General features: G+C 44.0%; 3 protein-coding genes and 2 pseudogenes across 3 annotated transcripts; 2 read left to right on the top strand and 3 right to left on the bottom strand.

Moving 5' to 3' along the window:
• Nucleotides 1-5799: 5799 nt before the first annotated feature.
• Nucleotides 5800-6736, bottom strand: LOC144265946 (olfactory receptor 8U9-like; annotated as a pseudogene).
• A 19904-nt stretch (nt 6737-26640) lies between these two features.
• Nucleotides 26641-27585, bottom strand: LOC144266860 (olfactory receptor 5J3-like). Its single transcript, XM_077820401.1, has one exon. The coding sequence runs from the start codon at nt 27583-27585 to the stop codon at nt 26641-26643; it is 945 nt and encodes a 314-aa protein (XP_077676527.1).
• Nucleotides 27586-41518: 13933 nt separating this feature from the next.
• Nucleotides 41519-42505, bottom strand: LOC144265948 (olfactory receptor 5J3-like). The gene has a single exon (XM_077819036.1). The coding sequence runs from the start codon at nt 42503-42505 to the stop codon at nt 41519-41521; it is 987 nt and encodes a 328-aa protein (XP_077675162.1).
• Nucleotides 42506-56610: 14105 nt separating this feature from the next.
• LOC144265949 (olfactory receptor-like protein COR5) lies at nt 56611-58177 on the top strand (annotated as a pseudogene).
• Nucleotides 58178-59328: 1151 nt separating this feature from the next.
• Nucleotides 59329-60265, top strand: LOC144266760 (olfactory receptor 5J3-like). The gene is made up of 2 exons (XM_077820259.1): nt 59329-59448; nt 59480-60265. The coding sequence occupies exons 1-2, from the start codon at nt 59329-59331 to the stop codon at nt 60263-60265; spliced, it is 906 nt and encodes a 301-aa protein (XP_077676385.1).
• The last annotated feature ends 11824 nt before the right edge of the window (nt 60266-72089 follow it).

The following is a 72089-nucleotide window of genomic DNA, read 5'->3' on the forward strand; positions in this document are numbered from 1 at the left end:
GGGGGGAGGGGGGGCGCTCAGAAAGAAAAAGCTTGAGAACCCTTGACCTCCAACATCCAAGGCACCAGATTGCCCCTAGCCACACACCCTTTAAAGAAGCAATGGGCACCAGGTTGTCTTCTCATGTATCAAAAGCCTTATGTTTAAGGGGCCTGGTTCCTCTGTCTCAAACACCAGTTGTGTCAATGGAACGTTTGTTTCTTCATTCCCCACAACTTGGCCCATATAACCTCCCTTCATTAGCTGCTTGGGTGTTGGGTGTTGGCAAGACCTGATTCAAGGGACTTGTAGGGGTTTCAGTCTTTAACCAAATGGCCTTTTTGAGCTGCCCATCCTCTTTGATACAAAAATTGGGCAACCACTGTCTTAGTCAACAGTTTAGGGAGAAATGAACACTTCAGCAGTCCATTGGGCTGTCTCCTGAGCTAAGGAGGAACTTTTGTTTGAGTTGTTGAGGGATGCGGTCGGGTGGGGGGGATTGTGAAAAGGAAAGGAGGTAGGATGAAAACCTTCACTCCCTTCGTTGTGTATTTCAGGTTTTATACTTGTTGATAGGTTAAGTATCAAAAACAAAAGACCTGTGTTCTTCTGACCATAGGCCCATGTACTTATGTTGGGGTGGGGTAGTTGTATGAGCACTGAGAAATCTGGCCCAACACAAAGTATCCCTGAACCACTCAGTTCTCCCCTTTTCATCAAGTCTCCTCTTAAATCAGACCCTTTACCACTATAATTATACCTTTTTACTTTCCCTCAGTCGCTCTGCATTGGGACTTCAGTCTCACCACCATTGCTTTCAGTCATTTCTCATGTCTCTCATTTGCTGGCTTGTATTATAATCATAGAATCATAGACTTTAAGGTCAGAAGGGATCATTATGATGGTCTAATCTGACCTCCTGCACAACGCAGGCCACGGAATCCCACCCACCAACTCCTGTAACAAAAACTAACTTATGTCTGAGCTATAGAAGTCCTCAAATCATGGTTTAAAGACTTCAAGGTGCAGAGAATCCTCCAGGAAGTGACCCCATGCTGCAGAGGAAGGCAAAAACCCTCCAGGGCCTCTGCCAATCTGCCCTGGGGGAAAATCCCTTCCCGACCCCAAATATGGCAATCAGCTAAACCCTGAGCATGTGGGCAAAATTCACTAGCCAGACACCCAGGAAAGAATTCTCTGTAGTAACTCAGATCCCACCCCATCTAACATCCCATCACAGGCCATTGGGCATATCTACCGCTAATAGTCGAAGATCAGTTAGCCCTGGCACTGGCATGGGCAACAGAGGTGTAAAGAGAAAAGGTTTTTTGTAAGTCCCGAATCAAGCACGGGCAACACAGAATCTTAGAGTGATTAGAGATACCAATCAAAGATCTTAAATCCAAAATGTTCAGAGGAAAGGAGTCGCCTAAGGACAATGCTCAGTCGGAGCCGAGAAAGCTGCCGTGTGTACAAGAGATTACCCCTTTTTTACAAATTTTGCAGAAATTTGGCCAAAATTAGGCTATTTAATGATGCAAAGTATCTAGAGTTACAGTATGTGGAAGATCAAAACATAAAGTGTTAAATAAGACCAGTCATTTGATAATTGAGGGGCCTTTCAGTGTGATGCTGAAGCGAAAAATTGCATTGTTCTCTGCAGATGCTGCGACAAAATATCCCCAAACGTGCCAGCCGTCTCCTGATTCTTTTGCTAATTTTATTTATTTCCTGCATTTTATCGTTCGTGAAACAGAGTTTAGGAATAGGAGAAGCAGCAATGGGCTTCAATTGCAGCAAGGAAGTTTTAGGTGGGACATTAGGAAAAACTTCCTACCTGTCAGGGTGGTTAGGCACTGGAATAAATTGCCCAGGCAGGTTGTGGAATTTCCGTCATTGGAGATTTTTAAGAGCAAGTTAGACAAACACCTGTCAGGGATGGTTTGGATCAGAGGTGGGCAAACTACGGTCTGCGGGCCATATCCACCCCGCGGGACCCTCCTGCCAGGCCCCGGAGCTCCTGGCCTGGGAGGCTAGTCCCTGGCCCCTCCCCTCCTGTTCCCCCTCCCCCGCAGCCTCAGTGGCGGGGGTGGGAGGGGATTGGATAGAGGGCAGCGGAGTTCAGGGTGGTGGTCAGGGGGCAGGGGTGTGGAGAGGTGTCGGGATGGTCACAGGGCGGGGAACAGGGGGGCTGGATGGGGCAGGGGCCACGGGAGGGCAGTCAGGAATGAGAGGGGGGTTGGAGGGAGCGGCAGGGGGCAGTTAGGGGTGGGGGGTCCGGGGGTGGTTGGGGACAGGGAGCAGGGGGTGGTGGACAAGGCAGGAGTCCCAGGAGGGGTGTCAGGGGATGCAGAAAAGGGGTGTTGGATGGGGCAAGAGTACCGGGGGAGCATCAGAGGGCAAGAAGCAGGGAGGTCTGATTGGAGTCGGGGGCCAGGACACACCTGGAAGTTTGGGGAAACACAGCCTCCCCTAAGAGGCCTTCCATACAATTTTGGAAACCTGATGTGGCCCTCAGGCCAAAAAGTTTTCCTACCCCTGGTCTAGATAATACTTAGCCCTGCCATGAGTGTAGGGGACTGGACTAATTGGCCCCTCAAAGTCCCCTCCAGTCCAACGATTCTATGATCTCACAAAGGACCCTGCACCAGGGGGACGCCAGCCTGACACTGGGCAGGGCAAGGGACACACACACCTCCCTACGCTTGATTTTCACCTCAACTGTACCCCCCATCTCACACACACACATAGTGCCCACTGCACACCAACACACACACACACACACACAAACACAGTGCCCACTGCACACACACATATACAGAGACAGAGTGCCCACTACACACGCCCACAGTGCCCACTGCACACCAAACACACACACAGGCAGAGTGCCCACTACACACACACAGCCTGACACTGAGCTCGATCAGAATGCAGAAGAATCTCTACGGGGAAGCTGGGACAGCTGCAATATTTCCAGCTTTCCTGAACAAAGAGAACGGAAGGGGATTCTGCTGCCCTGGCAAGGAGATAGGACTGGAATTCCCTACTGGTCTTTTCCATTGGTAGCTTCTCTGAGGCCTGGTTAATGCTTAAAAATTAGATCAACCGAGCTCCATCGCACAGGGCTCAGAAATGTTTCATGCCATGTTCAACGCAGTTAGTTTGTACTGACCGTCAGTGTCATTCTTCCATTGACCTAGCTATTGTCTTTCAGGGCTGTGGATTAACTACATCGATGGAAAACCCTTCCATCATTGTGGAAAGCATCTACACTATGGCACTGCTGCACACCATAGCAGAGTCAATGTCATGGCCTTAGTATAGACCTTCCCTGAACTGATGCGAGAGTTTCCCACTTCCTATTAAAGCAATTTTTCTCTCTTTTTCCTGTCACTCTTCTCCCTCCCTTGGTAAAGCTCTTTCCTTCTTTTGATAGGTAAAAATGTTCAGAAAAGTTGAAATTTTTCCTCTCAGGATAATTCCTTCCTTCCCCTCCCATGAATGTCATTTCAATTAAAGGTTGAATGCTCTGAAACTGACTTGTTTGCCCATGGCTTGGTGGAAACACTTTATTTTTCCTCCCTTCACTTACAATGAGTTGAGGACGAAAGCAGTAGCTGCTCAGAACCCTAAAATCAGACTTAAAGTCAAATCTTTCCCTGAATACCTCTGGAGCCGCTTCGTTTGGTGGCAGAGGTTAAATTTGGCTTTGATGACTTTGAGATTTACTCGCTGGAGCATCTTTTCTCCCAGGGCAACAGATGTGCACAACACATGCAATTAATGTTGTTGCCGTGTCTTTCCTTGTGGAAATGGAACACAGACGGCCAGATCATCAGCTGGCCTGGATCGCTGTCTCTCCCGTGCGGTCTTTTTAATATGATACAAAACTGAGGTGACTGTATTCCACTTTATTTGTTGGTCACCTCTCCAAACGTCTCTTTAAGTAATTTACCAGCATTGGGATGCAAAGGTGTCTATAAATCAGTGAATTACTTCAGGACTAATCATTTATTGTTAAAAACAATACCATTTGGATTGACCTGAAACTATTCACAAATGTGTTACAAATACACCAAATAGCTTTGTCCCAAAGCAATGTTTGTGTGTGGGGGGAGGATTTAAGTACTGGTCGCAAGACAGCCACTGTAGGACGCCGTGGTGGTCCTTCCCAATGTAATTTTTAGCTCAATAGTTGGGGTGTTCACCTGTGAGGTGGGAGATGCAGGTTCAATTCCCCCTTCTGTCCAGTGCTGGGAAAAGCTCTGTGTGACATTGCACTCCATATGCTTTGTGAAAATATGCTTATGAATATGACATAACTGGAATATGCTTTATGCAAAGTGCCCCATGTAACATATCATTATAAAGGTTATAATCTACTAAATGTGTTCATCCTATTTCTTAACAAGGATTATTTCTCTGTCTGGAGTTAGGAGAATAAGATATAAACTTCTATTACTGATATAGACAAATTAAGTGGAGGCTATTAAAGGTGCTTCAGAATCAATGAACTGTGAATGGCTTTGTTTACCTGCAAGCCTTCCCTGTATGTGTGGGACAAACCAGGAAGAATGGAGGCTGGGGTCCAACAGTGATGTGTGACCATGTCACCTGATACTGAAATCCATCTTGAAGCTGGTACTTTTACCAAGGGGGGCTGAATTCCAAACAACGGTTTTCCACCTTAGGGATGTTCTATATAAAGTGGGGAAGGCAAATAATGAGTGTCTACAGCTGGCTTAAGAGATGGCCTCCCCACCCCACAGACATACCTGCAGGCACATGGAAACATAAGGACTGTTATCACAGAGGTGGGTGAGAACAGGCTGGACCCAGGTCAGAAAAGGCATCTGACCTGAGAAGGATTTTATCTGAAGTAACAACTGGGGTGAGAAGTTAACATTTGTAACTGATTTCTGAGTGCATTAAGCTTAGCCTTCCTGTTTTTTTTTTTTAATTTTGTTTTGTGACATTTTTTCCATCTGTTACTACTTAAAACTACTTAAATCCTACTTTTTATGCTTCATAAAATCACTTTTGTTTACTTACAAACTGAGTGCGAGTAACTGTCAGCTGGGGGACAAACTGCTGTGCATCTCTCTCTGTCTGTGATATTGAGGGGGAACATGCATATTTTTACCCTGTATAAGCTTCAGACAGAGTAAAATGAATTTATTTTGGGATTAGATCCCATTAGAAGAAGAGTGTCTGTGTGCTGGAGACAGGTATCCTGCTTAGCTGGTTAGACCTGCAGATTTGGGGACGTGACCCAGACCCTGGGTCTGTGTTGCAGCAGGCTAGCATCTCTGGCTCAACAATACATGGTTCTGGAAGCTTAGGCTGGCAGGGAAAATGGGCTCACAGGTAATTTCAGCACATCAGGTGACAGTCCCAATGAGGGTCTCTGTGACCGAACCCGTCACACTATGCACTTGGGTTTCCTGCATTTCCAAAAAAACATCCCTGCCCCTGTAGGCAGTCTGGGTTGCTCTCAATCTCTCCTTTCAAAGTAGTTTTACTTTGGGTAATTAATTAAATAACCATTGGAAGATGAAGTTGAGCATCTCACCCACTAGGTGGTCCCCTTAGCCACCAGCTTATAAAATCATTCTCTCTCTCTCTGGCCCTGTGATGCTTCCCATGTTTTGTCCACTGGGGGCTGCAAACCTTGTTGGAATGCAAACAAATTAATAATAATAACAATATAATAACGAACAATACTCCCACGGGCTCTGCAAAATTATTTTGTAATGGGCTGGGAATTGAATTCACCTGTTTCCACTCCCCACAACTAAACCAGTACAGAGTTAAACAGATTCAAGAATTGGTTAGCAGTTTATTCATTTCTTTCCTCAGGGCATCTTTCACCTCTGTGTTCCTCAGGCTGTAGATGAGGGGGTTCAACATGGGGATTACCAGCGTGTAAAACACGGAGACCATTTTGTCTGTCTCCATGGAATAGCTGGATGTAGGACGTAAATACATGAAGAAGAGAGTGCCAAAAAGCAGGACCACAGCGGTTAAGTGGAAAGTGCAGGTGGAGAAGGCTTTGTGCTGGCCCTCAGCTGAGCGGATCTGCAGGATGGTGGAGATGATATAGACATAGGAGACAAGGACAGTCACAAAGTTGTTCAATGTAATGCAGCTCGTGAAAGCAAACAACACAATCTCATTGATGCGGATGTCAGAGCAGGAGAGCACCAACAGTGAGAGGATGTCACAGAAGAAATGGTTGATGGTTTTGGAGCTGCAGAATGACAGCCGAAATGAAAAACATGTGTGTATCATTGAATCCACAAACCCCACAGCGTACACCCCAGCCACCAGCTGTTTACAAAGCTTCTGGACATGGTGACCATAGAGGGCAGCGGGTTACAGATGGCCACATAATGGTCATACGCCATCACAGCCAGCAGGAGGCACTCAACATCTGCAAAAATGATAGAGAGATGCATTTGCACAGCGCAGGCAGTGCAATAAATGCTTTTCCTCTTACCTAAGAAATTCCACAGCATCTTAGGGGAAATTATCGAGGAAAAGCAGAGGTCACAGAAAGACAAATTCCTGAGGAAAAAGTACATGGGGTGGGGAGTCGGGGATCAATTGTGATTAACAAGATCATCCCCCCATTCCCTACCAGGGTGATACCATAAATCAGTAGGAATAACCCAAATAGGGGGACCTGCAGCTCTGGACGATCTGTCAGTCCTGAGAGAATGAACTCAGTCACCTCCAAGTGATTTCCTTCTTCCATCTCCTCCGAAAAGAGATCAGGCAGCTACAGAGATGTAGGCAGGTGGATGGTGCGGAAAACCTGTCCCGTCTCTATATTGAAATAAGTGAAGATAAATGGAGATCAGTTTCTCAAAGGACATCAGTAAATGCTCCATGAATGGCTTAGTCCACAGGGCTTAGTTCACAGCTGGTCATTCCAGTTTTTCGATAAAATGTACATGCAGTGCAAATACAATCACACCCAGCTGAATCATGCCCCCCACAAAAACACTCCTGTTCACTATTCCCAATAAAAAAGAGTGATTTGTGACTCTGCTGTGAGAGAATCTGTCTGAAGAGATAATTCCTTAGCTAAAGAAAGGATGAAAGTAAAGGAGGATTGATCTTTTTTACCCTCTTTGGGCAAGGTGAGCTCTGTGGCTTGGCATGTCGGTTTCGGGTAATTACTTAATTACTGTGCTAATTAAGCTCTTTTTTTGGCAAATACTTGAGCCTGTATGAAAACCCAGAGATATAATGGAAAGCCCTGGCTTTGGTGACTATGTAATTGCCAATTTTTTCCAACCAAAGAGGTGGCTCTTTTAGCTGAAGGAGTAGGAGTTGGGACTAAGACTTTTAGTGCTGGAGGTCTTGAATTTAATACCTGCTGATCACCATGGTGTCTGTGTGTGTGTGTGTGGATGTAATTCAGTACAATAGCACATACCTGCTGAGGATATATATATATATTTCCCCAACAACAGAAACTGCCAGTTTGAAGCATTTGGGAAGTTTTATACTGGGATGTGTGATCTAAGGGACATGATTCCTGAAGCAACTGTGAATACCTGAGCTCAGAGAGCCATAACACCTAATTAACACATTCAATGAACCAAAGACACATTCTGTATAATTCATGCCCTGGGGATTACTTTGTCCCACTCTTTCTTACTGTGTTATTAAATGATGCAATTTCTACCAGAGTTACAGAGTATGAGGTTAGGGGTACATTTCATTCTAGTGCTTTCAGTGCAAGTCAGGTACTGCATAGAGCTGATACACAAAGGGGGCTGGTTTGAGGAGACTGAAATCTTTTTTTCTAAAAACTTTATATTTTGGCTTGGAAATACCATGGGGGTGCATCCGATACCACACACCACCAATATCTTACATGGGCCAGGCTCCCAGGCTGCACTACATCCCTCATGACACATGATGGTCTCTTCTCTTGCTGAACTTCCCTGGAACATCACCAGAGTCCCACAGCAATCGTTTAGGGAGGAGGGGAGTTTGGAATGTTGATGGAAATCTTATAATTTCCAGGGAAAAGATAATTTCATGGAAAAAAAGGTGACTGGAAAATCCAATTTCCCATCAAAAACACTTGTGAAGAAAAATTTTCAACCAGCCTTAGCAACAAATTTGGAACCAGAGAAACAAAAGTTAGATACAGGTGACACATACTTATTGTTGGCAGCTGTAGCTGATGTCTTACCAGTCATTCGTGGTTTCAGAATCACCTCATTGTCCTCACCCCAATAAGTGGAATGTAAAACCTGAAAGACATGTAAGAGTACTCCAGATTATCTAGATATTTAGAGCAAGCCAATCACCATGGTCTCCTAGTTCCTTCTCTTGTTAGGTTCTTCCCAAAGGTACGAAAGATAGGTTCACTCATTTTGCTTGATGGAGACCACATGAAGACCAGCGTAGCTCAGGAGTTACGGACATGTTACGGACTTCTGCAGTTCACAAAACTATCCCTCTTGCACTCATATTATCTGCACACAGAGCTCAGCTTTAAGATGCTAAATAAACCTATGAGTCAACTAGAAATAGTCATGCTCTCATTGCAAATATTAATTTTTTTTTGATAATTTATGAGAAGTTATAAGATTACACTGTATCATGTTATTAATTCATGTTCCAAACAGAGGCTGGCAAACTGGTCTGTCTTAAACAAAGAAATGTGTGCGCTGCATAATTTTGTAACTAAACGGTAACCAGAGTCATCAAGCAGGAAGGGAAACAAAGGAAAGAGGAAGAGGTGAGGAAAAAACAGCAAGGGACATTCTTCTACATAGACATTTTTTTCTTTTGGTAACCAGGTGGAAAAGTTTCTCAAAGAGCAGATAGGACTATAAAAAGTAGGGGCAGACAGCCCAAGCCATCGCTCTCACTCTCTCTCTGCCTGCCCATTGATGCATCTGAAGGATAAAGGAAGCAGCCCTGGAACTGGGGGTGGGGTCCTGACCTCAGATGTTTGGTCAGTAAGCCTGCTGAAAGCATGTGGTGAGGAAACTTTTGCTTTGAATTTCTCCTCATTTGTTAACTTAGGCACAAATTGCATTCTAGCTTTATTTTTCTTGTAACCATCTCTGATTTCTATTTAAATACACTGGATTAGATAAAACAATACAAGAATGTTTATTGACTACAAAGATAGATTTTAAGTGAATACGAATTAGGAGGCATAGAAATGTCTGAGAAACTAAGTTGCAGCATATTAGTGCTATTAAAGAAATAATGGACAATGTAGCTGGTATTGTCCAGGAGAGGACTGGGCAGCACAGGACATACATTTCTGGAGGTAAATCAAAGACTGGGGAGTGTGTTGGGGTCACCCTGCAGTATAACCGAGGGTGGTGAGAGCCTGAGTTTAACCCAACTATTCCTGGCCAGGCTGCAGTTACACACACATGTTCAGGGTGTGATTTGCATGCTGGATGGTTATTTGTGAGTGGCCCAGGTGGAAGCACTTCATTAAGGCATTGCAAGGCTGCAGGCAGGTGTGACACAGCTGCTGATTAGTCTGGTTTGGACTCTGGTATGTCACAGCCACCAACCTAGAAAATATCCCAGTAACACCAAAGGTGTGGTGCTGACTGATAGTAGCGTTGGATGACATGAAAGGGTGAGGTCACCACAGGGATGGGCCTATGCACTGATCCATGGCTGCAGATGCACAAGGACATTGTGCTCATCAAGTCCCCACAAGGAGATCCAAGGCAGGCCCAGTGATAATTCTTCTCTTCTTCACTATGGTAGCAGAAATTATTCCCCATGGGTGTGCAGGCTTGGCTGGTATTATCAGTGCTCCAGGACATATTGGTACCCCCTTCTCCTAAGAGGTGTCAACCTGGCAGGTATTGCAGGGTTCATTGTATTAGGAGGAAAGTTTGATGATACAAGTCAGCTAAATTCTTTGGTATAATCCATGGGGGAGGGGTTATAAAGAATGGACGCAAAGTCCTGCTTCCCTGAACACCAGTAGAAACAGCCAACAGCCAGCAATCTCTGTATTCAGAAACTCCCAAGTCTGTCACTCCAGATCTGTGCCCAGGAAACACTATGCCCCTACTTCCTCTAGGAGTCATGCTCACAACTCCTCCTCCTGGCTTCTCTGCCTCCTGTGACCCGGAATTGCCTGGGACAGTCCTAATTGAAAATGCAAAAGTCAGGGCAGGGTGAAAAAAAAAGGATATTTCCCCAAACTGGTTGTTAACACTGAAGATCTCTGCAGCATCTTTGCAGATGCTGCTATAAAATATCTCCAAGCATGCCAGCTCCCTCCTGATTCTTTTGTTAATTTTATTTATTTCCTATAATTTATAGTCCGTGAAACAGAGTGTGACATTGCACCCCACAATGCTTTATAGAAATATGTTTATGAATGTAAATATGACATAACTGGAATATGTTTTATGCTAGATATGCCAAGTAACATATCTCTTCAAAGGTTATGTTCTACTCTATATATTCATCCTATCTGCATGCATGTATCATTTTTGTATTAAAAGTTATGAATATTGGCTACGTGCTTGTTTGATTTTAAGTAGCCTCAGTGAAGCAGTTGGTCAGTTTCTTGAGGAAAGCCTATTCTCAGTAAATGCCCAATCAAGAAATGCTTAAACTAACAATTAACTTTGAGAGACACCAATCCATATCTGAGCTTTCCTGGGAATGTGGTGTTGTCCTATGTGACTCCAAAACTCCATCTTGGAGCTAGATTCTGCGAAAGAGAGGGGAAGGGGTTTCCACCCACAAGAGAGAGACTATATTAGACCATGGGGAACCCCCTCCATTTTGTCTTCAGCTGGCACAAAAGATAGCCCCTCCACTCCAAGGAGATGCCTGAAAGAAACTTGAACAAAGGACAGTAACTACAGGGGTGTGAGTGATTGCTGGACCCAGACTAGAAGGAGGCTAGTCTGTAAAAGAGTCTTATTGGAACATCTCTGAGGGCAAGATTTACCTGCATTTAGTTTTTTCTATATTACGCTTTGACTTGCATGTTTTATTTTATTTTGTTTGGTAATTCATTTTGTTCTGTCTGTTGTTACTTGGAACCACTTAAATCCTACTATTTGTATTTAATAAAATCACTTTTTACTTATAAATTAACCCAGAGTATGTATTAATAGCTGGTGGGGAGCATACAGCTGTGCATATCTGTCTATCATTGTTACAGAGGGCGAACAATTTATGAGGTTACCCTCTATAAGCTTTATACAGGGTAAAATGGATTTATTTGGGGTTTGGACCCCACTGGGAGCGGGGTATCTGAGTGCCGGAGACAGGAGCACTTCTTTGCTGTTTTCAGTGAAGCCTGCATCTTGTGGGGGATGTGATTCAGACTTGGATCTGTGTTTGTAGCAGGCAAGTGTGTCTGGCCCAAACAAGGTAAGGTCCTGAAGTCCCAAGCTGGCAGGGAAAACAGGCTCAAAGGGAGTCTCAGGAAATCGGGTGGCAGTCCTAAAGAGGTTTCTGTGACCTGACATGTCACACTGGCATAGTTGAGCGGGATCTGTGCACAGCTGACTGCTTTGAGACACTGGTAATGATTTTAAGTGAGTTTTCAGTGTGGTGGCTGGGGAACAGACAAAGTGCTTACTAGTTTGTTATCTTTTGTTTGCTTATTTTGGATAAGGGAAATAGTGACAGAAAAATAAGCGAAATAAGTAAGAGTGAAGATGAGAAGAAGCTAGAACTGTACAAATTGCAGACTGTCACCTGATTTAGGGTGTAAGCTCATAATATTAATTTAATTTATTAATTTTAAGTTCACTTCATTAATTATTATTATTATTATTATTAATTATTACTATTAATAGTATGGGGTTTAGGCTCCCCAACCTTTTTAATCAGAAAATAAAAGTTCTTGTCCTGAATCAGGCTCCACAGAATTTACAAAGGACCCTTGGGGGTATGACAGGAAGCTCACACTAGGACAGATATAGCCTTAAAGACCTTTTATTAAAATCAATAATAGTAAGTAAATGGTAAAATACCCAGAGTTACAAAGTTACAATTACATTACTGCTATTCAAAAGATACATATGCTAATACAGTATTATATGCAACAAAGCTTTGGTCTGATGGGAAGAGACACAGGACCAGCCTTGCAGTTCAGGTTTCTGAATGCTTGAGTGAGGGATGCAGTGCTTAGAAGAAAGTAATGCTAAGAGCTAACTTAGGGTTTACTTGACTAACTTAAACTTAAAATCAAAACCTAATAAACAAAACTAAGAATAAAAGCTTGGGGAAACCACGCTTAGTCTAGTTCCCTTGAAACTGAAAGTTTAAGAAGAACAAGTATAGCCTTCTAATAGTAGTAGTCATAGTAGATAGATAGAATAGATAAAATAAAATGGAAAGAGTGAGTGAAAGTAAGATCGAGTAAGTGAGAATGATAGAGCAGAGTGGTGTGCTCTAGCGAAGTGGGTCACCTCTTTTATAGGGCACAAGTGCTGGAAATCCTTCCTCCTATGCTCAAAGTTCATTCCTCACCCACAAAATGTTAGGGTACGCTTACTCCATAGGCTAGTATGTTTTTTCATATTGATAACACGTACACATGCGCATAAGTTTCCTTGTGGTGTACCTGTTAAGTTTGTGGATACAACATTGAAAAATCCACTCTGCCATTCTCCAATGTCTATTGGTCTAGATAAAAGGTCATAGACATAAGCGTGGGTACTTATCTATTTAAGGAACAAGATGAAGGTCCACTTTACTTTTCTGGGTAAAAGGTCTTAATATAGATGTGCTAACTTACTTTAGCTTAACGTACAGGATGTGGCCTGTAGGTCTCTTGCATTACAGCCAAACTTACTTTAATATAAATTTATAAACCTGTTACAATAAACCAAATACTTAAACTATAAGAAAAGACATATACATATATATACACACATGCAAGCAAGCACGTTAGTCCTATAGGCTACACACATCCCTTTGATGGGGTGGTTTGTACCAATGAACCCCATCACACAGGTAGGATGTAGGTGGTTAAGTGTTTATGGGGACAGTTTCAATGCCATTTTCATAAAGATGATAAGCTGGGTTGGATTGAATCATAGTAATGTTTTCAAAAGTGGGAATGGGGAAATAACTTAATTTCCTATCAAAGTAGGTTGCTTTGGAGTAAAACAAAAAATTGGTTCTCTGACAGGACACTCCAAAGGATCATATTGGTACCTCTTTTGGTTGGTAACCGCGCAAAATTGGTTATTTCCAGCATAGGTCACCCTCTCTATCAAAGTCTTCCACTTGGTCAGCCTCACCAGGCATGACGATGATGAATTCCATAATTTCTCTCCCTGCAGTCCACACAGAACAGTGTCTGTTTCAGACATGTTACACCTGCAGATGTATTGAGGCTCTTTTGAGAGCAAAGTCTGTGGCACTTTCTAAATCTGAGTTGGAGTGTGATAGACCACCAGGGGAGGTGAATTATTGCATTCCCTATAGATGTCGTCTTCAAGGGGACCTATAGAATGGACAGCAACCAGTTGTCTGTACATATCCTTGTCTGGGTCAAACTGGTAACGAGACTGTGAATGAGACATACAAAGATTGTGCCATTAAACAATCTTTAGAAAGAAAACAACTGTTTCGGTTGGGGTGAGGTGTCACAGATCCCATTTTTCTCATAGCTCTTACTGATAAATGCTGGCATGAATCCAAACATGTGGATTGTTCCTTTTCCAGCTTTTGAAAACATTTGGGACAGTACTAACTTAATAGTTGCTCATTTTTAATTAAGTCAGGAACCTTTCCCAGTCTTAAGGATCCTAATGCATCAGTGATTACATTTACTACGTATTCCCCATATGCAGAGCATATAATCTCCCTTTTAAAATGTTGACCCGTGTGCTGATTATTGTTTTAAAGGGATCAGCTGATTACTTTTACGTTGGGTTATGTCATACTTATTATAAACAGTAAACTGCTTTTCCTGTGGATAAGTCCTGGGCTGAGTATAATAGTCCATTCCTTTTGTGTTGGTATGTCCTGTTTCATTGCCTGTTTCAGGCCATTGAGCACGACTGTGTCATCTGGTTTCATGGGGTTGTAACAGTTCAGTCCCAAATTTGTGATTTTGGCTCAGTCTTACCCCTAGAGCAACGATAAGGGTGTAGTAAATCAGAAATATCAAAGTCCATTTTATGGTTGCAATCAGCTGGGCTCCAGGTGTCACGATTCCATCGGATGCTGTTCACTTAAGTCCTGAGGAGGAAATTGCTCCTGCGACCTGGATGATCTATACAACTTTAACTGATTAATATGATAGATTCTGTTTCTATTATGCTTGCCTCCTGTCATTCTAATCTTATACACTGCTGAACTGAGTTTATCGATGATTCAGAAGGCTCCGATCCATCTGTCACACAACCCATGTTCTGCTGATTTATACAACAACAACATTAATTGCTTTTTAACCTTCTTAGTAGTCTCTCTTTGGTTTTGTCAAAGTAAGCCTTTGCCTTACGTTTGGCTTTTCCCAGTTTAGTTGTTACCTGCAAGTGGATTTGATTTATATGTTTTTGCAGATTCTGCAGGTAGGTATCCATTTTTATTCCCTCTGATTGAGTGCCACTTGTTTGCCAAATTAAATGTAATTGCGTTGTTCGGCCTGTCATCACTTCAAAGTGTTTTATCAGAAGATGCAACAGGTGTTGCTCTCAATGCCATTAAAATTAGAGGCATGAGAGTGTTTAAGTTAAGTCCATTAGCATTAACCAGTTTCCTCAACATCACTTTTATAGTCTGATTGCTTTGTTCCACCATCCCAGATGACTGTGGTCTGTATGGGATGTGTAGTCTCTGCGTGACTTCCATTAACTGAAGACAGTCCCAAATGGCTAGGCAGCAGTTCTGCGGAAAAGGACCTAGGGGTGACAGTGGACGAGAAGCTGGATATGAGTCAGCAGCGGGCCCTTGTTGCCAAGAAGGCCAATGGCATTTTGGGATGTATAAGTAGGGCATAGCGAGCAGATCGAGGGACGTGATCGTTCCCCTCTATTCGACTTTGGTGAGGCCTCATCTGGAGTACTGTGTCCAGTTTTGGGCCCCACACTACAAGAAGGATGTGGACAAATTGGAGAGAGTCCAGCGAAGGGCAACAAAAATGATTAGGGATCTGGAACACATGACTTATGAGGAGAGGCTGAGGGAACTGGGATTGTTTAGCCTGCAGAAGAGAAGAATGAGGGGGGATTTGATAGCTGCTTTCAACTACCTGAGAGGTGGTTCCAGAGAGGATGGTTCTAGACTATTCTCAGTGGTAGTGGATGACAGGACAAGGAGTAATGTTCTCAAGTTGCAGTGGGGGAGGTTTAGGTTGGATATTAGGAAAAACTTTTTCACTAGGAGGGTGGTGAAACACTGGAATGCGTTACCTAGGGAGGTGGTAGAATCTCCTTCCTTAGAAGTTTTTAAGGTCAGGCTTGACAAAGCCCTGGCTGGGATGATTTAGTTGGGGATTGGTCCTGCTTTGAGCAGGGGGTTGGACTAGATGACCTCCTGAGGTCCCTTCCAACCCTGATAGTCTATGATTCTAAAGAACTGTTTAGTGAAATGTGATCCCTACCTCTGCAGGGATCTCCCATCAAGAGAAGACTTGCTTTATTGGGAACTTGGTGGTGGCTTTTGCAGTATTGGCCTTAAGAGGAAATGCCTCTACCCACTTTGAAAAAGGATCGACCACTAATAGGTATTGGTTTATCCAATTTTTGTGTTTCTTTATAATCCGTAATGAGGTTTACCTTGATGGTAATAACTAGAACTGTTAACAAAGAAATGATACCTATTTACAGAATTTGTTTTCTGGATCAATGGTTGGAAAAGCGTTTGTTTTTCCTCCGCCCTTAGATCCAGTTGATCAAGACTGGGACACACATGTGGCTCCCCTTGGTACAGTAACCTAATAGGTTTTACTGCTATTTTTTTTTCTTGCAGCAATAATGCCCAGTGGGCTAGGCGAGCATCTGAGACTTGTCCATCTTTTACCCCATTGGACAGTAAGAACCGAAGGGGAGTGTGTGATGAGTGTGATATGATTGGACTGAAGCCAATTAGAAAAAAAAAGTGTTGTATGGTCCAACTGGTTGCCAATAGGTACTTTTCACAATTGTCATACTTAAGTTCAATTGATGACTTTAAACGTGAGGCATAGGCAACTGTTCTGATTTTCCCATATCTCCCTTGTGAAGCCACAGTCACTAACGCATTAACACTCACCGCTATCTCCAGATGATAGGGTATCTCAGGATTTGGAGTGATGAACACCGGAGCCTTGACAATGCCTAGTTGCAGCTGGGATACTGCTTCCAGGTGTTGCTCAGTCCATTTCCATCGGACCCTTTTTTTTAATAGTTGGTACAAGGGTCCTGCAATGAAAGCAAATCCCTGTGGTACCCAGTGAAACACAAAAAGGATTTTAAAGGGTCCTGTGGTAAAGGCAGTGTTTGGATTGCATTTACTTTCTGTTGCGCCGGGGTTCTACCCCATTTTGTCAGGGTGAGACCCAAGAAAGAGACATGATTGCCATTAGCTGTGCCTTGGCCGGATTGCAGATCAGCACTGCTTTCTATAGGATCTGTAGGAGCTCGTTATGTCTTTCTAGACACTCCTTTTTAGTCTGTGTTGCTAAACACAGGTAATCTACATATTGAAATAAAACAGCTGGTTTAGAAAACTGCGACAGTACCTGCCTCATTGCACATGGAGTAAAGCTGAAGAATTTTATATCCCTGGGGTAAATGTGTCCAGGAATATTGGACTCCTTGGAAACTAAACGCAAAACGGTACTGTAAAATGTGGGCCAATGATAATGTCCAAAGCTGTTACTGATGTCAAGGACAGTAAACCACTTAGCTTCTGGATTAATGGACTTGATTAAATTTGGCATCTTGGCCACTGTAGGGGCACAAGTGGGTGTGACCTGATTCAGGCGTCTATAATTTAATTGTGAGATGCCAAGAACTATTTGGTTTCTTCATGTGCCAAATGGGGAATTGGCAGTGGAAGTACATTTACCTAGTACTCCCTGTGTTAGTAAAGACTTGATAGTCTTTTCTATATATGGGTTTGCCTGTTCTGGGTAAGGATTTTGTCTTTGGGCTGATATATCTCCTCCTTCCACAACACTAGTGATTGCCATACATCCACAATCAAGTTTGTATTTAGCAAAGGCATCTGCATGCTTGCAAAGTAACACCTGTAACTCACGTTGGTCTGCACGGTTAGCCACTATTTTATTTAAATCATATCCCTCAGGTTCAGAGTCCTCCACTGGAGATACCATGCCACACTTAGGTATGATTACTGGTGAGTCGTCCTTTGCCTGTTCTACAGTAAGATACAACTATTGGTTACCCAAATCAAGAACACATTTCTGTTTGCATAGGAAATCAGTTTCCCATAGACAATTCCCTGGATCCTAAGTTCATCAATGCAAAGGTATGAACCTTTCTTAAGTGACCTACCTGTACTGCAATGGGTATAGGAAGTGTGGTAACAACCTGATTACTTGCAAAATTTGCAAGTGTTTTTGTACATCCTGATGACAGAGACGAGGATCTAGGATCCTTAACATGGATGATAGTAATTCCTGCCCCAAGATCTATAATAAAATTTCTGTGGCGGCCCCCTTCCACCGCAAATACTGTGGGTCTCCCGCTTGCATCCCTGCCTAAAGGAGCTATAACTACCCTTGGGGCCAATTGGTATTATGCTGAGTAATTTGTAGAGTATGCAGACAAATAATCTACAGATTTTCCTTCTATTTCTCTGGAGGCTGTCCACCGGAGAGAAGGAAATGAGTTAACGGAGACCACCAGATGGTTTGATGGTGCCGGGCCTTGGCTTCCTATTATTAGCTCATACACGTGGGTTTGGAGTTTCTGGATACCCCATCGTTGAGACTTAAGCATCTGCTTAAACATCATTACAACTGAGTCCTCATTTTTGACTTGGGTCTCTGCAGGCGTGAATTGTTCCGTGCGGCAGTTGAAAAGAAAGGAACATGGTCCCGGGCCCTACATGGGATCCAAACGCATAACACTGTTGAGGGGCTGTCACGGTTCCTTCCCCACTCTGAACTCTAGGGTACAGATGTGGGGACCTGCATGAAAGACCCCCTAAGCTTATTATTACCAGTTTAGGTTAAAAACTTCCTCAAGGTACAAACTTTGCCTTGTCCTTGAACCCTGTGCTGCCACCACCAAGCGTGTTAAACAAAGAACAGGGGAAGAGCCCACTAGAAGACGTCTTTCCCCCAAAATGTCCACCCAAGGCTCTACACCCCCTTTCCTGGCGAAGGCTTGATAAAAATCCTCACCAATTTGCATAGGTGAACACAGACCCAAACCCTTGGATCTTAAGAACAATGAAAAAAACATTCAGTTCTTGAAAAGAAGAATTTTAATAGAAGAAACAGTAAAAAAGAATCACCTCTGTAAAATCAGGATGTTAAGTACCTTACAGGGTAATTAGATTCAAAACACAGAGAATCCCTCTAGGCAAAACCTTAAGTTACAAAAAGACACAAAAACATGAATATACATTCCATTAAGCTTATTTTATCTGCCATTTAAATAAAACAGAATCTAACACATATCTAGCTAGATTACTTACTAAATTCTAAGACTCCATTCCTGTTCTGTCCCCGGCAAAAGCATCACACAGACAGACTCAGACCCTTTGTTCCCCCCCCCCCAGCTTTGAGAGTATCTCGTCTTCTTATTGGTCATTGTGGTCAGGTTCCAGCGAGGTTATCCTAGCTTCTTAACCCTTTATGGGTGAAAGGGTTTTTCCTCTGGCCAGGAGGGATTTTAAAGGTGTTTACCCTTCCCTGTATATTTATGACAAGTACTGACACAAAAAGTCCCCCACACAACTCTTTGTGAGTTTAGGAATCACGCAATTAATGACAAGATAGTTTAGGTGACCAAACATATACAGACACATTTTCAAGAATAATCTTTGAGTGTGAATGCCACTGTTATTGGAATCTCAATGTAAAAGGCCTTGGGACTTATTTTCCTAAGTGCTGAGTACTTATAGCTCCCATTGACTTCAGCTGGAGTAGTGGAACCTTATATTTCTGGAAATCAGGAAGGAGGGGACTGAAGTTGGGCACCCATAAACAGAGGTTACTAAAATCACTGGCCATTTCTGAATCTTTTGGGCACAGTGAATTACACAGTGAATACCCGAAGCACCAATCACCTCACAGTACATCCACACTGCAATGTAAGCCCAGGGTTCAAACCTATGCTCAAGTCAAGCTTCCTTCCATCTACACACAAATTGCACTAACCAAGGGCTCAAACCCAGGGTCCGAGGACCCCACAGCGATAGAAGGTCTGAGCCTGAGTCAAGATGAGACCCATGGTTCAAGCCCTTTATTGGTTTGCAGTGTAGACACAGTCACACTGGACTCATGCTCTGGAAATCTGCCAAAAGCATCCCTCAGGCTGAGTTTCTTTGTCTGATGATTCTATGAGGAACGATAGTCATTGTCCTGTCCATTGCAACAATCCCTAACCTGGGGTTACAAATGAGTGTAAAAAAAACAGGAGTACTTGTGGCACCTTAGAGACTAACTAATTTATTAGAGCATAAGCTTTCATGGGCTACGCCCACTTCATCAGATGCACTGAATGGAACATATAGTAAGAAGATATATATATATATATATATATATATATATACACATACAGAGAAGGTGGAAGTTGCCATACAAACTGTAAGAGGCTAAATAAGATGAGCTATTGTCAGCAGGAGAAAAAAAAACTTTTGTAGATATAATCAAGATGGCCCATTTAGACAGTTGACAAGAAGGTGTGAGGATACTTAACATGGGGAAATAGTTTCAATATGTGTAATGACCCAGCCACTCCCAGTCTCTATTCAAACCCAAGTTAATGGTATCTAGTTTGCATATTAATTCAAGCTCAGCAGTTTCTCGTTGGAGTCTGTTTTTGAAGCTTTTCTGTAGCAGAATTGCCACCCTTAAGTCTTTTACTGAGTGGCCAGAGAGGTTGAAGTGTTCTCCCACCGGTTTTTGAATGTTATGATTCCTGATGTCAGATAAGTGTAGATTCTCAAACCCTAGTTTCACAAACTCGGGGTCTGCTAACACGAGTTCTGCTAGCCCAGGGCTTACACTGCAGTGTAGACATGTCCTCAGAGAGCTAGTGAGTCACTGTGGTGTGTGTGGGTGTTCAGCGCAATGGGGCTCTGGTCTCAGTTTGCACCTCCAATCGCTACTGTAAAAGTAATAATAATATTGAGCTATGCGCAAGCTTCAACCACATACCAGGCTCCTTCGAGGCTCCTTTGATTTTAAACTTCTGACCTAGCAGAGCTCCCTCAGGAATGGAGAGATTGAAAAGGTCTGAGGAATCACAACCTAACCCCTAGGCCTGCTGCCTTTTAGACAGACCCATGACACCCTGTCAAACATTTCCCCTCTTTTTGCAATTTGCTCCCTTCTGTCTCCGATTGCTGCCACCCCGTTTTTGCCCTCACCAAAACACAGTGGAGGTTTTATCTCGCTCCCCTGCCCAGAACACAGCTCAGACCCAGGGCAGAGGGAAAAGCAATTCTCAAGGCTGGGGAGCCTGCTGGGTGGCCTACAGAAGCAGCTGTATCCTAGAGCTGAGAACTGTGCAGGTTGACTGTGTGTTGTGTGAAGAATTACTTCCTTTTAGTGTTTTAAACCTGCTGCCTAGTAATTTCATTTGGTGTCCCCTAGTTCTTGTGTTACGAGAAGTAGTAAACAGTACTTCCTTCTCTACTTTCTCTGCACCAGTCATGATTTTATAGACCTCAATCGTATCTCCCCTTAGCCATCTCTTTTCAAGCTGAAAAGCCCCAGTCTCATAAATCTTTCCTCATACGGAAGCCGTTCCATGTCCCTAATCACTTTTTTGCTCTTTTCTGAAACTTTTCCAAATCCAATATATCTTTTTTTTGAGATGAGGCAACTACATCTGCACACAGTATTCAAGATGTGGGCATACCATGGATTTATATAGAGGCAAGATGATATTTTTCTGTCCTATTATCTATCCCTTTCTTAATTATTTCCAGTATTCTGTTTGCTTTTTGACTGCCACTGCACATTAAGTGGATGTTTTCAGAGAACTATCCACAATGACTCCAAGATCTCTTTCTTGAGTGGTAACAGCTAATTTAGACCCCATCATTCTCGTGTGTAACAGTGTGGCGGAGAGCATGACTTGGTCCCCGGCATGCAGCATCCCTGCTGCAGCAATGGTACCTCCATGTGCCATCCTCTTTGCCAGCCCAGGGTGCTACTTGCAATGTACGATGCTGGTTTTCCAATTTATTTGAACTCCAAGAGCATGATCTTGTGTCTTTGAAACTTCACAGCCAATTAAATGTGACTTATGGATGGTTCTGAACAGCCGCCTTCTGACCAGGTTGGAGTCTAGAACTTGAAATACCAGGAAAGCTGGTGGGTGCACAAATTCAGGGTTCCCATTTGGCCCTGTGGTAGAGCAGTCTCCTCCCAATCCCCACTCCTCCCCTGCTCATGACCTTCTCCCAAGCATCCCCTGGTGGCCTGAGTCTATCTGTACCACCCTACCATCCATCTCTCCCTCCTCCGGGTTCCACAGCTGCACTCACAACAGATCAGTCTTGCAGGCCCTTCCAGCTGGGTTTTATGTATTTTCCAGAGACAACGAACCAAAAGGAGAAGAACAGCATAAGGCAATTTTTCTGCTGGCCTTGGTCTCTGCTCTCGGGGTCTTTCCTCCAAGGTTATTGCCAACTCTTCTGTCTCTAGCCATCCTTGCTGCTCCTTCCTTTCTCTGCAGCTACTGCAACTCTCTCAGACACTTTCTCTTGTTCTACTTGCTGATCAGTAAGAGAAACCGCTGATCCGTGTTCAGGTGGGCCTTCGTAGTTGCTAGGGTTGGCTGAGCTAAGACCTCCAGTCCTTAAAATGCCAAACCACCCCAGTACAGGGCTATTTACAGGGACAGGCCATAATCAGCAATCTTGTCCTTTTCTACATCACCTCCCTCCCTTTCTGCTTTACCAGTACAGCTAGCACCAATACTATGGGTGTTCCTTTCTCCTATTCCATTCTTTGTGTGTTTCCATATTGTTCCCTCTGCATGGAACATCCTCACCACACAACTTCCCCAATGCACTACCCTTTCTTTACTAATAATAATTAATAATAAATGACTGTTCATCAAAAGAAAGAGAGAAAGAAAGAAATTCCCAGTCCTTACACATCCTGCTTTCTTTGTATGTGTCCATCTTCCTTTGATCATAAGGTCTTTGTATTAGGGAGTGTTTCTACCTTTTCTGTCTTGTAAAGCACACATTATTGACACTGAAAAGACAAATAATTGATATGTCACAAACAAAAAAATACCCTTTGTCATAAAGGTTGCTCTCCTCATTAAAGTAAGACATAAAAATTAGAAAATACACAAAGGATTAAAAGGTTTCAAAGTCAAGCACTCTCAAGTTAGGAAATACCAGAATGAGCATTGTCCAAGCAACATTAACTCTACAATAAATGAGGCAGGGATCCTTCAGACAACAGACTTCTTCAATACACAGCCCCAGAGCAGAAAACCCTGTGCACTGAATAAGGCAGGGGTCCTGTGGAAAAAAAAATAATATGGGATCATGTAATTAAAGTCTGCATCATCATGCAAATGCCCTGGCACCCTTAATTCAGTCCTCTTGTGCAATGTTCATTTGGACATTTGCTAACCTGAGAATGCTAAACTTTGTAACCTTTTAATCCTTTAAAAAACCTTAACTTTGCATTTCCTAATTATTTTATAGTTTATTTTTATTGATGAAAGCAAACTTAAGTAACATTAAATGAAGGGTTTTTGGTTTCTTAATTTCCTTCGTTTTTTACTAGAAAGAAAATCTATTATATATGTGCTGTTTAAACAATGAAGCTCTTACTCATGTGTTGTCTGCTATTATCTCGTGAGCTCCAGGCTTGACCCCGCTCTCTCTGTCACCAGTGAGAACGAAGTGTCTCTCCACTGAAGTCCACGGAGTTGCACTGGCAAGAACAAGGTCAGAATCTGCTCTCAATCTCCATATGATTCCTTCAAGTCTCTCCATAAAACCCACCTCTCTTGCAAAGGCTGCAGAAAACTGCCAATTGATAATGACAGGCAGGGTGTGAGCTGTTCCTACTGCATTTGCTACTGCTGATTGACTTACTGCAACTATGAACCATGCTCACAGAGACATGGTGGGTGAGGTAATATGCTGTATTGGACCAAGTTCTGTAGGTGAGAGAGACAAATGTCTGAGATACACAGAGCCCTTCCTCAGGCCTGTGAAAGGTACTCTGAGCGTCACCATTAAATGCCAGGTGGAACAGATTCCTTGGTGTAAATAGCTAGCACATATTGTAATGGACTATTCAAGTACCATTCCCAGACCTGAAGAAGAGCTCTGTTTGGCTTGAAAACTTGTATCTCTGGTTCCAAAGGAAGATAGTAAACCACCCACCTTTTCTCTCTAATATCCTGGGGCCAAAATAGCCAGAACTACACTGCATATAGCCCTGCTCTAAGACAGTCTGTATTAAAACATCCTGTCGTTGTTACTCCCCCTTCCTTCCCGCTAGCTCATGGACTCATAGATTTCATGGCCAGAAGGAACCACTGGGATCATCCGGTCTGACCTCTTGTATAACACAGGCCAGAGAACTTCCCCCGCTCTCCAACGTCTGCGTGCGAGTCAAGTGCCAGATTAAGTCCACACTTTTTGCTCCAAAGTAACTCAAAAGTGGTTGAAGTTTAAAACAAAATGGTGTCAGGTGTTTCTTGTGCTCGGTTGCAAATGACAAGGCAAGATGCAAGGCCAGGCGATATTCGGGCTCATTGTGCTGATTTGCATATTTTCCACCTTGTAAACTTAAACTCACAGAACAGAACTTGCTGGAACACAAAGCTGCACTGGGCTGACCAAACATGCAGACTGTGAAGACATCCTGCGTTGACTTTATCAAGTACATTAGTGTGATGCATCCTTATGTACACAGGAGCCTTTAAGGATTGTGACATCACACAGTGCCTATGTAACGAAAATATGCTGTCCAAACAATGTGAGTTGTGTCTTTGTTCTTAGCACAAGTATTGCTATCAAAAAGAAAAGGAGGACTTGTGGCACCTTAGAGACTAACAAATTTATTTGAGCATAAGCTTTCGTGAGCTCCAGCTCTCTTCATTGGATCACTTATGCGCAAATAAATTTGTTAGTCTCTAAAGTGCCACAAGTACTCCTTTTCTTTTTGCGAATACAGAATAACATGGCTGCTACTCTGAAACTGTCCATTGCTATTAAAGAAACTAATATGGGTAAAGATGAGTGCTGATTAACCATGTGCAGTAAAAATATCCCAAACATTGCTGCCCTGGCAGCTTCTAAAACACAGAACACTGTGAGCACCACTAGAGAGTCTACAGATTGTTTAAAGGAATATCACCTTACTCCGGGACACTACAGTCAGAGGATTACATGATGGATTACCTATCCTTTATCATCAAACTGTTTTTATTATTATTATTATTTATTTATTTATTTTTACTCAGCCAGCAATGTGCGTGGGGCTTCAAAAAAAATCAGATCCCTGCCTCAGAGAGCTTACAATCTCAACATCACACAAGATTCAGTACAGCAGAGCAACAAAGAGGAAGAAGAGAACACAAGGTTTACTTGTAGTGTTTTCAAAACGAACTGGTGATGTGGGTTGTCACCATGACAGACGCCCAAGTTGAGATGCTTTGAAAAGGCTGTTGAGAGTGGGTGAATATCAGGTTCCTTTGAGGTGTCTCAAAGCGGGAGGCCAGAAATTGACTCATGGAAAATCACGACTCGCTTCTGAAATGTCGGTGTGCTAGAGGATACTCATGCAGCTACTTTAGCCTCTCGTGCAAATCCGTTTTAGGCCCCTCTCTGTGTTGGAGCTTCTCACAGCCTTTAATGGATTTATTCTCACAGCACCTCCACCAGGTAGGAAAATCATAGAAACAAACGACTGGATGGAACTTCGAGAGCTCATCAAGTCCTCTACCCTGAACTCATGGCAGGGCCAAGCACCATCTAGACCATCCCTGACAGGTGTTTTACTAATCTGGTCTTAAAAATCTCCAATGATGGAGATTCCACAACCTCCCTAGACACTTTATTCCAGAGCCTAACCACCCTGCTAATTAGGTAGTTTTTCCTAATGTCCAACTTAAACCTCCCTTGCTGCAATTTAAGCCCAATGCTTCTTGTCCTATCATCAGAGGTTAAGGAGAACAATTTTTCTCCCTCCTCCTTGTGACTGCCTGTTAGGTACTTGAAAAATGTAATCATGTCCCCTGTCAGTCTTTTCTTTTCCTGATTAAACAAACCCAATTCTTTCAATCTTCCCTCATAGGTCATGTTTTCTAGCCCTTTACTCAATTTTCCTGCTCTTCTCTGGATTTTTTTCCAATTTGTCCACATCTTTCCTGAAAAGTGGCTCCCAGAACTGGACGCAATACTCCAGCTGAAGCTTAATCAGCGCGAAGTACAGCAGAATAATTACTTCTTGTGTCTTGCTTACCTCCATATTACAAGTGACAAAGAGAGGCAAAGGGAGACTAAACCCAGGATTTTTAAAGGTATTTAGGCACCTAAATCCCATTTATGTCAGTGGGAGTTAGGAACTGAAAACCCTTTAAAAAATCTGACCCTAAGTGATTTGCTCACGGTCACAAAGGAAGTCTACAGTGGAAGAGGAATTTCAACTCAGACCCCTCAAGTCTTAAGCTAGTGTGATAACCTCTGGACCATCCTTCCTTTCTCATGTGTGTGTATAACAACGTGTTTCTGTCTACCTGTCCCCGTACATAGCCATCTATCTGTCTATCTATCCCCATATAAAAACATCTGTCTGTCCAGTGTCTACCTGTCTGTCCTCGAACATAACCATCTGTCCGACTATCTACCTATAAAAACATCTCTCCATGTACACCTCACTTTATTTAATTGTAGAGTGATTTTACATGCTGGCTGTGGGAACTGAGATAATAGCAGTGGCAACAAAAAAAAACAAAAAGAAGAGGAGTACTGGTGGCACCTTAGAGACTAACCAATTTATTTGAGCATGAGCTTTCGTGAGCTACAGCTCACTTCATCGGATGCATTCGATGAAGTGAGCTGTAGCTCGTGAAAGCTTATGCTCAAATAAATTGGTTAGTCTCTAAGGTGCCACCAGTACTCCTCTTCTTTTTGCGAATACAGACTAACATGGCTGCTACTCTGAAACATAACAAAAAAAGAGTTACAGTCCGAGTATCTTCTCTTCATATCATCTGCTGAATTAACCAATACAGTTCAAAAGGCAGTGGGACAAACAGGGGGAGGTGCCTATATTGCAGAAATTACATATCAATTCATAAAGGAGAAGCTGTCACACTGTTACTGGATACTGTTTTTCAAGGGAAATGAGACAGATAATGAAGAAAGCTGCCAAGTTCCATTTCCTTCTTCTTTTCTCCTGTAAATCCCATGATGACAGAAATTTCTGGACATTGACTTAATGAGTGAGAACTAGCTCATATTTGCACTCCAGTACTGATCAGTAAAAACCAGTCCCCACATTTACATACAGTGAGAAATAATTTTCTGGTATATTGTCCTCCTCAGGGCGTCCTTCACCTCCTTGTTCCTCAGGCTGTAGATCAGGGGGTTCAGCATGGGGATCACAAGGGTATAGAACACAGCCACCATTTTCTCCCAGTCCACTGAGCTGCCAGATGAGGGTCTTAAATATGTAAAGATCAGGGTCCCATATAAGATGGAAACGGCAGTCAGGTGGGAGGCGCAGGTGGAGAAGGCTTTGTGCCTTCCTGCAGTGGAGCGGATCCTCAGGATGGCAAAGATGATGTAAATGTAGGAGATGAGGATGATGAGAATGGTGCCTATCGTTTCTATGGCTGCAAAGGTGAAATGCACTAGCTTATTGATGCGAAAGTCAGAGCAGGAGATTTCTTGGAGTGGGCGAATATCGCAGAAGAAATGATCGAGGACGTTGGAGTGGCCGAAGGACAGACTGAATACAGTACATGTATGCACAGTGGCATTGACACAGGCGCACAGGTAAGAGCCAGCTACCAGCTGGAAGCAGACTGTCTTGGACATGATGACATTATAAAGCAATGGCTTGCAGATGGCCATGAAGCGATCATAGGCCATCACAGCCAGGAGGCAAAGCTCATTGTTTGCACAGAAGGAGAAAAGGAAAAACTGAACCACACACCCAGGGAAAGAAATGTCTTTACTCTTCACCAGGGAACTGACCATTGCCTTGGGGGCAATCACAGAGGAGTAGACTACATCTAAGAGTGACAAATGGCTGAGGAAAAAGTACATGGAGCTGTGGAGTTGGGAGTCAACCCTAATCAGCAGAATCATCCCAACGTTCCCCACCAGGGTGCAGAAATAAACGGCGAAGAAGAACACAAAGACGATGTTTTGCAGCTTTGAATTGTCTGTTATTCCTCGAAAAATGAAGCCAGTCACTGTGGTGCAGTTCCCAGGAGCCATTTCTCCTGTCACTGTTGTCTGTGCCAAAGAAGAGGCAGGGGAGGGGATAGTAGCAATGGGTACCACAAAAATAAATCTGATGTACAGTGGAGACTCGTGTTATCTGTTAAGAGATGCCTAAATGGAAATTTAATTTAGTCATAGATTCCAAAGCCCAAAGGAACCATTTTGATGATCTAGTCCAGTGTTTTTTTTTTTTTTTTCATTTGCAGACCAATCAAAAATTCTGAATTGAGATACAAATCTAAGATATAATCTGTGGATCCCTAGGAATCCACGGGCCACAGGTCAAAGACCAGTGTTCTATGGTAACAACAACCTTTTGAGGACCCCTTAGATATAGTCTGTGGATCCCAAGGTGTTCGCAGACAACTAGTTGAAAACCCCCATCTCATCTGATTTCTTGTATAACACAGGTCAAATTTTTTTTCAATATTTTTCATTGTCAACTAGACCATATCTTTTAAATAAATCATCCAATCTTGATTTAAAAATTGTCCATGAAGTATCCACCATGACCCTTGGTAAATCATTCCAAGGGTTAATTAACCTCACTGTTAGTAGAGGCCTACTATGTAGAGCTGGTCAAAATTCCCACCTACCCCCTTGGAAATTTTTGAGCTTTTAGGAGCAAAACCCCATATCTGAAGTATTTTGGCACTGGTATATTTTGGCTGAAATCTGAAGTATTTTGTTTTTGAAAAGGAGCAACTGGGAGATGTAGTCGAACCAGAAAGACTGGCCTATAAAGGAGAATAGGAGCATGAGGATCTTAAGCTTTTAATTTCAGCTCCTATTTTTTTTCAGATTTGCCCAGCTATGGGTATGAACAAGGTCATCAGTAACAAAGTTCTTGCATTTCTCCATGAGACAAAAAAACAAGAAAGATAGGAATCAAAGTTTCCATATGGAAATGGAATCATAACGTCACACTCGTCTTGAAGACCTATTTCCTACTGATGTGTCTATTTTGGTACTAGATTTACATAATTCTTTACCTTATCAATGTGAAAAATTAAAATGCGCACACACACACACTTTTCAATTGTCCTGTATGGACAAATCACATTTCCTCATAAGAGGAAACCAAAAGAAAACATCAAAGAGAAAAAAATAGATTAAACAGACCTCTGAAAAATAATACGTGTTTTCCACAAAATGTAATTTTAATGTATTGTTATATCCTTTATCATTTCCAGGTTTCAGAACTGATCTGAAAACATCATCAACTCTTACCTTGTTATAACAAAGCAATGTCCAGAACACATTCATATGCTGTCTTCCCTCTTAACTATGATGAAATGTGGGACAGAAAATAAAGTAGTTAACGAATCATTTTAAGGTAGAAAGAGACAAAGTTGCTAGTAAAAAAAAATCTAATTTCTGAGTGAATGACACTAATACTGTGGATATTTGGAGAAACTGAACTGAAAGACAATGGCAAAGCAGAAGAATAACTTAAATAAAAAGAGGTTTGCATTTTGGAATTTCAAAAGTTTGCTTGCTCAGAAGCGATTGACAATTGCCAATATATTTTCCAAGTCAGTGTTTTTGAAATGCCAACCGCAAACAATGCAAAGTTTGCAATTGCAAATATAACTTTCTTATCATGAAAATAAAAGTCCAGACATCACCACAGCCACCTGATCTATGGCAAGGATGTGCATGGAGTGGTAGATTTAAGCCTCATATTAGCACTCTAGCGCCTTTCCAGAATTAAAAAAGAGTTAGGAGCCCTGCTATTTAGAACAAGTCAATTAAAACCACAAACTTGGAATAAACAATGATAAAATTCAGGAAACAGCATTCTTGTTGAAATGAATAAGTTATATTCACAATGCTCCACTGTATATTAACTGAGGAGATATGAATGAACAGCAAAGTTAAGCATTGGGAGCTGAATTAAAACTGTGGGTGAGACACTCATGCCTGCTCTATCTTTTTGCACAGCCTAAAACTGGAGTTCTGTAGTGGGGAATCAGAGGCAGCAAGTGAGTTTGGAAAAGCTTCCACCTCAAGAGGAAATGACCCTGTTGATTACTAAGTAAAACATCTCTCTTGCTCTCCCCCATGGTCACATGCAGTATCTTGTCATCCTGTACAACCTACAGCTACAAATCTCTATAATTTCCCTTGAGTGAGTGAAGACAATAGAAGGACCAGACTGTCCTTCTCAGAAGTAATTTCTTTAGCAGAGACATAAGGCAGCTTCATAGAGAATACCCACTGATCTCCACCTAGAGGGGCACAATGAGACACTTTGGTAGTAGGAAGTGCAGATCAAACAGCATTAAGAAAGGTGGTTCCGTTAGAAGCTAGGTGGGTCCAGATGTGCCTGTTTCTTCTTCCACTGCATGCTAAGAAGAAACTCTGAACTATACAAGAGATATTTCATCTCATTATCAGTGTGTATCCACCTGGAGCCCATGAGCCCTTCCATGGGGGCAGAGAATGGTGCATTGGGGAAGCCAGTGCTGCCCATTCCACACTGTACCATCTTTATTCACAATCTTCTATGTCTAGGGCTGTCGACTGGGAATATTTCACCAGCACTAAACCCACTCTGGGAAATCTTAAATAAAAATGTTTGATATCCAAATAAATGAAACACATTTTTAGAAAAAAAAAAAAACCCTCCCTTAAACAAGATTCTTTGAAACCAAGGGGTAATTTTAAACATACTATATTCATTTGCATTTGCACAGTGTATGGAATCATTTAACTCATTAAAGCACAATGGGCCAGATACTTGGTTGGTATAAATCACTATAGCTCTGCTGATGCTGATGTATCCGTGACAACTGACACCAGATGATCTATCCTGATATTCCCAAACACTGATGCAGCATTCAGAATAGTTTAGGCAGTTGGTCCCATTTGACTGCAAGTTATTTTGTGAGAGAAAATGAAGACAACATTTTGAGGTCAAAAACATCAGCATTTTCAGTCCAGAAAAACAATCTTTTCTCTTGGTCAACTGAATGGATTTTGGAGCTTTCCCCGAGTATTAGAATGGAAAGAAAAATAGACCACTCACCTTAGTCTTTGCCCCATAATGTTAAAACTTGTTGCAAGAGAGAGCTCTCTCTTTCTTGAACTCAAATGGACTGTGTAACAGGTAATTGGAGGCAGGGTTTATTTATTCTGCTGACACGAGGGGACAGAATTCCTCAGAGCTCTGAATCTCAGGTCGGGCACAAGTGAGGGTGGGGAGTGTCATTAAAATACCAGTTATGTCTCCTGGCAGCAGGAGGTAGTTAGACACCAATATATGGTCTTCAAATGTTCTTCATGTTCCTGGACATGCTGATGCTTCTCTTTATCTTTCCCTCTGTTTTATGCAGTCCATAAATCTGAAAATCCACCCTAGCAAGAAGCACGTCCAATCACAAATACACTTAGAGGAGCTCAGCAAGGTTTTAATCAATATCTGCCAGGATTATAGCTGTGAATACAGTTTCTTTCAGAGCAATGGGACTAGACATCTGTATGTCACACAGCCAAAGGCATGGAGCATTCTGCTATTCAGCACTGAGAGAGAAGGAAACATTTGAAGCAGCAGCATCAGAGGGCCCAGAACTCCAGTAAAAAGTCAGGAAATGAACCTGCACACACCCATCTGATTCAGATCTAGATTGGGGGCTGTCAAGGGCCCTCAGCAAAGAGCCTGTCATGACACATGACATCGAGCTGAGCCCTGGCGGGATCCTTATCAGGCAGGATAACTAGGGTGATGCTGCAGCTGGGAACAGTGAAGATTCTGCCAGTGTCCCTGAAGGCCAGGATGTGACCTCAGATTGTATCAGGAGGACCAGTTTGGAGATGATATCAGTGAAAACCCTGAAGAGGGGGATGTGCTTGGCCAGACACTGGAAGTCCAGGCTGGTTACTGCAACTCTCTGTCCCCTCTTTCCACCCCGTTGTTTTCTGGATCAATGGTACTTTCAACACTGAGGACTTTGTAAGTTATGGCCAAATCATTTTCTCTCCTGGATAATATGCTCTGCAATCACAGAATCATAGAATATCAGGGTTGGAAGGGACCTCAGGAGGTCATCTAGTCCAACCCCCTGCTCAAAGCAGGACCAATCCCCAGTTTTTGCCCCAAATCCCAAATGGCCCCCTCAAGGATTGAACTCACAACCCTGGGTTTAGCAGGCATTGAAACCACTGAGCTCTTCCTCCCCCCTCCAGAGTTTTGTGTGTATCTGTGGTGTAGTGCATGACATTGGCACAGCCTCCTCTACTTTCCCCTCTGCTGGGCACAATCCAAAGTGGACACAGAGCACTGGGGGGAAAGGTTTCTGAAAAGCCAGCTTGGCTATTTAGCCAAGAGTTTGGAGTATGGGCTGTAAGGCTTGTGCTAAAGCCCAAGGTCTTTAGCAAGTTCATAAATAGAAATCAGTGCCCCGCTGTCCATTTCACCATCGGCAGGCAGCTGGGGGCAGAGGGGTACAAACACCGCTTAGATCAATGCTTTCCATTCTAGCTCAGGCTTTGGTTGGTTTCCTTCATTTCCCCCCACTCCTGGTAGCTTATTTTGGGAAATTTCCCAGGCAGCAGGCATTCTCAATGGCCTTTCAGGAGAACTGGGAGAGCAAACCTGCTAGGGCCTCCATAACAGCCAGGTCCCTACCAAATTCATGGCTCACTTGGACTAATTAAAAACCCTCTGGCCTTGAAATTGACCAATGTCTCCATTTCAGATGTTTCCATCTGACATTTCATGGTATTGTCACTGTGAGGGTCCCGACCAAAATGGGGGAATAGGGGAGTTCAGAGGTTGTTGTAGGGGGGTCACAGCATTGTTGTAGGGGGGTCACTTCTGTGCTGCTGTCAGACCTGGGCTCTGAGGGAAGCAGCCACCAGCCTTTCTGAAGCTAGAGGAGGTTCCCAGATATGGAGGTGGGTCCCTGTTGCTGGGAGCACCTCAGGAGGGGGCTCCTACCTACTACTGCCCTGGCAGATTAATGCAAGGGCCTTGGCCAATTTGGGGGCATCCAGAAAAATGGACACCTGAGCCCCAGAAGGAACAGCAAGGGAAGCCCTGAGCCCCAGCTGCAGATGCCAGGCAGAAGCCCTGAGACCAGGCACCGAGAGCACCAGCAGGAATGGAGCCAGGGGGCATGAAAGTCCTGAGCTCAGTGCCCCAGACCTGGCTGCAGCCACGGGGGTCAGAAGCCCTAAGCCCAGGCACCCAGAGACATGGCTGGAGCAGAAGCTGCCAAGGCCAAAGCCCTGAGCCCAACGCCAGGCTGCTGCAGTGTCCTTGCTTCTGCATGCCTCTGGAGGTCCATATGATATCCCCACAGAGAGTCCTGTCCCCAGCCTGGCAGACAAACAGCTAGGAGGCCCCTCCTGGGTTCTCCTGGCTGTGGGGATCCCAGCAGGACAGAGAGATCAGATTTCACGGGGCAGGGCTAATTCACTCTAGCGAAGAAAGACCCAACAAGAACCAATGGCTGTCAGCTAAAGCCAGAGAAATTCAGATGAGACATAAGGCACACATTTTTGACAGTGAGGGAGACTAGCCACTGGAACAAATTACCCAGGGGAGAGGTGGATTCTCTGTTTCGTGGTGTCCTCATCTCACAAGTGGGTGTCATTCTGTAAGGTGCCTTTTAGTGAATTACAAGCAATTGGGCTTAATGTGGTGCTAAGTGTGTGAAATTTCATAGCCGATGAAACAGAGCCCAGAAGTTGTTGAAATACTCAGCCAGATTTTGGCAGCAACAGTCTCTTCTGCAGGTGCAGAAAGAATATTTTCTTCATTTCAGTTGATGCAGCTACTTCATTCTAATTTAAGAAACTGATTGGGAGTTGAGAAAGGATGAAGGTTTCTTTTCCTCTTGTAATGTATGAATAAACGCTAATCGGAAGGAGATGTGAGTTACTGCTTCTAAAATCTGGAAGGACATTTATGACCAGGAATAATCAGTTCAATGCACTAATGAGAGATACTTCTTGACCTCAGTTTGTTCGAAATGAAAAAAAAAAATGTTTCAATCAACTTTTCTGTTTTTATGTATCCTGCAAAACCAACAAGTCAACATGTTTTTATGGGTTACCTATTCATAGAATCATAGAAGACTGGGGCTGGAACAGACCTCAGGAGGTCATCTAGTCCACCCCCCTGCTCAAAGCAGGACAAACCCTAACTTAATCATCCCAGCAAGGGCTTTGTCAAGAAGAGCTTTAAAAATTTCTAAGGATGGAGATTCCACCACCTCCCTAGGTAACCCATTCCAGTACTTCTCTACCCTCCTAGTGATTTTTTTCCCTAATATCCAACCAAAGCCTTCCACACTGCAACCTGAGATCATTACTCCTTGTACTGTCATCTGCCACCACTAAGAATTTCACAAGAATCAATCTTTCATTAGAAAAATAACTCAAAAATACAAATACAAAACATTTGAATTAAATCATTCCACCCTGATCTTTAGTGTCTGGGGGTGTGGGCCTCTGAGGCCAGACTAAGACCCTCATTGGCTAGAAACACTGAGGGAGCAGGTAACAAATTCCAGTCCTGTTAGCATCCAAGCCTCCATAATCCAAGGGACACCTGAAGGCTGTGGGAGACAGAGGGGCACTGAGAATTTCTAACTCATGATTGCAACCACAGAGATGTGTTATTAGCTTTGGATGGGGGACAAGTAGCAAATCCATTGGTATTCTTGCCCCAAACAACAATCACTCATTGTCCTTTTGAGCACAAGGCCTTAACACATCTGACATGCTCAAATCCCTTGTCTGCTAGGACTTAGAGAATTTTCTCCATCTCCATGATACAGAGGGAAAGAGAAAAGAAGTGACCTCTCTTTGGTCACACACCAAAGTCATGCTAGAGCTAGAAAGAGAAGCATAAGAAAAGAGTTGTGTCAAAAATGTTTTGCATTTAAAACTAACTGATTTTTTACACAAAGGAAATTTGAAGGGTGGTTAGTGAACTGAAATGATACGTTCTGGTCTCCATGTGTTTCTAGATTTATGAACCATTAGGTCCATCCCCTCACACCTAGCTTTTTATCCATGGATTGAGGGAGAAAAACAAGTTTGCCTGGTTTTTTGAACTCCCAATGGCTTTCTTGAATTTCAATGAACTTGTCAATTGAACTGAACTATTCGAATAAACTGAAATGAAGAAAATATTTTCTGCACTTTTCAAGGAAGCTACTGCTGTCCAAAGTGGGTTAGCAGTTCAGTTAACTTTGCTTCCAGGGACCTAGCTATCATGCCAGTGGTGTGAATGTCTTAAAAAGTTGGCAGTGAACATGTTCCACTTCATGTTACATTTTCTCTTCCTTTTACATTATTCAAGAGATTGTCATAAATTTCACCCTTAACAAAGGTTGTTAATCACAAATTTAATTTTAAATAGATTATTTTTTTTTATCAAGCTGGATCATACAAATCTCTAAGGATGAAGATTCCACTGCCTCCACCAGTCAGACTCAGGGCCAGGGAGTCTGGGAATAGAGGAAAATCACCAATGAAAACCAGGAGTCCAGACTCCCAACCCCTGCCTCAGTCACTACAGCAGGTCACACTCAGAGCCAGGGAGACTGGGAATCGAGTCCTGCTGGCACTTCCCAGCTCTGGGAGGGATATTCCTCTAGTGGTTAGTGTGGGAGCCTGGACAAAGGACTCCTGGGTTCCCTCCCCGGCTCTATCCCTGACTCCCAGTGCGACTCTGAGGCAGTGGCTTCTCCTGCCAAGGCCTCTGTTTCCATCAGTGGGGCTGGGGACACTCCCCTACAGCCCGTGGGTCGTCACGCTTCAGGAATGTGCATGAGGTATGAGGAGACCTGGAGATGGGAGGTGTGCTGCTGGCCGTAGGTCATTGTTGTGAACCCTGGCTGCTAGCCTGGGTTTATCCATCCCCTGACAATAAAACATCATCTTGTTTTCACAGCCACTTTGATCTCCTGGCTTCTACCCCCTGCTCTGCTGGCAGGGCATTGGGCAGCACCCTTTCCAGCCTACCTGAGTGTAGGAGATTGAGGAGGAGGGCAAGAGACTAAGCATCGGTGAGCATCTGCCACCCAGCTCCATCCCATCTAGAGCAAGTGAGTGGAGTTCTCCAGAGCCATCCCCAGTGTGGTGGGAATGGGCCATCAAGAGGACCCCCAGCCCTTCCCTTGCAGGAGATTGTTCCCCACGTCAAGAGTCTTTGGGGAGGGCAGAACCTGCCAGGTGCTGAACACCCACAACCGCAATCAGTGAAATCAGTGGGAACAGAGGGTGACTCCTCCCTCCCAGCATTGGCACCTTGTGAACTTTCGCTGGGGACTGTCCGGGTGCTGCTCTTTCCCTGGCTGGGGAGGGAGCGGGGCCTGGAGGGAGAGAGGAAGCTGCTTGTCCAAACAAACAGAGAGCCCCACTGCTCTTAAAGAACGAGACTTCCCTGGTGTCACAGGGCCCCAGGGGTGAGGGGGAACGTTGGGAGCAGCCTGTGCTGTGAGCTGCTGCCAGTGGGTGTGGACGGCAGCCCCCATGCCCTGGGGTGGGGTGTGTGGTGAGGAGGTGGACGGAGGAACAGGCAGGCACCTTGAACCCAGACTCATGGCTGCTCCCCACTCATTCCCAGGATGCAGCGGCTGAGGCAGATGCTGAGGAGGAAGGCTGGGCTGGTGGCTCCGGAGCCAGTAGGGAGCAGCATCCGTCTTTCCCAGGAGGAGAGCGGCCCCTCTGTCCCCGCGGGCGGGGAAGAAGCATGTGGCCAGGCGAGGAGGAGGAGCTCCCTGGCTTTCTGGAGGAGGAGGAAGACACCAGCTCCCATAGCATGCCCTGAGGCCCCTTCTGGTCCCAAATGGAGGTGGCCCAGGGTGATGCTATGTAGGAGGGACCCAGGGGTCTGTTTGTGGGTGAGGGGAGACCAGGGGACAGGGGGAGGACAGGGGTGTTGGAGACTAGTACCACCCTGTGCCCTTTGGCTCACCAAGGCACCAGGACTGAGCCACGGGAGCCCCACTGATACCAGTGGGAGTGGCCCAGCCATGCCCTGTGGCAGGGGATGCTGGGCGGAGTCGGGGGAGCTCCAGCCTCCCCCATGATGTTGGAGGGGTCTGACTGCCATGGGGCCCTGTGGCTGATGGGGCTCAGGGACTCTTTGGGAGGGGCAGGTTGGGGCACTTTCTTGCAGAGGAGGGGGGAACTTGAAGCCTTCTCTCTCCACTGCATCCCCCCAGCAGCAGCAGGGATTATACTTTCTCCTTCCCTCCCTGGTGCAGAGACCCCCAGTGCCCAGCTGGAGGAGGAGGAGGAGGAGGAGGATGTGTCCCCTGAACAAGCCACCATCAGGGTCATCCAGCAGCACCTCCAGGGCAGAGCTGAGGTACAAAAATGCCCCAGCTGCGCTGCCCCTGAGTCTGTCCTACCCCTTGTTCCATCCCCACCCATACAGGGGGGTCTTGTCCCAGAGAATCCATCACCCCCAATAGGAGGAACTTCTGGCACCCCAAAGTGGGGGTGTTCGTGCCACACAGGCCAAGGTGTCCACTCCCCGCAGACACTGTCCCAGTTACAACCCCGTCTGTGCAGGGCAACACTGGTTTCAGGAAGTGGGGCGGCTTTCCCTGTCCAACCCCATGGAGGTCCTGAGCCCTGGAGCTGGTGTAGGTGGGGTGGGGAGGTCCCTACCTGACCGTCTCTCTCTCTCTCTCTCCCCACCCCACCCCAGCCGGCCACACTTTCCCAGAGCCGTCAGCGCAGTGCAATCTTGGGACCCTTCCGCCATCCGGAGTAGCGTGGCAGGGAAGGGGCGGGGGCAGAGGGAAGTAGCTGGGACTGTCAGCCAGAGCTCTGCACGGTTCCATTGAGCACTAACAGTGAGCACCAGACCTGGCTGGGAACTGAGAGGCTGAAACCCCTGTGAGGTGCAGGACATGGGCCTCTGCGGAAAGTCACTGGCTCCTTTCTAGGGAGACCCTGAGATACAGGAGGAGCCTCAGGGAATCAGCTCTTCTGTCCTAGGGACATGGCAGTTCCTGGAGGGATTGTCCACATGGCCCCTCCATCCATCCTACCAAGGCCTCTGAAGCTGGGGTCTTGGGGTCCGGGGCATGTGCCTTGATCCTGATGGGCTGTTCATGGATCAGGGGTTCAGAGCAAATAGACCAGCCCCAAGGCTGAGCTCTGTCCCAGCCTGGAGAGACAATGACAGCTTGTGCCCAGCAAGACACAGGCAGTGTCATGAACCCCCTTTTCAAGCTCTGCGACCAGGGGTCAGCTATTCCCCCCTGAGCACAAGGTCTCCGCCCCATGGGGATGGGAAGAGGCTTGTTTGTAGAGCATGTACGCCTGCCCGCTAACCCTCCTCCTCCTCCCGCAGCATGTCCATTTCTGGCTCCACTCCAGAAACACCCAGCAGAGATCTAGGACCATACAGAGCAGCGCTGCCCTGCTCTGATTCGCCACCTCCCTCCCCGGATTTGCTGCAGTTGAGCATTCACAGCCAGAAGAGAGACGATGGGAAACTCGCTTAGTTGGCTTGCCACAGCAACAGCAGCCGTCTCATAAAGCTCCACTCTTGATCTAGCCAACAGAGGCAGGACAAAGAGCCACACAGGAAGAGTCTGGGTTGCAAGTAGCACTGTGCTGTTTTTCAGTGGATTGTGTTGTCCTGATGGTCTATTTCCTGTAAAATGCACATCCAGCCTCCCTGGGTGACCTCAATGGAAGCTAGGTGCTCTGTGCCCACAGGCTCAGTGCTCAGTATTCTCACGCAGCAACCTAGCATGCAAAAATGGACCATGCTAGATGCAATGGTCCAAATAGTTAAAAACCTGTCCTCCCTGTTTGTCCCTGCCGTTTTCATGTTTCCAATTAAAGGAAGCTGGATATCTAGCTACTTGAGAGCCCCCTTGTTCCAGTCAGGCAGAAGATCAGCGCTAGCATGCGTACAAACCCTTTTCGGGAAAAGATGGATTTTTAACCTAAAGCCCTACCCCGTTCAACCACGTTTTCACAACTTCACAGGTGAGGCAGTGTAAGAAATGGCTGTGCCTTTTGCTTAGGGTTTGACTCACTGTGGAATGGCACGTCACATTATCCAGTGTTGGAGAACTGTGGACTGAAGGGCCTATTAGACTGCAGAGTGACCAGCAAATTAAACCGGAGGTGATCTTGTAAACATAAAGTATTTATATTAACTAAGAAGCCAACCCCTGCCCAAGTTCAGGTCTGCTTTGTGTTTAAAAACTAGGTAAAATCCAATGCATTCAGGCGAGCATGGAGCTGCTGCTTAAATCATCTAATCTGGGCTTTTCAAAGGAATTGTTTGAAAGTTAGTTGTATTGATCCATCTGAAATTAAGTGAGAGATAGGCACCCACCTATCCATGGCATTCACCTGTCCCTCAGCAGCATAACAACTATGCACCTCACAACCTTGAATGAATTTAGCCTCACTACACCCCTGTGAGGTCAGGAATTATGACCGTCCCCTTTCCACTAATGGGTAACTGAGGCACAACGAGACAAAGCAAGTTGTGAAGGTAACTCAGGAAGTCTTTGGCAGAATCTGGGTCTACCAAATCCAGGAGTAGCACCTCAGCCATGGGAACATCCTTATGCCTGACTCCCTTACCCTCCTCTGAATATCCTCATCCTAGTTTAGGCTTTTTTCACTGCAGTTTCCTGTTCCTCCCATACATTAGTCATTGTCTTTAGACTTTAAAGACCTAAAAAGACGTCTGTGCCAGCTTTAGATGAGTAGAAACACAATCCACAACAAAACAGCAAAAGCAAGTGCAGTGGCCACCTCAGCCAACACAAAACATGTCTGGACAAAAACGTACCCTCACCTGGTCTCCTGAAAAAAGATGTAGAGCTTTTGTAATCAGGACTGGTGGAGCTAGATCTGGAGATGGTATCAACTGGAATAGCCTGAGGATCTGTAAATCAAGCACTTTAATACTTTTTAAAGTGTCTATTTTGTTTTAAGTCTTTGACAAATAAAAAAAAGACATGGAGAACAATCTATGCACATAAATATTCTTTCCGTTCTCCTGGGATGTGCCTTTTGCTCAAACTGCCTCTCCTGGGCAACTTCTTCTTACTTTCTGATTCAGGCTACATTTGCTCACCGATGGCTGTGCATGTTGGCTGGCCCTTTGGGGAGTTGTCTCCCAACCCCAGGACTCTACATATGCAAAAAATCCAGCTCCCTTTCTGGGGTTACCCTGTGTTGCCCCCTCCCAGCATGGAGTCCTTCCCTGCCCCCTTTTCCTCTAGGGCTATGGTCTGTTCTCTCTGGGATAAGAATGTCTACCCTTTGATCAGAGATACTTTTTCCCAACAGTTTACACTCCAGCCTGGGGGAAAATCCTGGCAAACTAAAGCTTGATTCCCAGGAGACTATTTAAAGGCCAGAGCATAGAACAAACTCTGGAAGTCTGTGACATCTTCACGTTCTCCCACTTGGTCGTAACTCATTGCCATTCTTCTTTCCTAGTTCCTGAAGCTATGCGTGGAGACACTTACAAACCCCTTCCAGAGCTGGTAAAGATATGGTCAGAGGACAATTCCTTAACCCCTTTTTCTTTTCATGAGTTATCAACAAATTGGCTTTACTGTGTCCATCTTTGATAAATTAACTTTGAATCATTTGGAATAACAGAAAAACGCAATTTATAGCATGGTCTAGATAATACTTAGTCCTGCCATGAGTGCAGGGGACTGAACTAGATGACCTCGGGAGGTCCCTTCCAGTTCTATGATTCTATTGGAGCAAACATGGCCAGCTCCAATTTCTATGGCTGTCTTTGTGCTGCACACTGTGGCCACTCAGAAGCGGACAACAATAAGGGGCAGAGAAGTGTTTCAAAATACCCCTTCAACTTGGACTAATCCTCTCTATTAGCTGTGAGCAGCATAGTGATCTATAACACGTCTGTGCAGTGTTGATTGTGGCATATTGATAACTATTACTATAGTAACCGATCATTCTAAATTTCAAGTTTTCCTGGCCCTGCCTGCAGCCTAGGAGGCTCTCTAAGGAAACTTATGATCACAGTCATTCTGCAGAGAGCTAACTTAGAACAAGGTGGGTGAGTTTTGCCACTCTGACTTAAGGTATGTCTACACTGCACCACTGGTGGTGGTGTGTAGGATATGCGTAGGTACACAATGCAGTGAAAAGAAGATTTTGTCCACACTGCAGTGTGTAGCTAGATGTGGAAGTGAAAGGCTCTGGCAGAGAGGAGGCAGTGACATAGAGTGACACTGCATTGCTAAAAACAGGAGTGTAGATGGAGGAGGCACTGGTTGGTCATGTGCAGAACCATGCAGGGTACATACCTTATGGGTTCAGGTGTGTCTTTACTCATCTAAGCAATGCCTCATCATCTACACTGCTATGTATACTGGTGCTAGGAGGCATGCCAGGTCAGGGGCTTTACATGCCACCCTAAGGAGTGTGCAGTGTAGACATAGCCTTTGGGAGCAGCCTGCTTTGTCTCTCCCTCTTCTGAGGTTCTTGTATGTTATTGTTCTGAATTCTAAAGAAATAAAAGTGTTATGTTGCAACCTTCTGAAAGTGTATTTTAGGCTTTTATCTAACGTCTCTATTTGTATGCTGTGAACATCACACTGATTCCACCCAGTAGGGGTCAGGAGTATTGGTACATCATCCAGTTCACCACGAGAGTGGGCTGAGCACTTGGGAAGGTGGGGGTTACATGAAAGGTGTTTTATTTATTTACAATAAAAATAGAGCTGACTGATACAATGCTATTCTACTCAGGATCTGATAGCATAGAACTTTTAAGTGATATAGCTGACTTTAGTGAATTGATATCATGCAATGCACATTGTGTGTTTTTGATAAACACCTAACACATCTGTGACCTGGAAGAGCCTTTACACTGTTTCCGGCAAGGCTGCTGGCATGGAATTCTTGATTCCACCCCAGCATAGACCCCTTTTTCCTATCACCCTTCCCCATTTGTTACTCGGAAGGAAGTTATGCTAGATTTTCCCTGAGTAATAATCACTTTTCTACTTAGCACTTTCCTTACAGCACATTTCACATCCCTGTTCCTCAGGCTGTAGATCAGGGGGTTCAACATGGGGATCACTATCGTATAGAACACGGAGGCTATTTTATCTGTATCCAGTGAGTACCTGGCACTGGGTCGCAAATACATGAAGAAAATTGTCCCATGGAATAGAGTAACAGCTGTCAGGTGGGAGGCGCAGGTGGCGAATGCTTTACGCCTGCCCTGAACAGAACGGATCCTCAGCACAGCAATTACAATAAGAATGTACGAGATGATGATGATCAGAAACGTGCTCATTTCAAACAAAGTGCCACAGGTAAAGAGTAGCCTCTCGTTGACAGAGACATCACTGCAGGAGAGTTTCAGGAGAGAGGTGAGATCACAGTAAAAGTTATTGATGACATTGGAATCACAAAAGAATAATCTCTGCAAACTGCTTGTATTTATCAAAGAGTTAATCAAGCCCCAGAAATACGACCCAACAACCAGCATTATGCAGACCCTCTTGGTCATGATGACCGTGTAGAGCAGCGGGCTGCAGATGGCAATATAACGATCATACGCCATCACAGCCAGGAGGAACATCTCAGTGGTGACAAACACAACAAAGAAGCCATATTGCGTAAGGCACCCGCTATAAGAAATGTCTTTGGTCTCCACTAAGAAATTGACCAGCATATTGGGAGCAATGGTGGAGGAATAGCAGACATCTAGGAAAGACAAGTTGCTGAGGAAAAAGTACATGGGCGTGTGGAGTTGTGGGTCAATCTGAATTACCAAGTTCATCCCTATATTCCCCAGCAGAGTGACGAGATATATGAGAAAAAACGTGACAAAGAGAAGGACCTGCAGCTCCAGACGATCTGTTAATCCAACGAGAATGAACTTGGTCACTGTGGTGTGATTGTCTCCAGTCATTTGTCTAACTTCCTGGTTATCTGCAAGGAAAAAGAATTAATCATAATGCTTATAGCAACTGATTTACATGTATACAGCACTCTGGACATTTGAGTGCCCCGTCTCCCTGTGAGTGCTGGAAATAGCTGCAAGATCTTCATAGACTAGACAGTAGACAAATTAAAACACTCTGGAATGCATAGCAAAGTATGATCCTAATGTACATAGTGATCTGTAACCACTGGTTAGTATGTGTTATGTGTGTCCCATTCACTGCCTGATTTACAGGCAATGTGCTTCTGTTATAGCCCATTGCTTCAATGGCTAGTTCTTTAGCCAAGTTGTAGACACTCCTGCTTTGCATTCTAGAGAGTCCCAGTTCAGTGCCGCTTGTTGGTTAACATGGTAACTGAGTGAATTACTGTACCATCATCAATTGTATAATCACGTTGCATGCCTGAAATAGCATATTCTTATCAATCAATCTAAATCCTTCAATTGACAAGTTGTTAGAATCCATTGTGACTGCACAGTAGTCAATGCACTTACTCTCAAAATAACCCAGTGGTGGAGGGTGCAGAATTTGGCTGAGTGTCCCTTGAAACCATTCCCATGAAAAGTATGCTGCACTTCGTATGTACACAACACTGAGCACGTGAAATATAACAGCACAGAGTACTAATGAAAATGAGCTTGCATGTAAAATGATTTAGAAACAAATTACTATGTGAATTGTTTCAAAGACTATGACACTATCAGTAGTGTTTTGTTAATACACTTTACTGTGAAGGAGACATTTTCAGTTAAGTAAAATAACATGGAAAAAGACCTAAAAAGTTCTTTTCAAAAACCACCCAATACCCCAGATCCACCCAAGACTTAGTTCTTTGGTAATTTCCATTGAAATAGGGAGGATCTGGGTTTCGTTATTTAGGGAGAAATAAATGGTTTGACACTGTGTTAAATTTTTAAAGGACATATTTTTAAATTCATTTTAACTCTGAAATTAATTAACAGATGCACTAGCAAAGTCTCAGAAAATTCATTCTTTAGTCAGGGTGTAGTGCTGTCAATACAAGGAGGACATAGCTTAAATACGTCAAGAGGCAACAACTGGACACAGACAGATTAATAGGGGAGTACAAGGAAACAAGGAGTTAATATGGTCAGCCTGAAAGACAGTGACCTCAGCACACCACACTGAATCTCTGCTTGAGTGAAAGCAAACTCAGCCTTATCTGTCACACTACCTCCGTGCTATACAGTACAGACTTTGTACTTGGAGCCACATGGACATTTTTTTTCAGTGTTGCAGAAAAGTTAGTTTGTCATTTAGTTCTGCTTTACTGGTTAGAAATATATCAATGATTTTCATGTCAGTTGCATATATGACTATATTTTTCACTAAATCCTGAACTTATTAAAGACAAGCGGCAAAACTTAAAATGACTTCAAACTACCTGAACTCTAACAATGCATATGCAAAAGGAAAAGAGTTAAGATTGCACCTGTATGTTCAACTTTGCTGTTTCCTAACTCTTGTGTAACACTGGTAAAACTGTTTGTCATCTATGTAGCCCCTTCTTTGTTTAGGACCAGAATGTGATATACTGGTACCCATGTTGAGTCCAACTTCCCCTGATGTTTCATGGGGAAAACAAAGGAAGCCAAACTCCAAATATTTGGGGTGGGACATTTTCATTGTGGTGAAATTTGGAACCTAAAACCCTACAGATTTTAATAACATTTTTTCAATCCCAAAATATTTACATAGAGAGGAGGGGCACTGTTGTTTTGTTTTCCTAAAAATGGTGATGGTCATGGGGGAGGAGGGGGAGCTCCATGAAGTTTCCCACAAAATTTATAATTTAATTATCATTCACAATTATGTAAATTAATTATAATTTAAAATTTCCAACCAGCTCTAATGTTGCTCCATGACTCACCAATGTAAATGAATGGTGCAATATGAACATTAAGTTACTTCCCAACAAGAGAGAGTGGTCTCAGAATCTTGTCCATCATGAACAATTTCTGCAATGTATGCTTCCTATTATTTCAGCTTTCCGGGTTTCTAGCTACATTTCACTTTGACTAACCAATAAATAAGATAAAATAGGGTTACACTAAAAAGAAGATACTTCTAGCTTAGAAAAATACAGTGGTTTACCCCATTATTTATCCCAGTTTGGTTCAAATATATCCCTTTGAAACCTACCTGCTGATGAAAGCTGGCATTTACTGAAAGACATCAAAGGATTTACATTAGTAAAAGGACAGAGTTTTAAGATGAAGTGTTTATTGTTAGCTTATAAAGCCAAGACAGATTCCCTGGAGTTTTCAGATCTCTTGATGATGGACTCACCCAATTAAGTAACTAAGACTCATGTAGCAGACAGACATTTTGGGTACAGAATAATTGCCCTGAGATATATTGTTCTGTTGGGAGTAGGGGTTCAAGAAGAGATTTTTACTCCTGTGCCCACTATTTCTATTCCTGTTTTCTTTCACAAGGATAATTGATCTTCCACATTTGGGTGGAAGGAGGTCCAAAAGAAAGCTCCAATTTCTGATTCTATTCTATATAGACTTACATTACCATAATATCTGAGCATCTTCCTGCTGTGTATTGAGTGACATCTTTGTTCTCATCTCTTCTCCCCATTACTCCTGGGGGAATTCTGCACCATTGAACAATGCACAATTCACACCGCATTGATATTCTGTGCAGAATTTCCTCCACACCCCTCTCCCGCCCACAATTTGGCATTGCAGAGCAGCTGGCTGCCACTCGGGACGACTGGACCCAGCAGAGCCCAGCTCCCAGCTTGCACATAGAAGATACTACCAGGGTAGGGAGATGGAGATGAAAGGTTCCTGGCACACCCTGAAAGAAGGAGGTGACATGCAGGGAATTCCATATAAGCACAGGACCCAGCTCAGGTTCTTTCTCCCTCAGGATCCCTGGGCTTTGGAAAAGGAGGGGTGTGAGTGTCTTGGCTGGGAAGGCTGCAGCTGGGCTCTGGGGGACAGTAGGGAGTGCAGGTTTTCCTTCTTTTGCAGTCAACGACCTTTCTAACACAACTGTTGCGGCTATATATTTCATAAGCTTGACTATTGCAAATTTATTCTGTCCCCAAACCACAATTTGTCAAGCACACTTGCACCAACTGTGTTTTCCCTTATTTGGCATATAATGTAAGCTTTTAACAGTTGCTCTGCCTTATTTGGAATACAGCAAAACAAGCTTTTCCTGTTATTGACAGGTTTGTTCTTTTGCTGTTAACAGTCTTTCCTAACTTCTAGCTGCTACGGTTCCATTTCTTAAGCTGTGCTGTTGTAACTGCCCTGCAATGGAATTTTCCTCACCCTCTTCTTATGCTCTGTATACACAGTTAGCTTGACCAAAATTTTAGGCCTATAAGTTTAGACCTGCTAGATTTTTCCTCCACATTCCCCCCTTTGGTGCCTTTCTTTGGCACCACTAATTGGGCCTAAACTTCCATAGCCATGAGCCTGTTAATTTGTTTCGTTCTCCTGTTCTTCTGTCCAAACTGTGTCATACATCTCATTTACAATCATTAGTGCCACCTGCTTTCTTGAATTGAGGTTGCCAGGTTTAGGTCGGGACAGGCAATGGTAAATACATCTTTTATAGTCACAATAACACAATCCTATGCTAAACAGCAGTAAAAGCAACAACATTCCCATGGCGATAATATGATGTGGTTGGGATTGTAGACTAGCTTTAGTTACAAAACACGATACATCAGTTTTGGTATACAAAGTAGACATTTTATAGGCAGTATAAAAGGCATTTTTTTCGGCTTGATATATATTTTGGAGTATGTGAATTTGTCCCGGGAATTTGGAAATTTTCTGAAGTTCAGGTAAGATTGAAAGCAAATTTTGGAATCCATCAGGTACTAAAGCAGTCCAGTTAAAGGGTATCTGGAACCTGAGGGCTAATTGTAGAGTTTTATCTGCAGGCCAGTAAATGATATGATTGCCTGCGACTGTGGTGAGATTAAAATGTACAACATTCAGGGTAGTGGTCTCAACATGCACACAACTATTATTAGCCTGGAAAAGTAGGTGTCCTGTCAGGGTATTCCCGTGTCCCATACCCTCCCAACAAATGTTGTCATGGACAGAGACAACCTCTCCTGGTTTTAGTTTACATACACACTGAAGTTGGGGGGGTTCCAATGGCCAGAGTGTCCACTGGCTTCCAATCCCTTCCCAAATGTCAGGCGTTACTCCAGGAGCACTGATTACAAATCGGTTGGGCATACCAGGTAGTTTAAGTTCCCAAACGTCTCGGTGAATTATCCTATCCCACATGCATCCTCCCCATGGACCCGAGAGGATTCGGTAGGTGGGAGTTCATACCCCTCCGACCGGCCTGTATGGTTGGAAGGAGCACTGTGGATGTCTACATTTCCACTCAGAAAATTTCCAAGTATGTCTCCACGGCCACAGATTAGATGGAACTCCTGAGGTATCTGTAAGGGCAGTAGGCCATGCCTGATGTTCAAGATCCCTCTGAATGGCCATAAGCTGGTCATTCAGAAAATCCTGAACCTCTGAACAAGCCTGATCCCACTGCAATGCCTTTCCAGTGTTGGCGATACCCAGTACCATCTCTGTTAACAGCTTTTGGGTCATTGAACTAAGGGCAGAGACAACAGATAATTCACCAACACCAGCCTGAACCTAGGCTAGCTGTGCTCCAGTAATAAGGCCCATGGCTTTTTCCAGCTATCCCAATTTTTCCTCATGTTGATGGCCTTTATGGATAGTCCAGATTGCTGCTATGCTATTTGCACCATCCCATATGTGTCCAGTCAAGTCCCTTTTCTTTTGAGCAGAAATCCAATTGCTTTGATGGCAGCCCCTTTTGAACAATTAGGATATATACAGGTAATCTGAAAACTAGATAAGGGTAGTGTAAATTTTCCAGTCCCTAATGTAGCATTAATTACAGTCCATCGAAACTCCAACCCATTTTTTTTTTGATGAAGTATTGTACCAGATTTGATGGCTGAACACTAATATGTTTTTGAGAAGCCTCAGCATCAATAGCATGGGACGGGGCATACTGCAATATGGTACAGTTTAAATGATCAGTTATTGGGACATTTTCAGTACAGGTAATTTTTTTCAGCAGCACAGCAAACATTTTTGGTATTTGTTTGGTTATTTACCAGTTGGGTGACCAAATAACAATAAGGGCCCTTTTTGCTTAGCATGCTACAAAATCCGGGAATGGACATCATATCTGTCCCACTATGGGCCCCATCAATTTCAATCTCTGACTTTTGGGGCTCAGTTGCAGTGATATCATATATTTCTATTTACACCAACCCATCTGTTCTCTACTTAATCATTCGTTCATATGAATCGTCCTGAACCTTAAAGAATAAGTTCTCCGAGCAAAATGCTCATAAATCACTTAAATGTGAAGGTCTTGGCCATTGGGTTTCATTTGAATATATGGTATCGTCTATGTTTGGGTAGGTTGTGGGGGTGGTGGTGAGGTTAATGGGGAAGGGATGGTGGGGGTGATGGTTATGGTAGCAAGGCGGTTTTGATATTCATTGTCTGGAAGCCAATTAGGGAGAGCAGTACATCCCCAGAGTACTTGCCCAACAGTGCATTGTGCAGCCCCTGGGAGAAATCCTAAATACCAAGTAACACCACAGTCCCAAGGAAAGAGGCCACAACTTCCTCCTTGCCAGTGTACAACACTCCATCTCTTCCACCAGGGCCAGTTCTCAATGTTTTTTGTGGTCAGGAATTCTTGTACCTTGGCTCCAGTGCAGCAGATGTTCCTTTTCCTTTCTTGGAACATCCCTATTATAGCATCATACAAGGGAATAGTTACAGACATTGCATCTGGTTCTTCAAAGGGGTCTTTTATTGGCAAACTCCTGGTGGCTTTGTGCATCCAAAAGAACATAACTGTATCATGAAAGTTCAGCAATAGTAGCAAGAACATAGTTACCCATTGTGACAGGGTCAGGCCAGATGGCTACAGGAGAGTAATAGAAGGCAGATATATTAGCCCCAGGTTAAGTAGGTCCCTTTTCCCTGGGTAATGTAACAGGGAAGGTTCCAGAATAATCAGGAACCTTCTGGAGACAATTAAGACAGACAGGCTGATTAGAACACCTGCAGCCAGTCAAGAAGCTGCTAGAATCAATTAAGGCAGGCTAATCAGGGCACCTGAGTTTAAAAAGGAGATCACTTCAGTTTGTGGTGTGCATGTGAGGAGCTGAGAGTAGAAGGTACTAGGAGCTGAGAGTGAGAATGCATACTGTTGGAGGACTGAGGAGTACAAGCATTATCAGACACCAGGAGGAAGGTCCTATGGTGACAATAAAGACAGAGTTGGGAGGAGGCTATGGGGAAGTAGCCCAGGGAATTGGAGCCCACAGTAGCCCACAGCTGTTCCAGGGGGCACTCTAGACAGCTGCATTCCACAGGGCGCTGGGCTGGAACCCGGAGTAGAGGGTGGGCCCGGATTCCCCCTAAACCTCCCAACTCCTGGTCAGACACAGGAAGAGTGGACTTGGTCTGTGGGTTCACAAAAACGGCCAAACTGAGGGCTGCCGTGAAGCTCAAAGGTGAGCAAATCTGCCAATAAGCGTAAGACCCACCAAGGTAGAGGAGGAACTTTGTCACAGCATACGAACCAAACAGAAGGCATCAACCATTTTTGCACCATGGCTGATTCCTTTATTCTGACCGTGGGGTCGGTCATGGCAACTGGGTGCCAGGGGGCGCTAGGCTCTCCACTGGACTTCTAAAGGCTTTATTCTGGCCTTTGATCTCCGGAGTCCCCTTTACCAGCAGGCCTGAAGACTTAGCTGGCTATAAAGGCGAATCACAGGAGATATCACTTTCTCTTCCTGAGGTTGTACTTAGGTTCCATTTTGGGGCCTGAAGCAGGGTTGCCATCATGATCACTCTAGTTGTTTCTGGGAGCTGGATCTGGAGGTTGAAAATCCTCAGCATCTGGGTCCAAAGGTGGTGTTATTTTCTTGCAGTGGGAGGCATGGATCCAGTTGACTAATCCCTTGCATTTGACCGCTGTATGGGTGGTCAGTAGGATCTGGAAGGGGCCCTTTCAGAGAGGTTCTAAAGAAGTCTTTCTCTGATATACCTTAACATAAACCCAGTCTCCAGGCTGAAGGGGGTGGCATGGTGTGTCAGCTGGTTCCACCAGGGCACTTTGGACCTGTGAGTGGATAGACCTAACACAACGAATTAGCGTCTAACAGTATGGTATAACAGTATCATCATTTAGTTGCAGATCCAATTGACAAGGGAGTAGGGGAGGGGATGCTGGCATACGCATAGGTCTGGCCATAAGGATTTCATATGGGGACAGGCCATGTTTGCGTGTAGGTGTGCTCCTCATATACATGAGAGCAAGGGGTAGGGCATCAGGCTATTTAAGGCTAGTTTCAGGACAGATCTTAGAGATTTTGATTTTTAGTTCCCCATTCTTGCGCTCAACCGCCTCCGCACTCTGGGAGTGATGGGCACAATGCAAGTGTTGGGTGATGTTAAGAGCCTTGCAAATCTGTTGCATGATTTGGCCTGTAAAATGGGTACCTCGATGGCTGGTAATAAAAAGAGGTAGACCAAACCAAGGAATAAAGTCTCAACAATTTTTTTGCTATGGTGAGGGAAGGTATTAACACAAGGGTAGGTCTCTACCCATCCAGAATACATAGAGACAAAGACAGAACATACTGATAAGAACAACACCCTAGCATATTGATAAAATTGATTTGGATATTTACAAAAGGTCCCCACGGAGTGGGATGCACAGCAGGGTTTTGTCTGAACTGGTCTGCCGCTATTGTGGGCTAGGCAGGTCGGACAAGAATTACATTACTGCTGTGCCATAATGGAGACATTTGGGGCATATGAATGACGCAGTACTGAAGTGATCATCCCCCCTTTGCTCACATGAGCCAATCCATGGGACACACGAGCAAGATAGGGGAGCACAGCCTTGGGCGCCAACAAGCGGCCATCTGGGGAGCTCCACAAGGCATCCGGATGCAAAGTACACCCATCCTGCCTCCATCTGTCCTTCTCTGGATCTGGGGACAAATCTTGCATAAGAGCTAAATCATGGAGAGAGGCAGGCATGGAGGGGAACTGAGGAAAATTAAATCAAATGGAGCTGGAGATCCGGAAAGGGCCACCTGTCTGGCAGTGGCATCTGCCAGTGCATTTCCTCTGGTAACATCGTCGTAAGTTTTCCGGGGAGCAGCACATTTTACAATGGCAATGGCAGAAGGGAGTTGAAGGGCAGAGAGAAGAGCATCAACAAAGGGCCCATTACTAATCTTTGCCCTCCCCCACCTGAAGTGAGAAATCCTCTGTGTTTCCATAGGTGCCCATAATCATGAAGCACCCCAAGGCATATTGAGAGTCTGTGTAGATGGTAACAGACTTGTCCTTGGCTAAAGTACAAGCACGGGTAAGGGCGACAAGTTCTGCTACTTGGGCTGAGTGTGCTCCCGTAAGGGAGTGGGCCTCCACGGGCTTGTGTTGGGAATAAATAGCATAGCCAGCCACAAGTAGACCTGCAGGATTTCTGAGGCAGGACCCATCTACATAGAATAGTAGATCAGGATTATGAAGCGGGGTATCCTTTAGATCAATTTTAGGAGTGGAGAGTTCTGCTGTCTCTGCTAAACAGTCATGGGGTTCTCCTTCAGCTGCCGTGGGAAGCAGGGAAGCAGGGTTAAGGACAGGACAGCAAGTAAGAGTTACATTTGATGCATTTAAAAGCAGCATTTCATACTTAGTTAGTCTGGAGTTAGAGAGATGCTGGGTTTTGCTTTTTAGAAGCAGGGTGATCACAGCATGAGGGACGGCAATACATAAGGGGGAACCCAAGACAAGAGTAGCAGAAGTCTCCACAAGGGAAGCGGCTGCAGCTACCGCCAGAAGACAAGGAGGGAGTCCACCTGCTACAGGGTCCAAAAGTGAGCTATAATATGCTACCATGAGTTTGGGTAAGGACCCCCAAGGGTATTCCCTCCTTCTCGTGACAATAGAGAATGAAGGGCTTCTGGTAGTCAGGTAGGCCCAAGGCGGGGGACCAGGTAAGAGCTTTCTTAATCCTAGTAAATGCTTCCTCAGCTTTTGGGGTCCATGGAATGGGCTCAGGGACCTTATCAAGGGTTAATTCTGGCAGGGGCCTAACAATAGCTGTATCCCCCAGGATCCACTGTTGGCAATACCCGGCCATACCTAGGAAGCCGCGCATTTGTTTCTTAGTGGTTGGTTTAGGGACCTGGAGGATGGCTTGTATTCTTGCAGAGGACAAGCGTCTCTCTCCAGATGAAATATCATGTCCCATACAGTGGACTTTGGGCAGACAGCGCTGTAGTTTGGACTTGGAAGCCTTATGACCCTTCTTGGCTAGAGCTCGCAATAGCGTGAGGGAATCAGTTTTGGAGGCCTCTAAAGATGGTGATTCCAACAGCAGGTCATCTACGTAGTGGGCCAGAGTGGACCCCATTTTAAACTCAATGTCATCCATATCCCTTTTGAGGATCTGTGAGAACAAGGTGGGTGATTCGGTGGAACCTTGGGGTAACCTGGTCCAAGTGTATTGACACCCTTGGTAAGTGAAAGCAAACAGGTATTGACTATCTCTGTGGACAGGGATAGGGAAGAAAGCCAAGCAGAGGTCAACAACCGTGAAATAAATGACAGAGGGAGGAATATAGGAGAGAACAATAGCAGGGTTCGGGACAACTGGGTAGGTAGGGAGAACGGTGACATTGACAGCACGGAGATCCTGGAGAAAGCGCCAAGTCTGCATGCCAGGTTTCCTTACGGGTAAAATGGGGGTGTTACATTTACTGACTGTAGGAATAATAACTCCTTGCCTAATTAGGGAGGTAATTACTGGGCAAATTCCCTCCTCGGCCTCCCTTGAGAGAGGGTATTGCTGAACTCTAGGAAGGGGTGTCGCCGGATCTAGGCAAATTTGAACCGGTCGAGCAGTCCTGATGCACCCTACCTGGTTGGCATGTTCGGCCCACAAACAGGAAGGAACCTTGGCCGGCAATTCCTGTTGCAACAAGGAAGGGCTAGGGTAGGTTTCTCCTCTGAAGTGCTCAATTGCAGGACTGCCAGGACCTCATTTTGACTGGGATCTGGGACATCCAAATACACACCGTCTGGGGTGCAATAAATTGTTCAATTTAGTTTGCACAGCAGGTTTCTTCCCAAAAGATTAATAGGTGAGCAGGGGCTGAGGAGGAAAGCATGTTGCTCAGACAGAGGACCGATAGAGACAGTCAGAGGTGAGGAGATGGGATGGGGAATAGGAGTGTTGCTCAGTCCTAGTGCATTCACTATTTCTGAGATTACTGGAAGGGAAGGGAAGTCGTCCGCGCGGAGGGTGGACTGCGATGCACAGGTATCTAGCAGGCAAGAGGTAGGGGTGCCATTAATTATACAGTTTACATATGGTCCCGTCTGGTTTAAAGGGACAAGTGGAGCGATGATGTCACCTGTCTCCTGGCTATCCTAACGGCTTTGAGGGCACAAGGGAACAGGGGAAGAATATTGCGGTGCAAGGGCAGGTTCGATTGGTCGGTTAAAGTGATTGGGACAATTATTTTTCCAAAGGCCCACCTGTCCACAACAGTAGCAGGCATCATTGCCTTGCCCCTGAGTAGGGGGATGGTGGGGACCTCTGTTGGGTCTCCCTTCTCTTCCCCTTAATGGATGGTTGTTGTGTTATTCTGTATGTTCTGGAGGGTCATTAATTTAGTTTCGATGTCATCCTTTTTCTTTTCTAACTGACAGGAGTAATGCTGGGCGGCTGACAAAATTTCGTTAGGGTTTTTTCCCTCCCAATTCATGATACCAAGCTTTAAATGGTTTCCTAATTGTGGATTGAGTCCCTGGACAAAGGCTGCCACTATGGCTTGTTTGGCATCTTCCTCTGCATTATCTATGCCAGAATATCTTTCGAAAACCTCCTTAAGGCGCTGCATGTAGTCAGCAGGGTTTTCTCCTTTATTTTGTCTACAAGCACTAATTTTAGTCCAAGCTGCCTTTTTTTGGGCAGATTTTAAGAACTGCATCCAGCAGGTTGTTCCTGTCTGTATTTAAATTCCTATTATGGCCTTGGTCATTGTTAGGCCACTGGGCCTCTTGTGGGAGGCGATTTAATGTTCCCCTGGGCAGAACCCCTCTCAGGAGTTGATTTAAATCTGCCCAGTTAGGGTTGTAACAGCTTATGACTGTTCTTAATTCTTCTTGAAATTTGATAGGGTCTTCCCTTATTTTAGAAAATTTTTCAATCAAATTATACAAATCCGTGGGAGACCAAGGGGCATGTACGGTCACCAGGGTTGCATGACCCAAAGCATCAGCACCTGGGCCTGGGAGTTGGCACAGTGGGAACGCTGCTCCATGCTGGGAAAACAGGGGCTGAGGGCTGGAAGTGAGGGGCCCCTGGGATTGTAACTTCTGTTATCTAGTATTCCATGCCGGCAGTCTGGATGAATTTCCTGGCAGTCCGTCTAATCAGTCATATGGGTATTGGACCGAGTCTATTACGATACTGATTGATCTTCTTGTGGGATCTGTGTGTGACTCAGGGGAAGAGGGTGAAGTAGATGCTGACATTGGTGTTACTGGTTGGGGCAGGAGTCCCTGGATAGTGGAGTCAGCCTCCCGAACATAGTCCAGTGGAGGCATGTGGGGTCTACTGCCCTCTCCATTTATTCCTCCTGGGTTGGATGGACCTGCAATAATGATCTCCCATCCAGTCTGCCATGGATGGATGGTCCTGCACCCGGCTGTCTAGGTGGAGTAGGGACAGCCGGTTGCCTACATTCTAAGTATAAATCTGTAAGATCTGCTAATGGAGCCGAAGGGTTTTTCTGAAGGGGCCTGGAAGGGTAAAGGGGTATTTGCTGGCCAGCTGGGGTTGGGGAAAGAGTTAATTTCTCCTTTGCCTCTTTTAATTGTGTTTTAAGTTTCTCCTGGGAGTCCTTGAGACTCCTCATTTGAGATTCACGATGCCGTTTTTCTCTTTCCCCATACCAATCGAAATATGCATCCCACTGACTTTGTCCAACATTATTGGCAGGACGTGCGCTTCTGAGTTGCACAATCCTGTCAAGGTTGAAACTTCCCTCTAAGGGGAACTGTAATTTCGGATTGTCTCTGGCATACCAATTTGATTTCTTTAGAAACTTGCAAGTGAAAGGACTATAATTTGCATACATGTAGTACGTTGGTGTGCCTTTTGGTGGGACGGTGATGCTTTTGGACTCACCTGCCCCCATCTTTACCTAGCAAGAGGGGAATCCTCTTGGATCCCCCGGCCCCCAGTACTTCACCTGGCGAGAGGGGAATCCTTTTTGGATTTCCCGGCCCCCAGTACTTAACTCAATTCACTCATCACGCTCACACAGGGAAGGTTTTGTTTATGTTCTCCATGACTGTTTTACACTGTTTTGCTCTTCAGCAAAGAGCATTGGCTGGCACTGCATACTCTGTCGCTTCAGGCGAGGTGATCAGACCAGTTAGTGGCTTGTCAAGCCACCTTTGGGGCAGGAGCTAGAGACAGGGGAGGAAAGAGGGTACGGAAACAGACCATCCAAGGATGGAAGGGATGGGATCACACACACTTCTAGACCCAGACAGGCCCCTCGCCGGTCATGCCATGCAGAGGAAAACAGCCAAGGTCAGGGCATTTATCACGATGTCCATTAGATGGAGTCACAGGCCTTGCTTTAGAGACACCTCTGACTTTGCAGGGCACTCTGAGCATCTTCCTGTGACTCACACTCACACCGGTCTACCGACCTTCACTTTCACACTGGCACGCGGACCAAGGTATATCCATGACCTGCCCAGCCACAACCAGTGGCTCTTCCCTGGAAAACCAAACCTGGATGGGACTCAAACCTACCCCAAGGGCATCAGGTGTGTCTGAGATCAAAAAAGTCCAGATAGAGCGTACAACTCACCCAAGCCCAGAGCCTACGGGCAGTCCTCTACCAGAAACCCAATATAGAGATTTCCAAAGATCTCTTACCTTTCTGATGGGCCTGGGGTCTGGTGGGGAACAGCTCGCGGTCCTCCATCTCTCGGGGGTCGCCGTCTATCCGAGTCACGGGCACCAAGATGTATGGTGGAAAATTAACTACATGTTGTGTTTGGATCAGAAACAGGCCTGAGGCCCCTTTATTGATTACAAGTGCAGGAGGGGGTAACAGCTCAAAGTAGCTGCCCCCCGAAGCAAAGCACACACAGCTTTTTAAAGCTTAAAACCGCAGACAAATTACACATACTTCTGTATTAATTACCTTATTTGGAATACATTGCAAAATTGTAACGGGTCAAAAGCAAAAACAAGCGTCTCTCCCACTAGGTCCCTCTTGTTATTCACTGTCCATTCTTTTGCGGTCAGCGACCTTGCTAACACAATTGTTGCGGCTATATATTTCATAAGCTTGACTGTTGCAAATTTGTTCTGTCCCCAAACCACAATTGGTCAAGCACACTTGCACCATCTCCATTTTCCCTTATTTGGTATATAATGTAAGCTTTTAACAGTTGCTCTGCCTTATTTGGAATACAGCAAAACAAGCTTTTCCTGTTATTGACAGGTTTGTTCTTTTGCGGTTAACGGTCTTTCCTAACTTCTAGCTGCTATGGTTCCATTTCTTAAGCCGTGCTGTTGTAACTGCTCTACAATGGAATTTTCCTCACCCTCTTCTTATGCTCTGTATACGTGGTTAGCCTGACCAAACTTTTAGGCCTATAAGTTTAGGCCTGCTAGATTTTTCCTCCAGATATATGTTTCTAAAAATATGTTCACTGTTGTTAATTTTCTCAGAAATATTCACCCCTGGCTACATGCTTTTAGTCTGATCACCACAAGTGTACGTGTGGTAATTTTTTAGCAGCCAAAGAACAAGAAGCTACAGGATTTAGTCGGAAAATAGCATGGCTGCAGTGTCCAGAAAGTATAAATTTAGAAGCTCAAGTTTTGAAACATTTCCTCAATGAATGTATGTGCATAATGTGTACTGCCTGGTAGCCGATGATTTAAAAACATGGAGGTATATTTCGGTGTCACCCAATAACCAGTAAGTGTGATGCAAACTGTGCGTACCTCTATCCATGTTATTGTTTCCAGGTATAATGGAGATCCATGGATCCTACTACTGTCTAAGGCACCAGTCCCTCAAACTTGCACGTATTCTTTAATTTTATGCATGTGAGGCATTCCACTGAGTCTGTGGGGCTACATTCATACGTGAATGTATATAATGTATAAAATATATATGTATATAATGTATAAAATATCAGCCGAATCAGGGTCACAATGTGTAAATCAGACTAAATGGCAGGGTAATGCACTTTCCTAGAGATAAGGCATTTTTTCTCCTTTAGAAGAAGTGAAGGAGTTCTGGGTTTTCCCATCAGTTGTTCCAGGTTCCATTCCATGACTCAAAGGGTCTCGATGCATATGACCACAGTTCTTTATAATAGATACACCATTTGCATAAGAACTAATGCCTTCCTTTATGGTTGATCAAGCAGCTAGCGCCCAAGGCTGAATGAATGGGGAGGAAATTGTACGGCAGTGACCGAGTTCATTCTCACAGGACTGACAGAACGCCCAGAGCTGCAGGTCCCCCTCTTTGTGGTGTTCCTAGTGATCTATGGTATCACCCTGGTGTGGAGTCTGGGGATGATGGTTTTAATCAGGATCAACCTCCTACTTCACACCCCCATGTACTTCTTCCTCAAGAATTTGTCCCTTGTGGATGCCTTTTATTCCACAGTCATAGCTTCCAAGATGCTGATGAGCTTCTTAGCAGAGAGGAAAGCTATTTCCTACACAGCTTGCATCATCCAATATTTTAGCTTCCTATTGTTTGTCATCTCTGAGTGCCTTTTGCTGGCAGTAATAGAGTATGACCATTATGTAGCCATCTGTAACCTGCTGCTGTATACGGTCATCGTGTCACCAAAGCACTGCCTATGGCTGGCAGCTGGTTCATATCTATGGGCCTTCCTGACCTCTGTGATATACACGAGCGGTTTGCTAAGATTATCCTACTGCCACTCCAGTATCCTGAATCATTTTTTCTGTGATATCAACCCAATTCTAAAGCTCCCCTCTTCTAGCCATCAACCAGATCCTTGTTTTCCTCTTTGGCAGTCTGAGTGACCATCCTCATACATCTTAATTATTGTGACTGTGCTGTGGATCCGTTCCACCGAGGGCAGGTGCAAAACCTTCTACACCTGCGCCTCCCACCTGACGGCCGTCTCCATCTTCCATGGGACAATTCTCTTCATGTACTTCCGACCCAGCGACAGCTACTCACTGCACACAGACAAAATGGCCTCTGTGTTCTACATGGTGGTGATCCCCATGCTGAACCCCTTGAACTACAGCTTGAAGACAAGGATGTGAAGGACACCCTGAGGAGAGAAATAGAGACAAAATCGAGGGCCCATTTGTTCCTCAAAGGGTGTCATAATAGGACAACCAAATCTTTCAATGGCTGCTCTGTACACATAGGGCTTGTCTCCACTACAAAGGCACAGTTACCAATTCTCATAATATCTGATGCTTCTCTTAAAGCCCCAGCTCCTTCAGCCATGTGATCACTTAGGAATCTCAGATTTTTTTTTTTAAAGTATGTTTCTAGCCCTCAGGGTTGCTAAGAAAAGCTTAAAAACATGACCCCTTCAGGACGCAGAAATCAGCAAGCAAATCAAAAGACCACAATTAGAACTGGTCAGAAAAATTCCAATGAAACATTGCTCCATTGCAATTTGCTGACTGAGTGAAATTTGAGCATTTCTTGAAGACGAGCCAATTTCACTGCAGTGCCATGGAATCAGGGAAACACTGCCTACATCAGAATCCTGCCTGGTTTCCTGCTAGCTAACCTGCCCAGCTCCTTGGCAACCTGCCTTGTGGCCTGCTAGCAACCTCAGAGCTTCCAGAGTCCATGGCCTTGGAGTCACCACAATTGCCGATTGCCCTGGGGGCTGGGGACATCCAACATTTCCAATGTACATGGCTCCAGGGATCCATTCCCTTTTCAGAGACTTCAAATACTGGGGTTTTGTTCCTAATCCAAACAAATTCTGAAATATCAAAATCCTGCACAAAAAAGAATTACCTTTCCCCTCCCCCTCTCTAAACCCTTCGTGTATTATTTTTAAAAGATCTCAAGATTTTAAGCCAATCGCATGATTTTTGGAAGCCTGATTCATGGTTTTCAAATGCTTGGGATCAGCAACACTGCCAGGGGATGTGTTATGAAGCAGCAGTAACCAAGTGACTGGACATAACTGTAGTCATCTAAAAGGATTATCTGGGATGAACTAAATTATGAGTGCTTTCTAATTTACTCTCAGTGAGCAGACAATATAAAGTACCTAGTTCCTAAACTCAAACACATGCCAGGTATATTTCATTGGGGAAAATTTGTGATAATGTACATGAATCTGGAAACTCCCTACAGGGAACTGAATGCCTAATTCCAGTCACATTTACAGAGACTTGGATGTCAAAATCTCCTACTCAGCCTTGAAAAGCTCAATCCTCATGAAAAGTGAGTGTAAATCTAAAGGTCCATCCAAACTTTTCCCAGACATCACGGCAGCTGGTTTCCTGTCAGATATTCACTACCCACACTCAAGCCCGGTGGTGTCATTCAAATTTAATTCACGCCATGAAATTTCCTTCTTCCATGCTGCTCGCTCTTGTTATCCCGACAGGTATGGTTTCATGTACCCCTGTATAAATGGCTGGGGGCAATCACAGCATGTTGACCCAGTTCATCCTCCTGGGATGCAGGATACCCTTCTTCACAGCGTTCCTGGTGATCTATGTTCTTACTCTGGTGAGGAATCTCGGGATGATCGTATTAGGTATTAGGTAGTTGATCGTATTAGGTAGTTGATCCCCGACTCCATACCCCCATGTACTTCTTCCTCAGTAACCAGTCTGTCGTTGACCTCTGCTACTCCTTAGTCTTTGCTCCAAGGATGCTAGTGAATTTCTTAGTGGGGTGTAAAAACATTTTTTACTCTGCCTGCATTGCCCAACACTTCTCTTTCGTCATGTTTTTGACCAAAGAAGGGTTCCTGCTGGCTCTGATGGTGTACGACCACTATGTAGCCATCTGTAACCCTCTGCTCTACACTGCTGTTATATCTAAGAGAGTCTGTATTCATCTAGTGACCAGCTCATATGTAGGGGGGCTTGTGAACTCACTGACCCACACATGTGGCTTGCTGAAGTTGTCATTCTATGGGCCCAATGTCATCAGTCATTACTTTTGTGACACTAACCCATTGCTGAAGGTCGCCTGCTCTGATAACCACATCAGTGAGATTTTCCTCATAATGTTCTCTGGGGTTATTGCCATGTCCACCCTCCTGATTGTCATCATCTCTTATCTGTACATCCTCTTCTCTATCCTGAGGATCCACTCTGCCACGGGCAGGCAGAAAGCCTTCTCCACCTCTCATTTGACAGCTGTCACCATGCTCTATGGACGTGTAAGCTTAAGCCACATACAACCCAGTTCCACCTACTCGCTGGAACAGGAGAAAATCTCTGCTGTGTTTTATACCCTGGTGGTCCCCAGGCTGAACCCCCTTATTTACAGCCTGAGGAACAAGGAGATTAAGGATGCTCTTAAGAGAGTGGTAGACTGGAAAAACATTCTCAGCTAATTTGTTCACCATGACAATTCCAGTCAATTGAGAAGAACAATTGGAAGAAGGAGAGGAGTATCGTCTATGTGTCACTGCCTTCATTTGTGTATCTCAAATGTTGTACAGGAATTAAATGAAACTCAAAGAACAGATGTAGCATATGAAAATTATGTTTTACAATTGCTTTAGAGGAACAATGTTACCTAATGTCCTGTCATTATGTGGCTGTTGCAACAGACACCCTTCCTTGTTTCTTGACCATTAATCTATTTGAAATGCTGCCCTGAAAGGTTATCTGAGATTTAAAATAAAATAAAACTTGCCTCTAACTTTAATTTCTTCATGTGTTGCTCTGATTAATGCTCAGTATGTAACTTGCACTATGAGAATTCAATACTTTTGCTCTCTTTAGTGTCTGGGCCTCATAAGGACTTTGTGAGTCTGACAAAATTAATCTCCTACCCCCTTATAACAGCCCTTAACGTAGTTGAAGCCTATGAGGTCCCTCCTCAGTCATCTTGTCTCAAAACAAGACATGCCCAATTATTTTTAAACCTTTACTAATAAATCAAGTTGTGCAAACCCTTTTTGTCATTTTTCTTGGTCCCCTCTGGACTTTCTCCTATTTGCCCACATCTTTTCTAAAGTGTGACTCCCAAACCTAGACACAGAACTTCAACTGCGGCCTCACCAGTGCCAAGTAGAGCCAAACAGTTACTGCCCTGGTCTTACATACAACACTCATGGTAATAAACCCCAGACAGCCTTTTTCACAACTGCATCTCATTGTTGGCTGATACTCAACTTGTGATCCGCTTGAACTCTCAGATCCATCTCAGCTGCACTTCTCCCTAGCTGGTTATTCCCCACAGTGTATTTGTGCATTTGATTTTTCCTTCCAGAGTGAAGTACTTTGCACTTGTCTTTATATTGATCACATCTATATTCATACCAGTGCTATATACATCTATTCTCAACAGTGTTATCACATATACTTAGGCTTGGAAGGAATAGACTTTTCTCAATAAATGTTGGTAAATGTTGATTTCCCCACAAGCACACAAACCAATGAAAAAAATATTGCCTTCAATAATTGAAATTTACAGCTAGGCAAGAGTAAGAAAAATTACTGCTTGAGAATGTACTAGAGTTTGATTTAAGGATATTTATTTTGACATGTGATGTTGACAATTTGTGTTTTAACAGTTACAAAGATTTAACTTTTTGAATCTCAGTGTTGGCTGTCATTAAAAAGAATATATCTGACCTCCCATTGTCTGATCCCCCATAATTTCCTGCGACTGTAAAGGTTTAAGCATTTAAAACAAAAAGGCTTAAAATAAACATTGATATTATCAATTAAAATTATTAAAAAATTAAAATTATAAAAAAAAACAAATTATGACAAGGCTTTCTATACTTGTTATACAGCTTTATTTTCAATCATCTTTTTGTCACCTTATTCTGCTCTCCTTCTGTTCTCCATCTGTACTTGTCTCTTATTTTAAGCTTACATCACAAGCTCCTTTGGCCAGAGGTTGTCTTTTTGTTATATGTTTGTACAGCACCTAACAGAAGGGGGTTGGGATTAAGCCTAATTCTAATGAATTAATTAAGTACTATCAATAATAATGTTCATGTAATGTTACTCCCACCAATGCCGTATATTTCAGAGGGGTAGCTGGGTTAGTCTATTTCAGCAAAGACAATGAGGAGTCCCGTGGCACCTTAAAGACTAACACATTTATTTGGGCATAAGCTATCATTGGCTATAACCCACTTCTGGGTTCCAGTCCACAGTAGCTTATGCCCAAATAAATGTGTCAGTCTTTAAGGTGCCACAGGGCTCCTCGTTATCAATGCCATATAGTGATTTTATAGGTTTACTAACAGCAATGCTATAAATTGATCGTATATTTTAGGAACTAGAAGGGACAATGAGATCATTTAGTCTGACTGTGTAACTCAGGTCACACTTTGATACAGTTACCCTCTGTATTAAACCCATTAACTTGTGTTTTATTAAGTGTGTCTTCCAGAGAGCCACTGGGTCTTGATTTCACAGCATCTCTAGCTGGAGAATCCACCACTTCCCATGGTAGTTCATTCCAGCGGTTAACCACCCTCACTGTTGAAAATGTGAGCCTCATGACTAAATTGAATTGGGATAGTTTTGCTCTGAGCAACATGACATATTGTTCAGCAGAACTGGGGGGTAGGGGGAAATTGGGCCAAAATACTTGTTTTTCTGAGCAACGCAGATTTGGGTTAACTGAAATATTTTATGAATTTGTGTCAAATGAGCTGAATTATTTTGCTTTGAACTAAAACCTCAGAAAAATCTAAAAGGTCTAAATAGTTTAAGTTTCCCATTTAAAAGACTTTGTTTCAAAATTTACTTTAATTTTATGAAAAAATATAACAATTGGAAAAACAGCAACTGATCAAACAAAACATTTCATTCAACTTGTCAGTCAGCCAAAAAAATTGAAATTTTTGAAAAAAACACATCAATTTGAGTCAACCAGAAACTAAATTTTTCATTTTTTGTCTCAGAAGAGCCAGCAAACCAAGAAATCAGGTATTCACACAGCTCTTTTGATCATACATTTTTTTTTCCTCATCATTGCTATCTACTGGTTAGCCCTATTCTCACCAGTGATACAATTCTATTGCTTTAGGGCTGGTTGATATGAGAAACTGACTCTACAGGTACCTAATGTAACTCCCTATGTGGCCACTTTTCTTTTTCCGGTTTAGTTTAATCCAGTGGATTAAGAGGGTCCATACCAGGAGCTATTCCAGAATATCTCTAGTGCCTTACATTCACCTATTACCTTGCTCAGGAATAACTTCCCAGTGCAGACAAGCCCCTGTTCTCACCAACACTGATTTGGAGCTGTCCTTTCGCCCCTCCATGCAGAGGTGGGACACTGAACAGCAAGGTTTGTCAGTGGGGAAATGAATTTATTTGATGTTTTTCCCACCCGAAGAACCCAAAACAATTTTGCAAACATTCTGGTGTAGCTGAATCCGCATTTTTCTCTGAAAAAAAGTTTCAGCCAAAGAATTTTGCCCAGCTGTCGTTAGGATCCTTTCTACACCATGGAAATGCCTTACCCTTAAGCTCTGCTCGGTAGACTCGAGCCAAGGGATAATAGGGTTTAGCCCATGGTGAGTAATAGTGAGAGGACAGAAACCCAAAGAAGAACACTCAGATGCAGCTTCCTCCAGGATTCAAGAGTTGACCCAGTACCCAACCCCATTCATGGGGCTTCTTTTTTATCTTGTATTAATACAGTTTCAATGAAAAATATCAGAGCACAATATTGGATCAATGCTACCATACAAAGGTGATTTTATCTTTCTCAGCTGATAAATGTCTACCTTCTTGACACCTTAACATCAGAAAAAAAAAAACTTTAAATAAATCTTCAGCTAGTACAAGTCCTTCTGCACTAGTGTGATTCTGTGGTCACAAAGTTTGCCATGGAATTCACCCTGTTGCTTCCAGAATGGTGGCCCAGAATCTCCACTTTCATTAAATAGGCCTCAGGTGTCTAGCCCTTTGTGGAATTGACCTTCAATGCATAGCCAATGCAGTGCCATCTGCCTGAGTCTGCAGGCTGCCTAAAACAATAGCTCTGAGAAGTATTAACAGTCCCGTTCATCTTAATCAGAGCTCTGGGGTCTCCATGTGTGGGGGGTCTTCCCCCTCCAGGATGCCATAGAGCAGCCAGGCACCTCACATTTTGTTTCCTGTCACCTTGCCCAGGGGGAGTTAATTGGACCAGACAGCCTGAGTTGCTCCAGGTAGGAGGGAGCCTGGGCCCAGGCCCAACTTGCAGCTAGGCAGCATAGGGAATGAAAAGTACATTGTGGCCGCTCAGGCCGAGGGGAGTCAGAATGAGTGTGAAGGATTCGCTCTTGGTCCTTTCTTGAGGATGTACATGTAGGAGAATAGTACAATGAGAATCGTAGTCATGACCACTATAGTGGACAAGGTGAAATACACCGTGTTAGCGTTGTGGGTGTTGGAGCAGGACAGCTTAAGCAATGTCATCCACCATTTCTTCTGTGACATCCCCCCAATCCTTAAGCTGTCCTGCTCCAACACCCACAACGCTAACACGGTGTATTTCACCTTGTCCACTATAGTGGTCATGACTACGATTCTCATTGTACTATTCTCCTACATGTACATCCTCATTGCCATTCTGAAGATCCACTCTGCCAAGGGCAGACGCAAAACCTTCTCCACCTGCGCCTCCCACCTGATGGCCGGAACAATTTTCTACCGGACTTTGATCTTCATGTATTTACAACCCAGTTCCGACTACACCACAGACCCAGACAAGATCATCTCTTTGTTTTATATAATCATAATTACCATGCTGAATCCCCTGATCTACAGCTTGAGGAACAAGGAGGTGAAGGATGCCTTTAGAAGGATGATAAACAGGAAGGTTTGTTCTCAGTTAATATAATTATTGGGATTTGTGCTTATCAATAAACCAGTGATGAATTAATAGTGAATTCTCTGTGTCATAGCTCTGATTTCTTTGTTTTAACTGTATTCTGTGGCTTGTACAAAAAAAAAAAAGGAATCCAAGACTGTTAATCTTGGAAATTCAGTTTCCCATGTTCAGGAATGACTGCGAGGCTGCAAAGAATACAGACGCTCCCCAACTTATGCAAGCATTCCGTTCCAGAATGCCTTGTATACCTCGAATTTTGCGTAAGTCGGAAACGTAACTCCGACCATTACGTGCAAAAAAAAACCCAAAGAAACTCCTATTTCTAGTTTATGGAACTTTTTCCATAATCTCGGATTTGCGTAACTCGGGGAGAGTCTGTGCACTATTGTAAGGGAGCATTTGTCACAGTTCCCCTCTGACTCCCTTTGCTGGATATGCACTGACTTGTGTTGAGGGGAATCCCATCTTGGATCCCCAGTTGTTTTAAGGTGCCAGAGATTGAATGGAGCCAGTCACTGCTGCAGTCTTGGGGTTCCTAGGCACACAAAAGGGTGCAGGCCCTCTGCCTAGTGCCCTTTCTGGAGAGCTAGAACCTGCTATCTAGCTGCCTAGTCCCTGAGCTCAGGGATGACTTTTCAGACTCTGCCATAGCTTAAACACCCCCTGTCCTACAATGCCACCAAACAGTGTGAGCCTTCTGGGTTACAGCTGAACTCTCCCATAGGGCCACACAGTATGTGTAAAGAATATAAGACACAGAGAGACACTATGAACAGGAATCTAACACGGCAGAGCTAACGCTTCACCAATAAAGCACAAACTTATTTAGAAAAGGACACACATCCTAACTTCAATGGGCCTCACTAGCTCATCCTTTCCTTGGGAGTCCCCTTGTGTATTCATCTATGTTCAGAAAGACTGCTCCTCTCCCTCCTCATCTAGCTCCTACATGCAGCTCCTCTCAGTTCTAGCTGGTCAAACATGGCCAGGTAGAGCCCACATTGAGCAGCTTTTGCCCTTTTATAACCATCTTACTCTCTGTCAGGTGACCTCATGATCAACCTCTGTGGATGGCCAGATACCCCTACCAGGCAACCACTGCTTCCCCCACACCCGCCCCGCCCGCATCAACAGAAAGTTTAGATGGGAAATTTTCAACCACCCCCTGCCAGAAACAGATCCAAAGCTCATTGAAGCCAATGAAAAGACTCCGATTGACTTCAGTCAATATTTGGCTCAGTCTGTCGGATTTTAAGTGGGGATATTCAAAAGGCACCAAACTCCCATTCCAGGGAGTTGTCCAGGGAACTGGATGTCTAACTGCTCATTGAAAATGTGCATTTGCTCATGGGCAGTTGTTGATTGCACTATGGGGTTTCCAATCCTGGACCAGTATTAAAGTGTTGAAAGGAAAATAGCATTGGAAGCCAAATGACTTTGGCCCACACATGTATTGCCAGTTTAAGAACATCACAATGTTAATCAACAGAGTAACTTTGATGTCTTTTTATGTTATGACACTATAGCTTCATTCCATTTTGCACATATATGGAAAAATCATAAGTAGTATTCCTAGGAGCATAAGAAATGGATTTAAGTGATTGATGATTCAGAGAAAACTTCCCTGGACTAACCAGAGCAGATGAATATTCAAATGTCAGTGTGTGAGCAAGCTTCCTAGTGCTATGAATATTGATAGCCCCATCACACCAGTACTTCATAATGGGTACTAGTACATCACAATCGTACATCTTTATAAATTTGATTGGACTACATGTACCCTTTATCTGTCCCCACATCATACTCGCAAGTCAATGGAGTTAATTCTGGGATGAATCTGTCTCAGGGTTTACAAAGTCCAAAGAAAGCCAAACAAAGCAGACCCTTGATATAATTTCATGATCACCAGAGAAACTCTTTCATGGGTTGGAGAGAAGATAAAGAAGTAAATTGAAGCATTCCCATAAAAATGTTCAGGACTGAGATCTATGGTGCTGAACTAATATGCACTGGAGAGACTCCATTGAGTTCAATGGTCAATGGCTCTGGTCCTTAATGAATGACAAGGAGGCTGGTATATTTTTTTCAGATTGATTTGAATGAGAAGTGGCAGCTCTATTTTTTTTATACACAGCTGTCCTCTGGAAGAAGGTGCCACTGTACAAATTGTCTTGGCAAATTGTCTTAACTTCAGTTACACTACAGATAGATTTACTTATTCATTACTCTGGCAGAGCAAGCGTTAATATTGACATTATTTCTGTATCATGACTCATATGTTGTTTTCCTAACCATTCCCAATACGTTTTCTTGCCTAATTAGATAATGACAGAATTGCTCAAAAAACAATGTTTTAATGAGGCCCACAGCAGCTTATTATAATCCATAATAATGGATACTGTCTACAAAGTTCTCCAAACTTTGGAGAATTATGTCAATATGAAAATTACTGGCATAACCAGTGCTGGACAATAGCATTTACTCTTTCCTTTTTTTTCCCCTTTCAATATCTTCACTTTTGGGCCAAAGTCATCTCTGGCATCATTCTTTTACTCAAGGGCTATATTTGGCCTATTGTGTCCAAAGCCATGACAAATCAAACCAGGTCACTGTGGGCGTGAGCCTATGATCCTTGCTCACATTGACTTGCACTTACTCATAGCAGGAGCCCCAATGAGATCAAGTTCTACTCAGTGCAAGTAAAGCAAGATCGTCTTAGGTTCCAAATAAACTAAAAATTTTAATGTGCACAAGACAGACAAGAGGGGGCTTTATCCCATACATAACGACATGTTAGGGCATCTTGAAACTATAGGCTTGATTCTGATGTCCTTACACTGAATAGCCCCTTACTGTGAGAGTGGTCTCATGGACTCCCACCTGCTGAAAAAGTGTGGGTAAGGGGATAAAAATCTGCCATTAAAAAGCCACAAAACTATGTTAGGGAAATAAGCAGAATCTCTTATTTAATCTGGAAGAAACAGTGCAATCCTCAGAATGTTTTGTGTCAATTCAACATTAATACAAATCAGTATTGAAACTGATGGTTAAGTGAAATACAATTGGCCAGATTCTAAGCCAGTGCAAATGAGCATCACCCCATTGATGCCAAAGGGGCAGAAACCCCAGCTAATGTAACTTGATGGAGTGCCACTTAAATTAATGTGGCTATATCTCCAGTGGGTGTAAATCATCTTTGCCCCATTGAAATCAATTCCATATGGCTAAATTGAGTGGAAATCCATCAACCTCAACAAAAACCTCACAGATACAGACTGAAATCAATGGCACTCCAGCTCCAGCTGGTGTAAGCTAGCGTCACTACATTGCAATCAATGGGGCCAGATCCCCAGCAGGTGAAAATCAGCATTAGCTCCATTGGTGCTAATGTGTGAGACCCCAAAGTAAATAGGTGGAGCGCTACTGAACGCATTGGGCCAGAACCATAACTAGTCAAAATTGGTGTCATTCCATTGAAGTCAGTGTGGCTACATACATTTATACAAGAAGATCTGGCCCTTATGACCATAGGATTTCCCAAAGCACATAAATGACTTAAGGGCAAAAGCCCCTTATTGGGGCAGCAGTCTGGCTTGTTCTATCCAATTGGCAGATCATGTCCTTAACTTGTAACCTGGTGTAGATATGTAACCCACACACCGCCTGGGTGTGGTTCTCTGTCCCATCTGGTGGCACTGAGACCACTCAGAGAGAGTTTAATGAGTCTACCCTATATCCTTAGTCAAGAACCATGTGGCTTTTAGCTCATGTGGTAGAGGCTCATGTATTAAGCTGCAGAGGTCCCAAATTCCATCCCGCCCACTGAAGACTGGGGTCTGTCGGTGATACAGATGCACATCAAATTACCCAGTCACAGGGGCAAGTGTGAATTGTCTGATGTTCATAGCTTCCCAACATTAACCTTAATCCTAACCATACCCCTGCAGAGTTTGGGGAAGTTCTGGGGCAGATTCTTGTTCCATGACTGAACTAACCTGTAGAAGCTACCAGTTCCCCACAGTCTCATAGAAACATGGGGATTGCCAGACAGGATCAGACACAAGGTCTATCTAGTCCAATAGCCTGTCTATGACAGTGGCTTATACCAGATACTTCTAAGGAAAGCGGAAGAAGATCATAGTAGGCAGATATGGGATAATCTTCTCCCAACATTACATCATTGGAGAATTAAAATAGTGGTATATTAGGTGATGGTCTGTTTCCATCTTGGCATTTTGTCAGAGGCCCATGCAGTGGTTATTCTGACATTGTTTAACCAGTTCTCCCTAAGAATCATCTGCACTGTCAACTTTGTCTACAACCCACCCTAACTTTTTATAGGTCCATATCTGAGTCTGCACTGGGATCAGAGTGAACTTCACATGATCTATGAGTTTGATGGAAATATTTTCCACATACCAGGCCCTGAGTTCTCTCTCTGATCCCACAGGATTGAGATGTACTGTTCTCTGCAGTCCTGGCCTCAAAATTCTGTCACAGTAGTGCTGGAATTGAGATTGTGTGATCTTAGCACACCTGGAGTTGAGCACAGTCTAACAAAAGAGAATATAAAATAGATGGGCCTGTATATTTAACAGCGTCCTCTATTGAGATGCAATTTCAGAATAGCTCTGGTATTTGTATGATTTCAGCATCCTTTTACCTGAGTTTCAATCTACAGAGGGCACCTAACCTAAAGCACTAATGGTAATTGTAATTCACCTTTAAATCAAGAATAAGAGGCCTGTGATTTACAAACAGAATCTCTTGAGGTCTAGCCTTACTGAGTACAACAAACTGCAGACACCCTCTAAGTAGAATGCTGGAAGTGTGCTACTCCCATAATAGCCCTGTGGTAGGTGGATTGAAACCAGGGTCAGCTAGCCCTGGCCTGTTTATTATTTACGGGTATAAAATGGCCATGACTAAAGTTAGTCTGGAAAGTGGAAGAAAGTTTCTAACCATCAGAGAAGGGAGGTTCAGGAACAGCCTCCCACTAGAATTAGTGGAGTTATACAACAATTTAAAGTGGAGCTGAATAAATATATGAATGGGATTATATCACGTTGCTGCCTGCTACAGCAGTAGACTGGACTCAATGACCTCGGCGGGTCACTTCCTGTCCTATGTTGCTCTTGGGATTGCAAATATTAACAAGCCTGCGTTATGCACAATCATTTTTGTGCAATTCAAAGAAATGGTGCAGTCCGAGAAATCAGGATGGTGACCCAGAGAACTTGCCCCCTCTCTCACAGCTGTTTATTGATTTTTAAAAAAAATCAGTAACTACATTTATTGAGAAAATATCTTCCTGTATATCATCCTTCTAAAGGCGTCCTTCACTCCATGTTTCTAAGGCTGTAGATCAGAGGGTTCAGCATAGGGAACACAGAGATGACATTGTTTTGGTCCAAGGTGTAGCCGAAACTGGGTCGTAAATACATAAAATCAGAGTACTGTAGAAGGTAGTGACAGCTGTCAGGTGAGAGGCAAAGGTACAAATGGGTTTAAGTGGATCTTCAGGATGGTGTATTAAGAAGATGGCCTGAAACATAAGGCCGTGTATCAGATTCCTGGTGTGAGGCCTAAAGCCTGAGCTAAAGTAACCAAAACTTTGCAGATCTAAAGCAAAGCCAAGCTGTGAGCAAGAGGCAGGCCCCGTTCACAGAATCTGGCAAGAACAGGGCTGATATTGCAGAATCACACGTGCTTAAGTAGTGCTAGGCACAAGTATATATACGCCAGCACATTCCAAAAAGGCGGTACCAGAACACCTCGATACCAACCACATGCCCCAGAGATAACAGGAGCGCGCTGACCCATCTTACGGATAAGGTCAGGATGACAGCATGATGGATAGAGATGTTTTAATCAAACCAACATGTACAAGGTAATGGGCAGCCCTTGGATCTGTCAATGAGTGGCACCCTAATACGTCAGAGGGTGTCACTCTGATACATCAGGGGCAATACGTCACTTGTTTGTATTTGTGTATAAAGATGTATCTCAGAGGGAGTGTCTTTGGCCAGCCTAGCGAGCAGTGGAGAGTCCCACCACTGACTGAGTTGCGTCCATTGACACAAGCATACAGGTCTGACAATCCATCCAGGTGCTAGTACTGTGCTCTATTGACAGTAAACCTGGCCAGGTGCCTTCACTGAAAATTGAGTCTGTGGATTTCTTGGGCTGTTTAATTGAGGTCTGCTATCTCCACAGAGCTGGGACAGCACACTGAACGAACACACACGCAGCCAACATCTGACCCCAGATGGTGACGAGGCTGTACATATAAGAGACTAGAAAAAGTAGCATAGTAATCTTGACAAATATAGTCGACAAGGTGAAATGAATAACATCATTGCGTTGTGTATGTCAGAGCAGGACAGCTTAAGGATGGGGAGGGATGTCAGAGAAGAAATGATTGCTGACCCTGGGGTGAGAGAAAGACAAGCTGAATATACAAATTGTTCGGGCCGTTGAATTCACAAAGACACAACAACTATCAGCACACAGAGTGTCCTGGACATGATGACCCTCTAGAGCAGTGGGTTACAGATGACTGTGAAGCGGTGAGAGGCCATGGTGGCCAGGAGGCATCATTCATTGGTCACAAAGACACAGACAAAGAAAAATTGCACAGCACACTCAGTGAATGAAATGATTCTATTACTCTCTGCTACAGAAGTCATAAGCACTCTAGGAGCAATGACAGAGGAATAACCAACATCTACAATGGACAGATTACTGAGGAAGAAGCACAGAGGGGTGTGAAGATGGAGTCAATCCTGATTAAAACAGTCATCCCAAGATTCCCTACCAGTGTGATAACATAGCTCGGTAGGAACAACATGAATAGTGGGACCTGCAGCTCTGGGTGGTCCATGAATCCCAGAAAAATCAACTGTGTCACCATGGTATGAGGTGGGGTGGGTGGGAAATCTAAATTTGCAAATAAACTGGAGCCAAAAAGGGAGCATGTGTAGATTCCTTGTAACAACTCTGACTGCTCCTGTGAAATAGTGTGTCTTGGGGAATGTATTATGGGTTATGCACACACTTCCCCCTGGAGATGGTGCACTGTCTCCTTATAGAAACACAGCACACTGTGCATTGTTTTGCATTCAATTAAATATGTGCAGAGATCCCGCCACAATACGAGAGACTGTCCAAATCTGAATCGTTCCCATGCCAGAAATATCCCTTAGGGCACAGGGCTTTGCCATCCATGTCTCTCCTGCCTACCCTCTCTGTTGTTAAATCAGATTAGTTTGGAAAGGAGGTAAATCATCTCTTGTAAATGTATAGACAATAATGAATGGTGTAGAACTTTTTCATTTACACTGGTTTTCTCTTCTGGCTCCCAT

Source organism: Eretmochelys imbricata, chromosome 6 (genome assembly GCF_965152235.1).
Source record: "Eretmochelys imbricata isolate rEreImb1 chromosome 6, rEreImb1.hap1, whole genome shotgun sequence".
Classification (NCBI taxonomy): Eukaryota; Metazoa; Chordata; order Testudines; family Cheloniidae; genus Eretmochelys; species Eretmochelys imbricata.

Bases quoted from the DNA above. Each gene is read 5' to 3' on its own strand.
- LOC144266860 (XM_077820401.1), bottom strand. From the start codon at position 27,585: ATGGCTCCTGGGAACTGCACCACAGTGACTGGCTTCATTTTTCGAGGA.
- LOC144265948 (XM_077819036.1), bottom strand. From the start codon at position 42,505: ATGACTGGAGACAATCACACCACAGTGACCAAGTTCATTCTCGTTGGA.
- LOC144266760 (XM_077820259.1), top strand. From the start codon at position 59,329: ATGGCTGGGGGCAATCACAGCATGTTGACCCAGTTCATCCTCCTGGGA. The intron at 59,449-59,479 runs GTATTAGGTATT...TGATCGTATTAG, and splicing joins TGAGGAATCTCGGGATGATC to GTAGTTGATCCCCGACTCCA.